General features: G+C 38.9%; 1 long non-coding RNA gene across 1 annotated transcript; it reads right to left on the bottom strand.

Moving 5' to 3' along the window:
- Positions 1-24,041: 24,041 nt before the first annotated feature.
- Positions 24,042-62,946, bottom strand: LOC122683732. The gene is made up of 4 exons (XR_006337802.1): positions 62,846-62,946; positions 58,027-58,116; positions 25,823-25,959; positions 24,042-24,710 (listed from the first exon to the last, which is right to left on the bottom strand). It is a non-coding gene; the product is annotated as an uncharacterized LOC122683732 (long non-coding RNA).
- Between the last annotated feature and the right edge of the window lie 9,143 nt (positions 62,947-72,089).

Below are 72,089 nucleotides of genomic sequence, written 5' to 3'. Positions count from 1 at the left end.
CCATTCCCCCAGAAAAATTCATATGTTGACATCCTAATCCCTTTGGGAGGTAACTAGGTGGGTGCGGTCATGACAGTGGTGCCTTCCTGATGGGACTGGGGCCCATATAAGGAGAGACCCTAGAGCTCTCTCATTCTCAGCGCTATGACAAACAGGCCATGCAGGCACACAGACAGACAGTGGCCATCTGCAAGCCAGGAAGAGGATTCACACCAAGAACTGACCTTCTAGCACCTTGATCCTCAACTTCCCAGCACCCAGATTTGTGAGAAATCGACATTCACGGTTTCAGCCACCCAGTCTACGGTATTTTGTTACTGCAGCCCAAGCTGACTAAGACATGCAGGTAAGACAATTACGGTTAAACTAGTTACAAAACTGACACAAATAGCATTCTAAACCTCTACCTGAAAATCTACTTGAGAAAGTTTCCTTCTGAGAGCACATTCCAGTCGTATGCATCCTTCTCGCCCCACCCTCAACTCTAAGAGCATAAGTTTCATTGCTAAAGAGAATGCTGTCTCTTTTCAAGTCAAATGACAAGGTCTGCCCCTATTAATTTAACCCTAAAGTGTGTTAGCCAGTTTCTATATATCTGCCACTCCTCCACCCCTTTATCCTCACAGCTGAATAAGCAAGAGACAGGAAACTCTTCGTAAATGAAAAAGTGTGTGTACAAACAGTATTAGTAACAATTTTTTAATTCATTAATTTTAATTAGAGGCTAATTACTTTACAATATTGTGGTGGTTTTTGCCATACATCGACATGAATCAGCCATAGGTATACATGTGTCCCCCCATCCTGAATCCTCTTGCCTCCCTCCCCACCCCATCCCTCTGGGTTGTCCCAGAGCACTGGCTTTGAGTGCCCTGCTTCATGCATCGAACTTGCACTGGTCATCTATTTTGAATACGGTAATGCACACGTTTCGGTGCTATTCTCTCAAATCATCCCACCCTCATTTTCTCCCAGAGTCCAAAAGACTGTTTTTACATCCATGTCTCTTTTACTTCCTTGCATATAGGGTCGTCGTTACCACCTTTTTAAATTCCATATATATTCATTAATACACTGCATTGGTGTTTCTCTTTCTGACTTGCTTCACTCTGTATAATAGGCTCCAGTTTCATCCATCTCATTAGAACTGATTTTTATAGCTGAGGAATATTCCATTGTGTATATGTACCACAACTTCCTTATCCATTTGTTGGCCGATGGACATCTGGGTTGCTTCGATGTCCTAGCTACTGTAAATAGTGCGGCAGTGAACATTGGGATACACGTGTCTCTTTCTCACATTAGCAATTTTTAATAGCAGAATTGTGGATAACTTAGTTTTTAATTCATTGGACTTTTTTCTTTATTTTTTACCTAACAACATTTCTATATAATGTTGTCAGCATCAGGAGAAATCCCATGCTTTTAAATGAGTGGCCTTCAACCTCAAACAGACCTAAGAAAAATGTAAGAACTTCTACTTATAGGTGGTGAACACACGCTATGTCTCATCTCCCTCAGCTTTGATCATCTCGGGTTTATGAAAATTATAGAAAATCATCTTTTCCTCTTCAATTCATAACTACATTTAAAATTAAGAAAAGGAACCTCAGTGGACCAGAAACCATTGGGAATCTCTGGGAGATGGGTAAGCAAAAAGAAACCATCAAGTCTAAGAAGTAAAGTGAAGCTAGTAGGAAAAATAATAAATATCACAGGAAAATGGTGTTGAAATTAAAATCCAAACCTTTAAATAAAATTAATAGTAGAAAAGACACAAGTTGAACCCATAAGACAGAAGACTGAATTGATAAATTTTCTGTAACATATCACAAAGGAACAAAAATTGGAAAGTATGAAAGAAGAGTCAAGAAATGTTAAAAATAAACTCAGAACGTTTAACATCCACCTTCTAGGAACACCAAGAAGGAGAAACTAAAGAGATCTGTGGAGAGGGAACATTCAAAGGAAAAAAAAAAAAAAATACGTGGCTCTGTATTCTTAAACTTTTTTTTTTTTTAACTAATGAGGGAACCATTTTTAGAATTCTTATTTCATTTGCAATTCATTCACATAAAATTTATTCAGATTCATCAGTATGCCTGGTGTAGTGCAAGGTAATAGAAACCTAAGTATGGTAATAAATCCTCTCTCCAGAAAATGCATATATGCACAGATCACAATTTTCCACATTATTTTAGAGGTTAAGAGTTCACTGACCCATAATCTTAGTTATTTTTATTACAGTTCACCTGTTTTGACTGGAATGACTTGGCAAAAGCCACACTATTTTTCCCCTATTGAACTGCTGAATTGTTTGACAAAGAGTATCTTAGCAACTGACTGTTTGAAGGCATGAAATCATACAGAGACTCAATCTATAATAAAACTGGGATTGGTAAACTCAGTCTGAGGCTTATTTCACAACAGTTATGGAATGGTCAGCTTTCATGAGGTAAACTGTAGCTAGTTTTCAAATTTCAAATGAGGTACACTGAAGTCATTGAAAAATTGTGAACTGTGCTGAGTAATAAAAATCACTAGCTTCCTACTCAGGGTTAGTAGATTGTCTCACAGATCATCTTAGCCACAAAGAAAATCAGCAACCAAAAAAAAAAAAAGGACAATCTCCTTACAGGCTATTTAGGGAAGAGGAATTTGTTGTAAAGTATCCACCTGCAAAGCAGGAGATCCGGGTTCAATCCCCGAGTTGGAAGGTCCTCTGGAGAAGGAAACGGCAACCCACTCCAGTATTCTTGCCTGGAGAATTCCATGGACAGAGGAGCCTAGCGGGGCTACAGTCCATGGGGTCACAAAGTGTCAGATAGGACTGAGCGACTAACACTTTCTTTTACTTTTTCAGGGAACTTTTTTTAAAATGAGTTTGTCTGAGAGAACCAAATGTAAATAAAGTATCTGTTGAATTAATTTCTAGAAAATTAGGAGTATTTAGAATACCACACACTCATTTAGGGATATTTGTTGAATTTTAAGTCAGATACTGATTGACAGAGAGAAGGACTAAAGAAAATAGAAAAAAAATATTGGAAAACAGAAGATAATAGAAATGATTTTGATAAGAACTGAAGATGGAAGTCAAGTTTTATCAATAAGTAGAAAACAAACTTGAGAACAAAAAGACAATCAGTCAAAAGACTGGGTCTGCAACTGACAGAAGGAAGTCACATGTTACACAATGGAATAAAAGTGTATGATATAAAAAGAAAAGGTGACTCTCTTTATGTAAGATATGAATGCATATGTGAAGAATTTAAATAGCTGGGATGAAGTTGACATCTGGCTATGTTTCTCTCTTACCCTGCCTTCTATACCCAGTGGTCAGGAACATTTTACTGAAGGTGTATTTTCACAGTGTACTTTCATTGAATATGATACAGTGATACACCAGTGAAAGGCATGGTGTTCTATCATCAGTCCCAAAGTACACCATGGAAACAAAGGTTATAAACTCTTAATTTTAGTTATTAGAACAGGTGCTCTGAAGCAACACAAAGAGAGAAGTGCCAATGGAACACCATCAGATGTGCATTTTTAGTTAACAACTCACATCTCTGCAAACTCTAGCAATTATTTTTATTCATTTTTTTAGATTTCTATTTTCTCAGGCCTCCCTGAGTGTCCATGGTTCTTTCTGAGCTACTGAAAAATTTTCACAACTTGTCATACATGGTCTGACCAAAATACTGCAGACAGGTGCTAAACTGGACTAAACCTGTGTGAAGAGTTTACTCACAAAGTTGGCCACCAAAGGTCATGGTTTTTTATGTACTTAAGATCTCATTATCAGGTCTTCAGAGTCTACTGGAGTTTTGATTGGCTTTTTTCTGTGTGTGGACAATGACTAACCATACCTTTGTGCTCATTCTTTGCATGGTTTCTTGGGTATATGCAATATTTGACGGCCATCTACCCTCTCTTACATTTTTCACTCAGCATAAGTTGTTGAGTGATTTTCCTGTAACATAAGAAACTTCAGCAGCTGTAAGTTAACTATCATGTTGTAGAACTTGTCAGTTTTTTAAACCTGATAATGTTCAACTTTGTTATATTTTGCTCTGAAATAAATGTTAATTGTTAAAAATTGGATCTCTAAGGAAGTGAAAAAAAAGTGAATCTGATTTATTAGGACTAAACTTATGATGAAGAAAGTCCTTATCAGGAAAATAATGGATCATAAAACCCAGTAACAACCTGGCAAGCTCTGAATGCTATTATAGACTTCTTGTTCCTGGGATCAACAGGAACAAGCTTTGCAACAAAAGATTGGGGGCCTTTTCTAAGTAACAATAATACTAATTATAACTAATCAATCAAGTTTCTTACAAACCATGGGAAGGCCAGAACAAGTCCAGAATAAGCAGGAAGGGGATAGGGTGGCCAAGATGGCAAGGAGGAATAGTAGGAGGCGAAACAACATGACCCCTTGCAGCTGTCCAGACACATCTCTTGCATGGTGTTGCAATGAATTCTGAGTTAATGGTTTTGGGGAGGACTGCCATGGGTAAAAGCAGGTCTTCAGGAAGAAAACCTGAAAGCCACACTATAGGCAGGAGACACAGTGTGGTCAGTGAGTCCTGTATATGCTGTCAGAAGACCTGGGTTCATCTTATCTTTATAGGTTCTTGTTTGCAAAACCTTGAATACAGCACAACCTGGGTCATGGTTTCTCACCTGAGTAGAATGGATCCTCATATGATTTTCATGAGGATCAGGTGATCTATGCATTTAAGTTACCAAGTTTCTTTCATATGGAAATTTCTTATTTTGAATTACAAAACAGAAATTATTACTAATACATGTAGTGACTACTAGAACACAGTTATAATAAGGGCAAAAGTTAAGAGCAAGAACCAAAGAGGCTGACAAAATGTAGAAGCCATATAGTACACAAGAGGCATTTGGTGAAACCATTAAAGAGTTTAGACTTTGAACCCAGCCTGCCTAGATTCAATGCCTGACTCTGGGACTCAGCAGCTGTGTGACTGTGGCAAAGTCACTTACCCTCTCTGGCTTCAGTTTCCACAACTATAAAATGTAGATGATGGTACCGTCATAGGTTTGTTGTGAGGCTTCAGTGATATCTATGTATTACTGTTTAGCACAGTGTCAGGCACGTAGGAGATATTAAACAAGTGTTTGCTGTTAATATAATGCTGAGCTGAGGCACTATGATGCTTAAATCTTCTTCACTGGGAACTGAGCTGATCAAAAACTCTAGGATTAGGCTATGTGACCCCAGACATGTAGAATTACAGGAACCTTGAGCAAGCTCTTAAGAAGGTCACTACATAAACTACCAAAGAGCTACCTTCATTGACCAGGGTTGAAACTGCAATTCACAAGTGAGAACAGGACAGAAAAAACGTTCACTTTCCCATCATATCACTACTTTCTAGCTGGTTAATGGTTGCATGTTAAGAAAGGACTCATTCAGGACACTAGTTGTGCCCTGGTAATTATCTGTATTGTATGGATCTTCATTTAATCACCTCCGCTAATCTTATTTTACTTAACATCATGTTTGTAAAGGGGCCAGGTATGTATTTTCCCTTATATAATGTATACCAGTTGCATGAGACACTTGGCTTTCGTTTTCATTTAGGATCTACTCTCTTAACAATTTTCAAATACGCAATGCAGTATTATTGACAATAGATCTTGGTTTTTTGTTTTGCTTTCACTGGTTTCCATTTAGATGATAGATTTCTATAGTCTATTTTATAGTCATCTGTTCTTTAGGATACCTAGGATCATGCAAAGCACCACAAAAGTAAACAAGAAAAAATGTGATCAATGGATAAATAAGACGAATAGATGAGTGGCTTGAAAGATAAAAACAGAGATTTTTCTTTCTTTTTTTTTTTTTGGTGCTTTATAGCAAGAAAAGACAGGCTTAGAAATTGCCTAGCTAGAATTATAATAATCTCCTCAGTTTTAAATATATATATATTAAAAGTAAAAAAAATCAGAAATAGGATATATTACCAGTGGAAAAATCAGAAATAGTATGTAGGTAAATTCATTTCTTAAATATTTGCTTAGAAAAAGTTAGAATTTATCAAAATATATAATAAACTTATTATTATTTTGTCCCTTTAGTAGAACATGTAAATAATAATGTAGAACAAGCAACAGTAGTGAAAAAATACAGATGGATTCAACAAAACATAAAATCTTTATCACATAAAACAATTAAAATTATATATGCAGCAGCAGCAGCTTTGTTATAATTAAATGTGAGTGTAACTCTAAAATGATAAAACGTTTCATGTGTGGCTTATAAAGTAGACTTATTGTTGAATGAAATATGTTGGTCAATGCATTTTGAGGAAAATAAAATGTAAGGTACCCTTATTGAAATCTTTCCAAGGAAGCTGTTCCACATTTAAAGATAAGAGTGCTGAAGAATTGATGCTTCTGAACTGTGGTATTGGAGAAGACTCTTAAGAGTCCCTTGGACTGCAAGGAGATCCAACCAGTCCATCCTAAAGGAAATCAGTCTTGAATATTCATTGGAAGGACTGATGCTGAAGCTGAAACTCCAACACTTTGGCCACCTGATGCGAAGAACTGACTCATTTGAAAAGATCCTGATGCTAGGAAAGACTGAAGGTGGGAGGAGAAGGGGACAACAGAGGATGAGATGGTTGGATGGCATCACTGACTCAATGGACATGAGTTTGAGTAAACTCTGGGAGTTGGTGATGGACAGGGAGGCCTGGCATGCTACAGTCCATGGGGTCGCAAAGAGTTGGACACGACTGAGCGACTGAACTGAACTGAACCGAACCACTAGTGACAGAATACAATATTTTTTCATATAATTCACAAGAAAGTAATAAGATCTTCAGTCAGAATTTTCTAATTTCTAACACAACCCAGAAATAATATATGTCAAAAATCACAAGTAAAGACAAAAAAGTGTTCAGTTTTGGATTATGAATGGTATTGGTCATATAAAATTAATTTCATAAAGTAAAAATATCCAATGGAACTACTCATTTTGGTTGGCATTCTTAACAATAAATCTCCAGGTCTCAGTTTATTTTTGAAAAATAAGCTGGTTATTCATACAAAATAAGACAGCATCCAGGAAAGCACATTATAAAACAGCTATAAAGCAAAGCACAAGTGAAAGTTCTAAATGTAAAATATGGCACAGTCATTGCATGTATTAAATGTTTGATAAATATCTTAAGTTAATGACTGAAGCACTGCAGGTTGTATTTTTCTCACCATGACAATGTTTTGGCTAAAGGTATACTTTATATAATTTTCTAAATATTTATTTGGCTGTGTCCAGTCTTAGTTGTGTCATGCAGGATCTTAGTTCCCTGACCAGGGATTGTACCCGTGTTCCCTGCATTGCCAGGCAGATCCTCAACCAGTGGATCACCACAGAAGTTCCTGAAAGTATATTTTTTTGTGTGTGAATGTCTTCAATCTAAATAATATTACCCAGTATGAATTTATCTTATTCATCATTACTTAGTATTATTTCCAGTATTCAAATTCATTTTCAATAGACTCATCATAATTTCAAAATAATTCATCATAATGGAAACTACTCAACGAAAAAACACAAGTTCTGGATACAAATCCAAGACAAGAGTCTACACCAGTATTGAGAAAGAGACATCATCAAAAACAGTACGTTATAAGTGAAAGCGGTTACACTGAAGGTATCAGTAGTCAGAGAAAGAATAATTCTGTGCATCTACACATTCATCTTTCCATCACTTAACATAGATGCTGTGAAGGGTAGGTATTATAGAGTAACTGACTCAAAAACCTGTCAACCATTTAAGGTGTACCTTTCAATAAGGCAAAAATAGGAAATTAAAATGACGTTTCTCAGACTCCCCTGCAGCTAAATTTCCAAATATGATTTACACCCTGATGTGACTTAGATGTGTATAGCAGAATGAGATAGAGACCACTCATCTGCTGCTTCAAGTATTTTTGCTGGTAAGCCTTGTGGCAGAGGTAGCTGGATTTCTACTACAGCAGTAACAGAAGTTGTTGATTAATTGGTCCCTCATTTCACGGCTGTTAAGAGAGCGAATCCACTTTGTTGGCATGGATGACGCGGCTGTGATGTTTAGAGCCAATAACTGTGGTGGTGACTTCCTGATCCCTGGACTGCTGCTGAGGTTCTGTGTGCTGGCGACAACAGTGGGGCTGATTCCCAAGCTGAAGGACAAGTCTCCCCCATGCAGGTCATGGTGAAGGATGCAACTCCTCGACAAGCCAGTTCTATGGTGTTTGTCAGAGACTCATTCCTGGAAGCTTGGCCCAGAGCCTGTATTCTAGCTCTTCTAATAAAATGGAAAGCACCCAGTTCCCTGTGTTAAATCTTTTTCTATTTAAGCAAACTCAGATAGTTTCTGGTTTCTGCAACTGAAACTTGACCAATACAACAGTCATGATCCATGCATACGCAGACAGAATTGCTCTGATTTTATGAAGAATTGCAGGCACATTCCCTGAACATACCAAACTTAGATCTGTTTGGCAGAAATGCATTCTCTACCACACCTGATTCAACTTCCTCAAGCCGACTCTGAACTTTTCTCTCTTTCTTCCCACAACACACGTACCTATCTTCACTACAATAATTATCATACTGAATTCCATTTCTCTGTCTGGTTGTCTGCTTCCCAAACAGACTTTTAAAAGGCATATTGTATTTAAATCTCTGTATGTCCTATGGCTGGCTTATTTAAAGTAGGTCCTCAATAGTATTGGGGAAAAAAAGAGGGGAAAAAAGGATCTGAAATCAAAATAACTGGGTTGTGTTTACTATTTTTAAAATCCTCTCAGGATGAAAGCAACCTAAGTAATCATCAGCAGATGAATGAATAAAGATGTGTATGTATATATATACACACATATATATATAAAATGTGTGTTATATATATATATATAAAACGGACTATTACTCAGCCACAAAAAAGAATGAAATTTTGCCATTTGTGACAACACAGATGGATCTAGAGGGTATAAAGCTAAGTGAAATAAGTCAGACCAAGAAAGACAAATGCCAAATGATTTTATTTATATGTGAAATCTAAAAAGCAAAACAAAACACAGACTCATAAATATAACAACAAACCAACAGTCATCAGTGGGGAGGGAGGTGGAGTATAAGTGAAATAGGTAAGGGACATTAAGAAGTATAAACTTTCAGCTATAAAATAAATAAGTCACAGGATGTAATGTATGTAAAAATGTATGTAAAGCATAAGGAATACAGTCAATAATACTGCAATAACTCTGTATGGTGACAGGTTGTAACTAGACTTACCATGGTGATCATTTCATAATGTATAAAAATATTGAATTACTATGCTTTACACCTGAAACTAATAGAATACTGTATGTCAATAATAGTTCAATAAAAAAGTAAAAATAAAAAACTATCTCATAACAAATCATAGCCATCACATTTTAGTCTATCCACTGTCCAAAAAATTATGGAAAATTTTTACCTTCTATTCTTTCTTCAATTTGTTTTCATAGACAAGCAACCCAAAGACACATCTCCCTGGGTTACTGGAAAATAGAACTCCAGTATTTCTTCTGATCATTTCTCAATGCTAATTTTTAGGAATCTTACTTATATTTCTATTACATCACATCACAAAATAAGTCTTCTATACTGGACATAAAATTAACTTCTACATCTGATAGTGGCTTATTAAAGCTTACATTTTATTGAAGTCCATAAATTTTATAGATACAAGCAGATCAGAATTTGAGTAAGTTTGGGTGTGTAACTTAAATGGAAATATTAGAACAACAAAAAAATACAACCAAAACAAAAACTCACTGAATAGGCTTAATAAAATATGTCAATAAAAGAGGAACAAAATTAATAAAGATGTATCAATAAAATTATCTGAATAACCAAGTATTAAACAGATTTTTCTTTTAGTGAACAGACTCTCAAGGATATAAACCAAAAAAAGCTAACATTGGTGTCATCAGAGTCCCAGAAGGAAAAGGAGAATTTGGGACAGAAAAATATTTGAAGAAATAATGAAAATTCCCCAAACTGGGTAAAAGACATAAACAAATACAAATACAAGGTAACATGTAAGCTAAATAAATGGAGAATAACTAATTAAATTATGGTACATTGATTTGAAGAAGTGGAATAGAACCATCATGAAATAGTGTGCAATTATGTATATAAATACGGAATATATTTTTTCATGTAAATATGAAGTTTGTTTTATTAGAATAGTGAGAGGCATAGGTATTATTTGGGAGGCAATCTGTCTTCAGTTTTGTGCCTTTTTTTACAATAAAAAAAGAGAAAGAATATGCCAGTACATTGGTATTTATTTATTGAGGTATCACATCAAAGTATTCTGTTTCTCACACTACAGAGAAAAATTAAAACATCAGTTAATTACTACACTCAATAGTACATCTATATGGATGGTATCATCTGCCTAATGACCCCAGACTGCAGTGAAGACAGAAACTTATAACAACCGGACATTATAGGGTTATGACAAAATACCCCGCAGAGTTCCCAAAATAGTTTCAAAAACTTTGACAGCTTTGCTGGAAAATATGTTTCCTTAAGATGGATAGTCATGAAGCTAACCAACTCCAGATTACTGCTGTTTATTACAAAAATTAAACATCTGCTTTCTCTTTTTCTATAGCTTTCTCTCTACTTTCTTGGAAAAGGGGAAAAAATATGCTTAGACTTTGCCTGAATAGTTTAGAAGATGGGTACGTGTTGATTATTATATTAATAACTAGAAACATTTCAATACATAAAATTGTTCAAGTTCCACACTGTATCCCTTTTCATTAACCATATTCCCAAGATGCTTATGTAATTAAAGGTAGTTTCAAGCCAAGTCCTCATGTCTACAAGCTCATGGATCAGTTGTCCAAATTTCTTCCTCTTAATGTTTTATTCTCTGATTTGGAAAATATGATTTATTGAGCCAACCTTTCATTAAATATTAAATTCTCTTCTGCCAACTCCCAGAGGGGAGGTACTTTTATTGCAGTATATCAATAGCAATACACAGATTTTTGAGACGTTTGTGGGCAAGACGCATATATCTCATAGTTCACTGCACCAGTTTTTTATCTCATGAGCCAAATTTACATATCCTTCCAAATCCAGGCTTGAGATCCCCTCTAGAGGCTGACAGGAATAAAAAGGAAGAAATGTTGTACAGCATAGCTAAACCTAAAAACTCAAAGCATGTTAAAACAGATCATATTTTTACAACATGAGGTAGATAGCAATTTACTTTTAGTAGATCAGAAACTAACATCCTACGTCCAATGCTCAAAATTCAACCACAAGAAAAATAACATTCCTATCAAAGCAAGTTGGTAACTCATCTATGTACCTCATATCCATATTTAATTATTTATGAATTCATCCATTCAACCACTGTTTAATGAGTGCCATGGTAAGTAATGCACCTTCCTAAGCAATGGAGATACATTGCTGAACCCAAAGAAGATGGTCCCTATCCTCATAGAGGTGGATATTATGCACTCAGTTACATGATTATGTATATCAATACATGTTTCGAGGAAGACTATGCAGAAGTCTGCTTGTGATTGAACTCAGCCGCTTAGTCATGCCTAACTTTTTGTGACCCTTGGACTGTAGCCCACCAGGCTCCTCTGTCCATGGGATTTCTCAGACAAAGATACTGGAGTGAGTAGCCATTTCCTCCTCTAAGGGATCTTCCTGACCCAGGGATTGAACTCACATCTCTTATGCATCCTGCAGATTGGTTATCACAGTGCCACTGGGAAATCCCCATGGAGAAGTCTACTTCTAAGAAAAAGACTAACACTATGGAGGGTTAGTAGCATACAACAGAGGGTGTTTTGAAGGGCAAATAAACATGAGCAAAGCCAAACTGATAATGAGAAGACAGAGAAAGGGGGACAAAGGACAAGGGAGCAGCCTGTGTAAAGGACTTGAGACAGAGTAAACAGAAAGATGGTCAGGGTTGGAGGACAGAACTTGGAACGGGCTTATGAAAGGGCAGAGGAAGACTGAGTCATGCCTTACAGGTCACATCCGGATTTGGCTTTTCTTCTAAGGACAGCGCAAAAACACTGAAGTTTGGGGAGCAAAGGAAGGACATAAACAGGTTTATGAGTTACTGGGATTTTTTCATCACTGCAGCAATAGATGAAAAATGACTCAAAGGAATCACATAGAATAGAAATAGGAAATCAGTCAGCCTCTAACAGACCAAGAAAGAAATGATGGTGACTTAGACAAAGCAGTGGTTTTCAAATGAGGGCAATTTTACACCATGAGGACATGCTGCATTTCTGGAGACATTTTTGGTTGTCGTAAGTAGTAATGGTGTTACCACTCACATATAGTTGGTACAGACCAGGGATAATGTTCAACACCCTACAGTGCACAGGACTGCCCCACACCACAGAGAATGACCCAGTTCCCTAACGTCAAGAGTGCCAAAGTTGAAAACCCTCGACTAGAGTGATGGCAACAGAAATGAAGAGAAATAGATACATATTTGGCTTCTCAGGTAGCACTAGTAATAAAGAACATGCCTGTTAATGCAGGAGGCGTAAGAGCCGTGGGTTCAATCCCTGGGTTGGGAAGATCCCCTGGAGGAAGAAATGGCCCCTGACTCCAGTATCCTTGCCTAGAGAATCCCATGGACAGAGGGGCCTGGAAGGCTACAGTCCGTAGGATCGCAGAGAGTCGGACATGACTGAAGCAACTTAACACCCACACAGGTACATATTTAGAAGTTAGAAATGACAAGACTACAATGACTGAACACAGGATGAGTGTGAGAAAAGGAATGGAAAATGACAAGAAGAAACCGCAGGTTCTGACTTGGGCAGCTAAGTGAACTGTGGACCCTTCAAGTTTGGAGGACCCTTGAAGTTTGGAGGAAGATGATCAAGAATTTGGGTTTAGATGAATTGAGTTTGAGATGCTTTAAAGGCATCAAGTTAAATAAGCAGTCATACATACTGATTTGAATTTCAAAGCAACAAGCACAGAGTAATGCTGACAAGTCAAATAAAAGAGGAGCCATGTCATTTGGCAAAGTAGTTTGTTGGAAGCAAAGTCAAAAGACTAGCAAGTGTTAGGTGTGACTAGGAGTTAAGAAAATGGAAACAATGAATACAACTCCCAGAAATTTGACTATGAATAAGGCAATGGCTAAAAGAAAGAAATATCATGTAAGAGTTCACTTTTATTTTTTTAGGGTTTTCTGAACACAGAAAACTGGGGAAGTCTTGGGAATGTTTAAAAGACTGATAAGTAAAGATTGAAAAGACAGTAGAGGACACAAGTAGAAGAAGGAATAGCAAAATGACAAGATTTTCTTCTAAAATTCAAATTCTTCTTGACACCTGAATTTGAATGTCCAAAAGCATTTCAAATGTAATATTATTAAAAACAAGAGTTTTTCTTTCTCCCTTGCAGTGATTTCCTTCTCAAAAGACATCACCATCCAGCCATTCAGACAACCCAGTAATAGAAGAGTCAGGCTTGACAGCGCTCTCTCATTCACCTCTATTCTCAATTCACCCTAAAAATCTCTTGAATTATTTCATTTCTCTCCACAACCCCATGATACCCCGGTCAAGGCAATCACTCATGCATCTAGACTACCCAGTAGCTTCCTGTTATTTTGCCCTTTATGAGCTGTTCTCCCACTCTGTAGCCACAAAATCCGATTTAGTCACCTCACAGCTTAAAACCCTTCAGTGATGTTTCATTTTTGAAGCTTTAGAGCCAAATCTTTAATATTGCCTGCTGCTGCTAAGTCACTTCAGTCATGTCCAACTCTGTGTGACCCCATAGACGGCAGCCCATCAGGCTCCCCAGTCCCTGGGATTCTCCAGGCAAGAACACTGGAGTGGGTTGCCATTTTCTTCTCCAATGCGTGGAAGTGAAAAGTGAAAGTGAAGTCACTCAGTTGTGTCCGACTCCCAGCGACCCCATGGACTGCAGCCTACCAGGCTCCTCCATCCATGGGATTTTCCAGGCAAGAGTACTGGAGTGGCAATATTGCCTACAAAGCCCTTTCCTGTTTCAAGTGTCAATTGACAGCAAGTTGCTCCTCACTCTTTCTGCTTCAGCTTCACTGGCCTCCTTTTAGTACTTGCTGATCTTTCTACCAGGACCTCTCTTGATTCCTCACCCTTTGCTCATCCTTTAAATTGAAGCTCAAAATCCATTTACTCAATGAATGTCATTCAACATGACAGGTCACTCTAGCTCCAGAATCATAGTACCCTTTGTGGAACCTCCCCGAGAAGTGATTCTACGTGTATTCCTGTTTGTAACTGAGTGGGCGCCTATCTGTCTCTCAAGCTCTAGGACAGCACAGATCCAGCCTGAGGAAAGATCAGGGGGCAATCCCTGCCATGTGGACAGTGTTCAGCATGGTGTCTGACACACAGAAGGCACTCGATGACCACCTGTTAAATAAATAAATACGTCTTTATAACTGCTCCATAAAATGAGTGGTTGGCTTTTTGCTGTTATTATTGTATCTCTGTTTCTCACTAATGATATATCTAAGACCTAAGGATTTAAGTTACTTGCACGAGGGTAACAGCCCTCACTGGTGGACCAGTATTTTGGATACCTCTCTCCTCAGTCCCTGAGCTAGTGCTTTTTTCACTCTGCTATAATGCTTCCATCCCTGGGTGCGAAGTGGTAAAGAATCCACTTCCCAATGCAGAAGATGCAGGAGACGCAGGTTCGATCCCTGGGTTGGGAAGATCCCCTGGAGGACGAAATGGCCACCCATTCCAGTATTCTTGCCTGGAGAATCCCATGGAGAGAGGAGTCTGGTGGGCTGCAGTCTAAAGAGTCACAGAAAGTCAGACATAACTGAGCATGCACGCACACACGATGCTTTCTAAATTCAGGAAATTTCCAATGGAATGTACAGACAAGTGACTCTTCGCTGCTGCTGCTGCTAAGTCGCTTCAGTCGTGTCCGACTCTGTGCAACCCCATGGACAGCAGCCCACCAGGCTCCCCTGTCCCTGGGATTCTTCAGGCAAGAACACTGGAGTGGGTTGCCATTTCCTTCTCCAATGTATGAAAGTGAAAAGTGAAAGTGAAGTCGCTCAGTCCTGTCTGACTCTTAGCGACCCCAGCCTACCAGGCTTCTCCGTCCATGGGATTTTCCAGGCAAGAGTACTGGAGTGGGTTGCCATTGCCTTCTCCGAGTGACTCTTTAGGCTAATTCAAAGTTTTAGTGGTGCATCTCATGATTCCACCAGGATTTTGTTTTATATCAGCAAGTTATAACAAATTTCAAATGCTGCCAGAAGAGCTGAAATAGGTAATTCACATTAAAAATTAAAAAATAAAAAACCTACCCCTGAGAACTGTGGTTTTGCTGTCAGAGCTTTCCAATAGCACTTACAGTGAAACATTTCACTATAACTTGATCATTTGTGCTGCCTTAAAATCCTAATTATCAAAAGTGCAGTATCAATTTGTAAAAGATTCAGAACTAACATATTTTGAGAATTAACGAGTACAAGTTAGAGATTTTCTTTAATAAAACTGCTAATTCACATTTACCATGTCATACTCAGTCCATTACTTTAGTCTATCCTAAAGGAAACCAGTCCTGAATATTCACTGGAAGGACTGATGCTGAAACTGAAACTCCAATACTTTGGCCACATGATAATGAAGAAGTGACTCATTGGAAAAGACCTTGATGCTGGGAAAGATTGAAGGCAGGAGGAGAAGGGGACAACAGAGGATGAGATGGTTGAATGGCATCACTGACTTGATGGCCATGAATTTGAGCAACCTCCAAGGGTTGATGATGGACAGAGAAGCCTGGCAGGCTGCAGTCCATGGGGTCGCAACGAGTCAGACATGACTGAGCGACTGAACTGACTCAGTCCACTAAATTCTACATGTACCAAAGACAAATCAATATTAGCCAGAAATTTCTAAGAAAGAAATGCAGAATGTGATTAAATTGAAATATATAAATAAACTATGTCAGTTTATTAAACTATGAAATTTTTTCATTTTCAACATCACAAAGCACTCAGAGTACACTGAAATGCCAAGTATTCCGAAACCATAAGATTTGGCATATTCATCATTACCATTTTTCAAAGAGGTAAAGTGCTATAAAATACACTGAATATTGAAGTTATAATAAATTCCCTTCCTTCTAACATCAGCCCCACCAAACTGCTAGGCCATGGCTCATTATAAACATATGACTTATGGCAGCCCAAGGGTCCCCTCTGTCTTTATTGTCTGCACCAGATATTAGGCACATTAGCAGTTTCTACCTTGTCTTATTCATGACTCTATGTCATTTTGTTGAAATTTCCAACACTGTTCTTAGAGTAAAGGGAACATGGGAACCTCATCACCAGGTACCTACTCGGTTGTGTAGGAACTCCAAATATATCATTTTATTTGATTTTCACAACAGTCCATGAGATAAGTATCTCTATATTATGGAATGATAGATTCAGGAATGATCCCTAATCAACAAGAGTTCAAATGTACTGATTTCTAGAAAATTGAGGATTTGGATACTTTTCCAGTGAGAGTGCAGAAATCTCAAACCCTGAAGATATGATTGGTTTGGCTTCTTTCAGGCCAAATAAGATCAGTTCTTAATCAGTGTCATCTGATAAGAGCAGTTTGACCTTGTTTATCATCAGTTTCATATTGTTTCTAACAAAGTCTCACTTGTTGGGGGTTTAAGAAAGCCAGAAATATTAATATTATAATTTCTTTAGGAAACAAATTTTTATTTGGCGCAGTCTCTGGTATCTATTTTTCATAGTAAAATTATCAACATGTCTATTTGCAAGGAAAAACATGTAGTAGCCACCTGACTTTCAAACGTTCTTTAGGAAGATGACTTTAAAACTTACCCTAAGCTGACAGACCAGCACAGGCCTGTCTATTGTTAACTTTTACATAATAAAATCCACCACGATTATTAACCCAGTCCTTGCAGGACATGTCTATGATTTGAGACATGAACATGTTTTTAGCCCAGTGTATCTCAGAAAATCATCAGTTCTATTTTGCAATGCAAATCCTCTGGTTATGTTTGTTTGTGTATCTGTTGGCTTGTTTGCCTTAATCTATGATTCATTTTATAATGATAACTTAAGTATGTGCCTTAGCTGAGGTTTATAGTGAATTAATAGATGAAATTCGAAGAGCGCCATGGTGTCTGGAATTAGGAAATGATTTGCTTTTGCTATTCTTGAAAGAGAGGAAGTAGTTTTGTTTTAACATGCAAGTACCATGTTTTCTCAAAAAGAACAAGCTGAAACTGATCTTTAATCTGGAGAGGCTTCTGTGAATTTTTATGAAGTTGCATTGGGATTTAAGAAATATTGTATTTTCTGATTTAATAATACATATGATTGAGATGAGAAGGGCAGTATTTTAATATTACTCTGAATCAGAATCTAACACATAATTTTGAAGAAGGAAGGAAGGCTATGTTACTCAAATTTGTCATTACTATACTGTGTGGATTTAAAATTATTTGATTTTAAAGTAGCTATCAGAAAGATGCACAATTACATAGGCCCTAATTTTTAGTCTGACATCAATGATGCAATAATCATAGTCACTATCATTTATTGAGCTCTAGTCAAGGGCTGGGCATGTGATAGGCACAATTCATCATTATGCCACCTGGTCTTCACCACACTCCAAGAAGTGGGTATGATTATCACACATACTTTATAGATGAGGCACCTGCAACTTAATGAGAGTTATGGAACTTGAGAAAGGTGGCAACTCTAGAACTACAAAGCAAGAAGCCCTGACAGGTCTGACTCCAGAGTTCATGTCCATTAACAAGCTTGTCCATTCGTTTTACTTTTTTCGTTTTGGTTTCCTGTTACAGAGAGGTACACATTTAAAAGTACTTCTCAGAAAATCACCCTTTCTTTTAAGCCCTAAGTGTCCAGAGATGAAATAGTCAGTGACTACAAGATCCATTCAAATCTGTTTAAAACACATACACACACACACACACACAAAGCATTTCTTCCTGCATATCCTCACAAATCAGATCAAATGCTGTATGAGACAAGTCATGCTACAGTAATAAGACTCTGGATTTAATTTCTACATTATCTGCCCATGTCTTTCAGAATGCCATGACATCTTAGGAAGTAAAGGAAAGTACAGTAAAGTAAAGATATTTATATCACAGATATAAATACAAATTGGCTATACATAAATATAAATTGGCTATCATCTGAGATACAGTCTTTTTATTAAGTTTTACTATACTCTTTAATTAAATAATATTTGGGAAAACATCTTTTTTATTGTCCTGAAAATGTTACTAATAAAATGAAATGTAAAGTTCAAGGAGATAATTTTTGCAAAAAAAAAAAAAAAAATCCCAGTTTGCAATTTTATGATTAGCACCTAATTTCAAATCAATCCACCTTGAACTATGCTAAACAACAGAGAATAAACACATTGCCTAAAAGCCAAATCACCATATTCCACAATTCTTCTTAGGATTTTCTAGCATGCAATTTCTAGAAGCATTTAAATGATTTCTTTTCTCCATCCATGTCATCACTTTTACACACAGTGAAACTGATCATTTTTTGCTTGTCTGTTTGGGTGATCCATACTAGACGTAGGTCTACACCATGATAGAATACACTGAAGGGGACACACCTTTCTGCTTCAGGAACATAAAACTGAGGAAACCACCACCCTATTCTATTTTATATATATAAAAGAAAGGAAATGTCCAGTACCAGTAAAGAGAGAAAGAAAGCTCCCTCCAAGCAGGGCAGCCTTGTGAAAGGAGGAGCAGAGGGTAACAAGCCGAGGCTGTGGTTTATGCCCAGGCAGGGACTGACAAAGAATGCAACAGGCACCGGCAGTGCTCCCTCGTCCACATTTCTTGGGATTCTTCACCACCTGTGCCCAGCTGCCCCATGCACTCTCACTCCAATAGTTAGTACCCGTGTTATGTTGGCACAAAGTCCGCCTCGGGCTGCTGGAATCTCTCTGAGAGCTCAAGTAAGGCAGAAACTCCCCAGGAATTTACATCCCTCTGGGGCAAGACTTAAATAATAACTGGCATAAATAATGAATACTCTAGCTCCACCCCATCTGATGAGGAGGACTCCCAAGATGTAAACTTCAAATCTGCCCTTCAAACCTGAGAGCACGTTGTCTGGCTGGGACTCTGCTTGATACCATGCCCTTGCCTGACAAAATTCCCTTTCCAGTCTATTTTTCCAAACCCTTATCTTTTCTGGGAACACCTGCTAGTAAATTACTTTACCATGGATCTTCACCTCAGCACCACTCTGGGAAAGTTAATCTGAGACACAAGATTGAGTCCTTACAAAGTTGCAACTGAAACTGGCTACCCTGCCTATAGCCTGGAGCCTGGAAGAACAGCCCTCTCGGTGCAAGAAATACCAGCAGCCTGGTCAACCCATAAGGAAGCTCTCTGAATGCAAGTAATTCTACCAGGAGAAAGTAAGATCCATGCCTCCAAAACACAAACATGCAGAATCAGAATTTACATGATTTATGAAATGCAAGAAGCCTCAAGCTAAGAAATTAACATAACTTCATGTGGAGCAGGTGAGATACAGATGGAAATGCTAGACTATTCTCCAACATTTCTGCCATGAACAAGACATACAATTCCTACAGGAATGCGGGTGGGGAAGAGGTGTGTTGAATGAAAAGAAAGACTCACAGTCTAAAAAAAAACACAAACCACACAGGAAAATAGTTTCACCCTGATAAAAAGTCTCACTTCAGCAATTGGAGGATTTGTAAATGTGAAAAAATTAGAAAATCAGCATGTATGAAATGATTGAAGAAAATAATATTATTATTATTTAATATAATGATAAACCATCATAAAATCATTACAAAAAATAGCCTTAAGAAGAACATAATAAAGCATCTATATAAAGGTTATGACGACAGACTGAATTTGTTATTGTTGTTCAGTCATGTCCAACTCTTTTCGACCCTACAGCAGCAGCATACCAGGCTTTCCTGTTCTTCACTGTGTCCCGGAGTTTGCTCAGATTCATGTCCATTGAGTCGGTGATGCCATCCAACCATCTCATCCTCCGCCACCCTCTTCTTTCACCTTCTATCTTTCCCAGCATCAGGGTCTTTTCCAACGAGTTGGGACTTTTCCAGTGAGTCAGCTTTTCAAATGAGGTGGCCAAAGTATTGGAGCTTCAGCTTCAGCAGATTGAATACATGCAAATAATTTTACTCCTACCAAATATAGGGAAAAAATATTTAATCCACAAAGATGACGTGAGCAACAGATGAGACAACAGTGACAAAATTTTAAAAGCTGGAAAGCAGGACCCGTGTAAATGACTTAGGAGATCCGAGAAAGATGAAAACAAAATTGGCAGTCAGAAAAACTAAGAATCAAGTCCATCCCACCACAGAATCCCAAAAGATTCTGGAACTTGCATACTCAGTAACTCTCTAACTATGAGTGAAAGAGAAGTGACTCAATCAAGAGAGTGAAGAAGTGCTTCAATCGATAAACTGTAAGAAACTGTTTCAGAAGCAGTTTGAGTTCTATTAAGACCGGATCCCTCTCCTTTCCCTTTCTAGTTCCCTCTTTGGAATCTCTGCCCCAGAAGTTTGCAGGTTTCTTCTCTGATAGCGTAAACAAAGTCTGTGTTGACAAGCATATACCAGTCAGAGCTGAGGGTTTGTATCCGATGCATACCAAGAATACTTCATGCTGAATGGTTGGGCTCCCGGAACACAGTCAGACCTTTACCATCCTGTAGGATAACAAGACAGGCTTCTCCCAAGTGGCTAACTCATCCCTGAGGCAAAACCTAGAGATACTGATCTCCCTCTAGTGATATCCAAAGCCTCACTCACACACTCAGATCTTCTGATCAGCTTTTACATCCAAGGCTCTGAATCACGACCAGTCAATCAATAAAGAAAAAAGCCAGGGACAAAACAATCATTTTGGAAGAAACCAACACTACAAACGGAGAAGAAAACTTTAGAAATGAATGAAAACATAAAACCATCATTACATTAGTATATCCAGAGAGAGATTAATGTTTGGGAATCCAGGAAAAGAATAATTGCTACAAAAATAAAATAGATACTGAAATCACAAAAAAAGAAAACAGCTTTTGTGATTTTTACTATTTTTTTATTGAAGTAGAGTTGATTTACAATAGTGTATTAGTTTCAGGTATACAACACAGTGATTCAATATTTTTAAAGAATTTAAAGTCTTCATAAAATAATGGCAATATTTCTCTGTGCTCTACAATAGACCTTTGTAGTTTATTTTATACATAGTGGTGTGTACCTCTTAATCATCGACTCCATGGAAATGAATTTGAGTAAGCTCTGGGAGTTGGTGATGGACAGAAAAGCCTGGCGAGCTGCAGTCCATGCGGTCGCAAAGAGTCAGACACAACTGAGAGACTGAACTAACTGATATATATATATATATATATATATGCCACATCATTTTTACTGAAGTATAGCTGATTTACAATATCCTGTTAGCTTCAGGTATGTAGCACAGTGATTCAGTTATTTTATATTCTTCGGATTCTCTTCCTTTATTACATAATGTTGAACATAGTTCCCTGTGCTACACAGTAGGTCCTTTTTGGCTATTTGTTTTATATACAGTAGTGTGTGTATGTTAATCTCAAACTCCTAATTTATCCCTTCCCCTACCTCCCTCTTCACTTTGATAACCATTAACTGGTTTTCTAGGTCTGTGAATCTCTTTCTGTTTTAGAAATAAATTCATTTGTATCTTTTTTTTTTAGATCCCACATAAGCGACATCATATGTTATTTGACTTTCTTTTTCTGACTTACTTCACTTAATATGATAATCTCTAGTTACATCCATATAGCTGCAAATGGCATTATTTCATTCTTTATTATGGGTGAATTATAGTCCATTGTATATATACATACTACATCTTCTTTATCCCTTTGTATACTGATGGACACTTAGGTTAGGTTACTTCCATATTTTGGCTATTGTAAACAATGTTGCTATGAATATTAGTACACATGTATCTTTTCATTTTCTTCAGATATATACCCAGGAACAGGGTTGATGGATAATATGGTATTATAGTTCCATTTTTAGTTTTTTGAGGAACCCCCATACTGTTTTCCATAGTGGCTGTATTAATTTACATTTCCACCAGCATTGTACAAGGGTTCCTTTTTCTCCACATCCTTGCCAACATTTGCTATTTGTGGTCTTTTTGATGATAGCCATTCTGACAGGTGTGATGTAATTATCTCATTGTGGTTTTGATTTGCATTTTTCTTATGATCATAGATGCTGAGCATCTATTCATGTGCCAAGAAGAGAGTTTTTGGGAAGTTTTTTTAATTACAGTGAAGATGAAACACTCAATGATACAGTGGGAAGATAAAGTTAAGGAAATAGTTCAGAAAGTAGAACAGAAAGAAATGAAAAAAATGAAAAGGTAAGAAAATTAGAGAATCATCTAAAAGGTCTAAGAAAAAGGAATAGAAAATACAGAAAGAGAGAACACATGCAAATTGAAGAAATGAAAATTTTAATGAGCTATTACAAGAAATATCACTCCAAAATGAAGGATGCAAGTTCCAAGACTGAAAGGGGCCCAAGAGTCTCACCAACATATAGCACTATAACTGGGAACAAAGGAGAAAAAGAAAGAGATAAAGATTCTATAAACATCTGAATATGAAAAACAGGTCACATACAATGTAAGTAAAGTGACATTATAATCAACCTCTCATCTAAAAAGGATACTTTAGACAATTTTAATAAATTTATTTACTGACAAACTGGCTTACTTTTGAACTTACAGTTCAAAAACTAGCTTCAAAAATAAAAATTGCCTCTAAGAAAAGTAACATGTGTTTATAAATTTCAAACAAAATAGCTTCTTTTTGAAGATTTTTTTATATTTTATTTATGCGTTTATTGACTGTGCTCTTTATTGCTGCACGTGGGCTGTCTCTAGCGGCAGCAAGCGAGAGAGAGCTACTCTCTAGCTGCGGTGCACGGGCTTCTCACTGCAGTGGCTTCTCTTGTTGCAGAGGACAGGCTTCAGCAGCAGTGGTGCATTAGCTTCGTTGCCCCATGACATGTGGGATCTTCCCAGACCAGGGATAGAACCTGTGTCCCCTGCATTGGCAGGCAGATGCTTAACCACTGGACCACCAGGGAAGTCCCCCAAATAACTCCTTTATATTGATTTTTAAATATTAATAAAAAATTAAATAATAAGCAGAACAACTATTTTTGGTACATATTCATTTACAATAGCGATTTTCTAAGCTATCACTAATAATGTGTCATTTGTGCTTTTAAAGACTGTTTTCTTTTGTTATGGTCATGTAGTTTTGTTTTCATAAAATTGATCTCATTATTCTATATTTAAGGGTTACTAAACTTGAAAATGTTGACACCTTTTGTTGGCTTTTCTCTCTAGGCCGTATTTTTAACTGAAAAACTACTTTCCCTAGAGGTGCTGAAGTATCCAGTAACTTAACAGTAATGTTAGTTTTTCTCTTCTGCATTTTGTGATTATTTCCACCCAAATATTTTCAGAGTACATTACCTAGAAAATAGTTGTGCAAAATAAAATTTACCAACTAAATTTTCTCCATGACTAATTAAAATTTAAAGGCTAAAAAATTTAAATCCTTCTCAATATATCCCATTCTGGTAAAAAATAAAGAGATAAAGAATAAGAATAAATTTATCGAAGTCAAATTAGGAACTCCATCAAAAGTCTTCCTATAAATCAAAGTGATTGATATCAAAATTACAGATTTAAAAAAATTAAAACAGCATTTGAGCTCTCATCATTTACTTTGTTCAATACCTCACTTGTTTTTGTAGAATAAAGGCTATAGCCTTCCTATTTTCAAGCTTCACTTTAATTGCAATCAGCTAAACAATTTCAAACCAAGTTTTTGTGCTTCAGTCATTGAATAACTTGATTAAAAATTTCCAACAGACTTTAAATGAATGCAAGCACAAGTTAAAGGATTTGTTTCCCAAACAAGTCCATACTATTGCAAGAAACTTATGGTGATTTGTAAATTAATACCTCAAATGCTCAAACTCTCCTGAAATGAAATTTATGAAGAGCAAGAAGGAAAGAGACTGCTAGCATACTAAGGTATTTCCTGAGCTTTGTTTTCTATCCTAACCTTCTATATGAAAAGGCACAATTAAATATGATGATAGAATAAAAATTATAGGATCTCAAATCATTTTTCCCATGCATTCACTCTCTGAAGCTATTAGAGGATGTATCCAACAATTCTATATATTAATTTAGTATCCTACAACTTTACCAAATTCACTGATGAGCTCTAGCAGTTTTCCGATGTATCACAGAGGACTTTCTAAGTATGATGCCATCTGCAAACAGTAACAATTTTATTTCTTCCTTTCCAATTTGGATTCCTTTATTTCTTTTTCCTCTCTGATTGCTATGGCTAGGACTGGAATGGCCTTTTGAAAACTTAGTTACTATAACAGCTAAGCGGGAGTTCTTTTCAGAGAGGGGGGCAAGGTTCTCCAGGAAGTCACATATGGTCTGAATCAGCCTCCAGTATATGGTTCTGTTTCTCCTGTAACAAAAATTCACAGATCAGGAATCAAGGGGTGGAAATGGGAGGGTTATCATTCACTAATACCTCTAGTGACCCAACAACAAAATTTTTTCCTCCTCTTCCCCATAACTTTATGTTCTTCTGGCCCAGAGATCTTACTCCCAAAGGGAAGAAAATGCTCCCACCAGGAAACACAATAATTCCATTAATCTAGAAGTTAAGACTGCCAAGCAGCCACTTTGGACTCCTCATTCCTAATCAACAGGCAAAGAAAAGAATTACTCTACTGGCTAGAATGATTACTCTTGCTTACCAAGGAAAACTTGGATTGATACTGTATGGTGGAGATAAGGAAGAGTTTGTCCAGGATACAGGAGAACCCATGATTAAAGTCAGTGGGAAAATATGACAACCCAATCCAGAAAGATCCTTCAGGAATGAAGTTGAGATTATCCCACCAAGTTAAGATTTATGATCAGTTGAGGTGTTTACTGAGGGGAATGGGAATACGGAGAATACGGAATGGGTAGTGAAAGAAGATAGTACTAAATACCAGCTATGACCACATGACCAGTTATGAAATTAGGACTATATTGTAATAAGTATATCATCCTTATTTTGTTATGACTATGTTTGTGTGTTAGTTTTCCTCTGTCTTTTATTTCTTAGTCATGTAACAAAAATATATTGACTTTACATGATGTCATTTAATGTTATTAACTTTACATCATCATTTTTAACTTACAGAATGTAAAGAAAAAGGGTAAATATCACTTGGGAATCCTGTGTCCTCTTACGAGGAAAGTGTTAATGCATTTTCAGTTGTGTACAAGACAGCATTATCATGTTGGGTGTAACTGTTACCATCTTTATTTGGAGATTAAGTATAGTTTAAGGAGATGTGTATGGATGCCAAGTTGACAAGGGGTAGACCTGTGATGCTTAGTTTTATGTGTCAACTTGGCTGGACCACAGTGTCCAGATATTTAATCAAACATTATTCTGAATGTTTCCATGAGGATATTTTTGTTGACGAGATGAACATGTAAATCAGTAGACTCTGAATACCCTCTATAATGTGAATAGGCCTCATTTAACCCATTGAAAGCCTGAATAAACAAAATACTGACCTGAGATGAGCAAGAAGGAATTCTGCTAGCAGACTCACTTTGCACTTAAACAGCAACTCTTCCCTGGGTCTCCATCCTGAGAGCCAACAAACTTGAACTGCAACATAGGTTACTCCTTGGGTCTCTGGTCTGCTCACCTATTTTACAGATTTTGAACCTGTCACCCTCCATAATCACATAAGCATAAGCCAATTACTGCAACATAGGTTACTCCTTGGGTCTCTGGTCTGCTCACCTATTTTACAGATTTTGAACCTGTCACCCTCCATAATCACATAAGCATAAGCCAATTCTTCTACATATATGTATACATATACATTCTATTGGTTCTGCTTCTCCAGAACTAATATAAATCAGTTCAGTTCAGCAACTCAGTTGTGTCCGATTCTTTGTGACCCCATGAATCGCAGCACGCCAGGCCTCCCTGTCCATCACCAACTCCCAGAGTCTACCCAAACCCATGTCCATCGAGTCAGTGATGCCATCCAGCCATCTCATCCTCTGTCATCCCCTTCTCCTCCTGCCCCCAATCCCTCCAAGCATCAGGGTCTTTTCCAATGAGTCAACTCTTCGCATGAGGTGGCCAAAGTAGTGGAGTTTCAGCTTCAACATCAGTCCTTCCAATGAACACCCAGGACTGATCTCCTTTAGGATGGACTGGTTGGATCTCCTTGCAGTCCAAGGGACTCTCAAGAGTCTTCTCCAACACCACAGTTCAAAAGCATCAGTTTTTCGGTGCTCAGCTTTCTTCACCTAACACCCAAAAAAAGATATCCTTTTCATTATAGGAGACTGGAATGCAAAAGTAGGAAGTCAGGAAACACCTGGAGTAACAGGCAAATTTGGCCTTGGAGTACAGAATGAAGCAGGGCAAAGGCTAATAGAGTTTTGCCAAGAGAACACACTGGTCATAGCAAACACCCTCTTCCAACAACAAGAGGAGACTCTACACATGGACATCACCAGATGGTCAACACTGAAATCAGACTGATTACATTCTTTGCAGCCAAAGACTGAGAAGCTCTATACAGTGAGCAAAAACAAGACCAGGAGCTGACTGTGGCTCAGATCATGAACTCCTTATTGCCAAATTCAGACTTAAACTGAAGAAAGTAGGGAAAACCACTAGACCATTCAGGTATGACCTAAATCAAATCCCTTATGACTATACAGTGGAAGTGAGAAATAGATTTAAGGGACTAGATCTGATAGACAGAGTGCCTAATGAACTATGGCCGTAGGTTCGTGACATTGTACAGGAGACAGGGATTAAGACCATCCCCATGGAAAAGAAATGCAAAAAAGCAAAATGACTGTCTGAAGAGGCCTAACAAATAGGTGTGAAAAGAAGAGAAGCAAAAAGCAAAGGAGAAAAGGAAATATATCGCCATCTGAATGCAGAGTTCCAAAGAATAGCAAGGAGAGATAAGAAAGCCTTCCTCAGCGATCAATGCAAAGAAATAAAGGAAAACAACAGAATGGGAAAGACTAGAGATCTCTTCAAGAAAATTAGAGATACCAAGGGAACATTTCCTTCAAAGATGGGCTCAATAAAGGACAGAAATGGTATGGACCTAACAGAAGCAGAAGATATTAAGAAGAGGTGGCAAGAATACACAGAACTGTACAAAAAAGATCTTCATGACCCAGATAATCACGATAGTGTGATCACTCACCTAGAGCCAGACATCCTGGAATGTGAAGTCAAGTGGGCCTTAGAAAGCATAGTGGAGGTGATGGAATTCCAGTTGAGCTGTTTCAAATCCTAAAAGATGATGCTGTGAAAGTGCTGCACTCAATATGCCAGCAAATTTGGAAAACTCAGCAGTGGCCACAGGACTGGAAAAGGTCCGTTTTCATTACAATCCCAAAGAAAGGCAATGCCAACGAATGGTCAAACTACCACACAATTGCACTCAATTTACACGCTAGTAAAGTAATGCTCAAAATTCTCCAAGCCAGGCTTCAGCAATACGTGAACTGTGAACTTCCAGATGTTCAAGCTGGATTTAGAAAAGGCAGAGGAACCAGAGATCAAATTGCCAACATCTGCTGGATCATCGAAAAAGCAAGAGAGTTCCAGAAAAACATCTATTTCTGCTTTATTGACTATGCCGAAGCCTTTGACTATATGGATCACTAATATAAATAGCTAATAAAAATTCAGAACAATGGTATCTGGTGATTTGTAGATTATTGGAGAGAGACACACAGGAGTTTAAGGTATTAGTAATATTTGATTTTGTTACCTGGGTGAAGAGTACATGTATTTTATGTTATTGCTATACATGGTTGGCATACCTTTCTTTGTGAATAATGCATATCACATACACACATTTGTGCACACACAGAAAAGTTTAACTTAGGACAGATAAAATAGTAGACTTCCAGCTTAACACAGAAAGAGCAAACTAGAAAATACACATAAGAAAATTGTCAAATATGCATCAGAAGAAGATAACAAGATGTAAAACATGAAAGATTAAGAAGCAGAACAAGAGAAGAAAAACTCAAGTTTTTCAAGGAGAGCATATAATGGTGAAGTTAAAATATTCAAAGAGATCATGGCTAATACATTTTCTTATATAGAAACAGGACTAATAAAATAAGTATAAATAAATAGGTGCAAAATATCAAATACTAAAAGAAACTGCAGTAAAGGAAATCTCAAAGACAACAAAAAAGGACACAAAAATTAGATGTACAAGAGATTTCACACCAACAAGAAGCCAGAGACAACTAGTAAAGCGTGCCAAGAGAAAAATAACTGTCAGTCTCAAGCTGTACTTCCAACTAAACAATCATTCAAAAGTTGAAAAGTAAACTTTTGGTTCAAGGGAGAAAAGAAGCTCTCTTTTCAGACTCCTGCTAAAAGAACTAGGGAAGAACACTTCTGCAAAAAGGAAACTGAACCTCTAATAAAGAAATAATCTACAAGAAGCAACAGCGAGGAAATAAAATTATAATTTGAAAAATAAAATTAGTAAGTCTTAATAAAAACTGATGGTAAAAATTATTAATTTGAAATAAGAGGGTTTAAAAAATGAGTTGGAAATAAAATACTATATAAGTATAACATAGACTATAGGAGAGTAGATACTGTGTGCTCTGTTGCTCAGTAGTTTCCAACTCTTTGCGACCCCATGGACTATAACCTGCCAGGCTCCTCTGTCCATGTGATTACCCCAGAAAGAATACTGGATTGGGCTGCCATTTCCTCCTCCAAGGGATCCTCCTGACCCAGCGATCAAACCCAGGTCTCCTGCATTGCAGGTGGATTCTTTACCAACTGAGCCCCCTGGGAAGTCCAGAGAGAAGACAAGAGATTTATTTGTTGTTTAGCCACTCAGTCACGTCTGACTCTTTGTGACCCCATGGACTGTAACCTTCCAGGCTCCTCTGTTCATGGTATCTCCCAGGCAAGAATACTGGAGTAGGTTGCCATTCCCTTCTCCAGGGGATCTTCCTGACCCAGGGATCCAACCCTCATCTTCTGCATTGGATTGTGATCATTCTAAAATCTTTGTATTATTTTGGAGAAAGATAAAGACACTTATTTAACCTCAAACTTTGGTTAAGTATATATACTAAAAATTTAAGAGAATCACTGAAGTAGTAGACTGTGCAATTTCCCAAAATGTGAAGGATAAAATAGAAACAAGAAAGTGAAAAGGGATAAAGCAATAACAACAAAAAAAGGACGATCATAATGGGGAAAAAATGGTAGGAATACATCCAAGTATTTCAGTAAACACAGTACATAGTAAATGCAAATTTAACTGACAAACCACAAACCTATCGATATGTTTTAGCATTAAATGTTTTAACTCTTAGAAACTGACTAGATCAAGTACTCCAGAGTTGATACTGCATGAGATTGAACATCAAAATTTAGAAATTTGGTAGAATGGACATATATGATTCATTTTCTGAGTGCACAGAATATCTGCAACCAACAATTAGAGATTAAGCATCTTTTCAAGCACACAAAGAACACATAAAACTAGATTATCTACACAGATAATTTTTGAAAAGTATAGCAGACACTCTTCTGTCTGCCCAACACAATGTCTAGCCCATTTCCTCATTAACAGAACCTGCTTTTGTGTTCAGATAGTAATGAGCTCCTTTGATCTGTAGCAAGGACTGCTTTGCTACAGCTCCAGGGAGTGAATAATGATCAACTCCAGCCAGTTATTTCATAAGTGCACACGGTTAGTGTGTAGTCCTGGAAATGATTTTCTTGTACAAATCCAGCAATTATATTTTTAAAAATACTCTTGAATTTTTCATGCGGACAACTATATGTTATAAAAATTATTGTTGTATTTCTTTTCAGTCCTAACGAATGTTATTTCTTTTCCTTCCTTGGACACAGGCTAAGACCTATGATATATAGATGAAATCATACATTATTGGCAAACACTATTATATTACTCCTAATTTTCAGGGGAATGCTTCTGATGTGTCATCAGAAATAATATAGTTTATGTGTGCTTATATGCTCAGTCATGTCTAACTCTTTGTGACCCTTTGGACTGTAGCCTGCCAGGTTCCTCTGTTTATAGGATTTCCCAGGCAAGAATACTGGAGTGGGTTGCAATTTCCTTTTACAGGGGATCGTCCCAACCCAGGGATGGAAACTGCAGCTGTATCGCTTGCACTGCAGGAAGATTCTTTACCTGCTGAGCCATTGGGGAAGTCAATAATTTTTGTAGTAGATTTTTAAAAGGTTATCTTTAATGGATAAAGAAGTTTTCTTCTCTTCTTAGTCTGCTATGAGTTTTCTTTTCTCATAAATGGTTATTGAAAGGTAACACTTTTTTTCTCCTGCATCTATTGAAATGATCAGAAGCTTTTTTCCCTTTGATCTACTCTTGTGCTAACTACATTAACAAACTGTTTTAGAACTTGTGGATAAATCTAACTTGGTCAACATGCATTTAAGTATTTATGTATTATTTTATATTTATATATAATGTATATGTTTATGTGCTTAGTCACTTAATCATGTCCAACTTTTTGCGACCCCATGGACTATAGCCCACCAGGCTCCTCTGTCCATGGGGATTCTCCAGGCAAGAATAGTGGAGTGGGTTGCCATGCCCTCCTCCAGGTTCAATCCCTGGGTTGGGAAGATCCCCTGGAGGAGGGCAAGGCAACCCACTCCACTGTTCTTACCTGGATGGTTGACTATGTATATGTGTATATTAACATACATATATGTGAAAAATGTTAGTCACTCAGTCATGTCTGACTCTTGGGGCCCCCATAGATTGTAGACTGACAGGCTCCTCTGTCCATGGAATTCTCCAGGCATACACATACACATACACATGCACATAATGTATAACATACACATTTCTATTTTGATTTATGAATACTTTATTCAGGATTTTTAAATCTCTGTTCATGAATGAGACTGATCTATAAATTTTCCTCCCTCATATTTTCTTTATCTCTTTCTATATCTAAGTCTTATTATTTATAAAAATCAGATGTTCCAGTCTTCAAATGCTCTCTAAATTGCATTACAAAAGATCTCTGAGACATTTCTGAAGATCTTGTCAATTTTTCCTTGCAATTTTGTTGACTTTTGTTTTACTTATTTTAATTTTATGTCATTGGATGCCTACAGATTTAATATTGTTATATTTTTTGTTGAAATATATATTTCATCATTAGGAAGTAGTCACTTTAACCCTTAATAATGCTTTTGCCTTAAAGTTTATTTTCTCTAAAAATATTATAGATTTTAACTGATACTTTTTTAACACATATATATATATGTGTGCGTATATATATACATATACAGTACATATATACATATGTATAAACATATATATACATAATACATATGTATTTAATGTATTTTGTATTATTTTAATGTATTTATTATTACATGTATTATTTTAATGTATTTATTATTTAATGTATTTATTATTAATGTATTATTATTTTAATGTATTTTAATGATTAATGTATTTAATATGTATTTAATACATATATATATGTATATATATTGCATTCTTTGATTTTCAATGTTTCTTTGTGCTTATCATAAGTATGTTCCTTTTAATTACATATACTTCTTATAATCAAGCCTGACTATCAAATATTCCATCTCTTCCATCCCCTCTTATACTTTCCTGACATATGTATGTTAGATCTTTTCTTTCCTCCAGGAGGAAAGAAGTCTGTCCTTCAGGAGAGACTAGAGGAGGCACAGTACTATTTGTCTTATATGGATATTTTTCTAATAATTTCTTTAGAGTCTATCTTCTTATAAGTTCAACCATGCATTTCAAAGAATGATTGTTGTATTATACCCAGCATTTCTCAATGTTTGAATTGGAGATGATCTTATGACTTTGATTCCTTTTCAACTGATAAATGTTGAAATGTCCTTTTTTCTATTTAGGTTTTATTAAATGCTAAAAATATTTGCCCACCCTCTTTCAGGGTCCAAAGTTGAGGGCACATGTGGGGAGTCAGGAAACAGGCTGTTTCTAAAGCTATGCCAAATTATGCGTATTTGATCAAGTTGCTTAAAGCTTCCTTCCCATGGTTCCAGATGCTATGACTTTAAAAAACAGAGCATATAAATAGCACTGGACTAAAGCATAGGGGCTAGTCTGCTTGTGAACGGGAACTGAGGACCTTAAAAGAAAGAATAGGGAGAAAACAGGTGCCCCTGTCTTCCTATGGCTGCTGGTGACCCCTTCTTTCAATTCTTCTTACTAAATTTTAGACAAAAGCGAAAGGAAGGAGAAAAAACAGTATTTTAGTTTCATCACTAAACTTGAGTCATATGTGTACAGGAAAATCATCAAGAGTCTTATGGTGTAAAGAACAATTTCAGCAGTTCCGTGGACAGTATCCACTCTGACTGATGCAGTGGGCCTTGATAGGGTCAACTTGAGAACTGGTTCACTGCAAAAGAATTAGGAAGATTGGCGTTGAAGCAGACTGGGCAAGGAGCCTTCCTTTCCCTTGTTCTCGGTAGATCTTTGCCGTATTGGTTGCAGAACCATCCTACTCTAAGTGAGATCTCTAATATCTGCTCCCTTCTCCCCACCTTCTCCCTCTCGTAGTTCCTCTCCACGTTTAAACAGTGGTGAGGGCTCAGCTGGAGTCTAGCTTCAGCCTGATCCCACAGCAAGTGCTGGAGCCCGACTGGTTCAAAGTTATTTCACCTTCAGGTAAGGGGACTGGGTTTAAGAAACCCTGCGACATATGTACCCCAAAGTTCATTGCAGCACTATTTACAATAGCTAGGACATGGAAGCAACCAAGATGTCCATCGGCAGATGAATGGATAAGGAAGTTGTGATACACACACACAGTGGAATATTACTCAGCTATAAAAAGGGAGGCATTTGAGTCAGTTATAATGAGGTGGATGAACCTAGAGCCTATTATACAGAGTGAAGTAAGTCAGAAAGAGAAAGACAAATACTGTCTATTAATGCATATATGTGAAATCTAGAAGGATGGTACTGACAATCCTACATGCAGGGCAGAAAAGGAGACACAGACATAAGGAACAGACTTTTGGACTCAGTGGGAGAAAGCGAGGGTGGAATGATTTGAAAGAACAGCACAGAAACACATACATTACCATATGTAAGATAGATGACCAGTGCAAGTTTGAGGCATGAAGCAGGGCACCCAAAGCTGGTACTCTGTGACAACCTAGACAGATAGGGGAGGGAGGGAGGTAGGAAGGGGGTTCAGCATGGGGTCGGGGGACATATATAGGCTGCTGCTGCTGCTGCTAAGTCACTTCAGTCGTGTCCAACTCTGTGCGACCCCACAGATGGCAGCCCACCAGGCTCCTCTGTCCCTGGGATTCTCCAGGCAAAAACACTGGAGTGGGTTGCCATTTCCTTCTCCAATGCATGAAAGTGAAAAGTGAAAGTGAGGTTGCTCAGTCGTGTCCAACTCCTAGCGACCCCACAGACTGCAACATACCAGGCCGCTCCATCCATGGGATTTTCCAGGCAAGAGTACTGGAGTGGGGTGCCAATGCCTTCTCCAGGACATATATATACCTATGGTCAACTCATGTTGATGTATGGGAAAAAAACACCACAATACTGTAAAATAATTATCCTCCAATTACAATAATTAAAAAAAAAGAATCCCTCTGTCAGTTCCTCACTCACTGAGGACTGCTCCTTAGGGCTGGGGCTATAACCTCCCATGACATGGTTCCTATTTGACTCAGGGCACTTCAGAGAAGCAAGCATCAGCAAACCGCAGCCCTTAACGTACCCAGGGTGCTGGGGCAGGAAATGCACCAGCTGGCGATGGAATCTAGGTAGGGCACCTATCCAGTTTCACATTTCTATAGCAAAGCCTGCCAGCAGGGTGACTGTGGCCCTGTGAGGGGTGTATGACTCAAAGGAACAACTAGGCTTTCCCACTCTCCTAAGGCTTTTTTGGAAGCTGTCCTGGTTAGAGTTTGCCATTAACTTAGTAGCCGATAACTCTTTGTAGTTTGGAAAAATTACACATAGTCTAGAAAGAGTGAATAAAGAAGAAGGATGTTCCTAAAAAATATTCTTTCAGAACCCAATTCCACCATGGTATTTTGCTGCCTTGTTTCAGGGACCAGTTTTTGAAACTCATTAGAAAACCAGAGCTAATTTCAGACTTCCTATGTCTTGCAAAGGGCAGAATATTCTTTGTAAGGAAAATATATTTGCATCAGGGTGCACATGTACCAGTCAATTTAATTAAACACAGAAAGTTCTTTGTCATCTGGGCTTAACCATATTGAACTGCCATAGAAATTCAATATAAAACAAGGTAATGTTTGGCACAAATACTAGAGCCATAAAATATGTCTCACAGTGCTGCAGCCTAGATGTAAGATAAATTTTAGGTAAGATCTTAGAAAAACTACAATAAATATATATGTGTCAAAGGGGCAAGGATCTCAGGTCCTTATAAAAACAATAATAATTCTTGGCATCAGTACAGATGGAAAATCTAGATTTAAAAACACTTTCTAAAGCAATTAGGGGAGAAATGTCTTTTTGCTTTTGTTGGCAGATGCATCAATTTTCTCTAGTAAAATATTCAAGAAACTGGTGACATGGGTTACCTGTGGCAGGGAAATTTTCCAGCTAAAAGAGGTGAGTGATACAAAAGCTTTTAGCCATTTTGTTAAAAGAAAAAGAAAGAAAAAACTTTGAGCATCTGCAAATTTCAGCATTTGGTATTGGAAACCAATCCCCTGTGAATATAAAGGAATGACTGTATGTTTAAAAAATAATTTTATATCAATACAGGTGAGTGAAAGGTGAAAGGGTTAGTTACTCAGTCATGTCTGACTGTTTGCGATCCCATGGACTGGGCTCCTCTGTCCATGGGATTCTACAGGCAAGAATACTGGAATGAGTTGCCATTTCCTTCTCCAAGGGATCTTCCCAACCCAGGGATTGAACCCAGGTCTCCCACATTGCACACAGGTTCTTTACCATCTGAGCCATGCCCCAGGTACTCAAAAACTTACTCCTTTGTCCATGGAATTCTCCAGGCAAGAATACTGGAGTGGGTAACCATTCCTGTCTCCGGTGTAACTTCCAGAGCCAGGACCTGAACCCAGATCTACTGCACTGCAGGCAGATCTCTACCGTCTGAGCCCAGAGAGGTAGAGATAAACTTTCATTGAGGAATGAGTATAATGAAGTATGCTAACTATTTTGCTAAGGTATTTATGTATGTCCTTATTAATTTTTACCACAAGATTTGGGGTAGGTGATGTTACTTTCCCATTGTACAGATAAGGGGATTAAGGGCTATGATGAATAAGTAGCTTCTCTGAGATCTCATAGATAGTAAGCTAGCAGTCTAACTATAGTGCCTTCTGGCTAAAGACAAGTTAGAGGACAGTTCCCAACTGAGTCCTTTTTTTTTCAATCTTTGATAGATTCCAGTTAATATTTTTGTAATCATTCATATCCCTTCAAATTAGCATTAGGAAAATTAGTGTCTGTGACTGTGGTCCTGCTGGGATGACTCTAAATCAGAGCTGGAAGATGTAGACTTCCAGGAGGTACTTTCCAGGTTAACTTTCCAAGCCAGAGGAGGCCTAATCTTGAGAAGATCACTTTCTCTCCAGCCTCATGTTTTACCTAAAATCAGTTATTTGATCTACGGATCTGAAAGCCACCTAACAAAAGGACATTTAACTTTCTAATAGCCTACTGGGGCTGGTGCAAAACAATCATCACCTGATCCATTTCATCACATTATTGTACAATTTTTCTAAACTTGACTAGTTTGTGACCTTACTTTCCTAATTATATGGATATACTGTCAATGCTAACCTATGGAAATTAGAAGAGACTTCCCAGCCAGCTCTGATGTGTGTCCTTCTTTGTTTTAATTATGGTATTGGGAATTACTCCAGCAGATCCACCCACTGCCTGAAACATTCTAGTCTCTTGCCTCATCCATCCCAGGTGAAAAGGGTTAGGGTTAGCCCTATCTGTGTATTCAGACACAGGCCCTAGCCACCAGCCTAATCCTGGAAGAAAACCTATATAGTCTGTTTGTGTTGTTTCCTCATGAAATCAGTTAGAAAGATCCAAAGGGAAAACTTTGAAATAATCCAGACAAAATATAATAGGACCTAAAGGAGGAGAAGAGGATGACAGAGGATGAGATGGTTGGATGGCATCACCAACTCGATGGACATGAGTATGAGCAAGTTCCAGGAGTTGATGATGGACAGGAAAGGCTGGTGTGCTGCGGTCCATGGGGTCGCAAAGAGTTGGACGCTACTGAGTGACTGAACTTAACGTGGCCACAGAGATGGAGAAAGAAGGATATGAACTGTAGGTGCTTAATGGGTAAATTTCTATTGGCCCTGAACAGTCATAAACTGTAAAGTCTGAGGGAGAAAAAAAGTCAAAAAAGACTACCAGATTTCCTAGCTGACTAACTTAGTAGGCAATCAATGCCATCTATAGAGATGATATCTTCTTCATCTTTCATTTGGTTTCACTTATGCTTGTTTGCTTTTGATTTTGGTGAGTTAGAAGGTGGTGAGAGTACACTGACTGATTTCATGTCAACTATGACAAGGTCTAAACAGCTTATTGTTTCCAGTGCTTTTGTTTCTATCCAAGTATCTGTGGTTTTAAAGGACAGAAAGGGACCCAAAGCAGGGGACAGATGTCCCTCAGGGGACAGATGTCCAGATTCCCACATAACACTACCAATAGAGGCCGACCCTTCAAACAAGGCATTTGCTCTTCATGACACCAGATGCTCTACCCCAGTTTCAATTTCACCTGCTGGCTTCCCTAGGCAATCTATTGTCAATCTCCTGCCTTAGGCCAAAGGCCTTGACTAGCTTTAAAACTCCTTCCCTACTCGAAATATTATCCCCCACTGCCAAACCAGAGTTGTAATAACTGCTCTTAAGGACCAACCAAAGTACATAGAGAAAACTATTTTCTTCAGAATCATAGGTCAGACATTATTCTACCTCATTCTTTACCAGTTGAGATTCTTTACCAGTTGAGCTATCAGGGAAGCCCGGAGAGGACATTATTTAATGACAATTAGGTATCCAGCTTTATGTTTGTTAAGTTTACGTAACATGTCCATGACTAAAACAGCATCTATGTACCTATTTATAACTACCACATAAAGTCCTACAGGTGCAGAGCACAAGTACACACACACACACCACTGCATTCCTTCAGAAATTCTTTTACCTGGAGTCACAACTAGCTGGGTGGGTCTGCTTATGCCTCCCTCACAGAACCAGACTCATAAGCTCTGTAACCAGATTAGACCGAATTGCTTAGAGAACCCAATCAAATAAAACTGTCAGTTCAATTGTAAAATACTGCTTTAGTTAAAAGGTGGTAAAAGCCCAGATTTTATTACCCCTAGAGGTGCTGAAAACATCGGGCCAAAAACATCAGTTGATTTAAGATGAATCTATTGATAGATTGTGAATGGAGAAACTAAGGACCCTTGGGATCCATCCTTTACCTTGAAATCTGACTGAAGGATGATGCTAGATGCCTGCAGGGTGACCTGGGGTAAATGTTATAAGCAGACTGGGTGGACTGTACATCTGAGTCATTCAGCATATGCTAAAGGTCTGCTGCCATTTGTTCTTATTCTCATTATCCAATATGATCAAAACTTTACAGGTTTAGCCCTTTATAGGGCATTTCCCCAATTACTGATAACCAGAAAAAAAAAAAAATTCCTGTGTAACAAAATACACAATCTAAAGAACAAACCATTTTATAGAAGCTTCAAACACATTAATCTCTTTTACCAAAGACACATCCTTCAAACACATATATGTAATATTGTCCACTTTGCTCTCAGCCTGATTATAGACTAATTTCACCACTAACAGATTTGGTCTTTTTCCCAAATCACTGCTTACAGAGTATTTTGAAAACCAAAGAAAAAGTAATAGCAACTGTCTTATTAATAAAAGAAATATATTTTAAGTCTCTATGTTTGCCAGACACCAGATAGTTAAAAAGATATCAACAGATGTTTGACAGAAAACAATAAAATTCTGTAAAGCAATTATCCTTCCATTAAAATTTAAAAAAAAAAAAGATGCCAACAGATACAGAAGACAAATTCACAAAGCAGTTAAATTGCAAAGTACTTGCATGAAGCAATCAGGCTTATTTCCCTTCACAATGAAAACTGCGTATTGATGATTTCAAATAACAGGCAACTAAGGGATTTCCCTGGTGGTCCAGTTAAGAATTTGCCCTGCAATGCAGGGAACACTGGTGCAATCCCTGCTCTGGGAAGACCCCACATGCCCGGGGCAGCTGAGACTGTGCCATATTCTACTACTGAAGCCCATATTCCTAGAGTCCGTGCTCTGCAACAAGAGAAACCACTGCTATGAGAAGCCCCAGCACTGCAATTCGAGAGTAGCCCCAACTTGTGGCAACTAGAGAAAGCCCACACAGCAACGAAGACCCAGCACAGTCAAAAATAAAATAAAAACATTTTTTTAAGGCAGCTGAGACCTAAACCAGGAAGTCAGCTTATACTGTCCTGTGCTGAAAGGGCAGCAAGAGATGGACAAATGTTGCACATCACAACTCTCTTGTTAAGAGTGTTTTCTTGGGAATGTTTGTGAGTGAAAAGTGAAAGTCACTCAGTCGTGTCCAACTCTTTTTGACCCTATGGACCGTAGCCCACCAGGCTCCTCTGTCCACGGAATTCTCCAGGCCAGAATACTGGAGTGGGTTGACGTTCCCTTCTCCTGGGGATCTTCCCAACCCAGGGATAGAACCCAAGTCTCCTGCATTGCAGGTGGATTCTTTACCATCTGAGGCACCAGGGAAGCCCAATGTTTGTGAACTGCTCCTAAATGCTGACAGTTACTCATGACCATTACACACTAGATGAGATTCCTGAGATCCCTGAGCTGCCAAAGAAAATTCAGAATCAAAATTCTGGTTCTCACCTCATCCCCAGCCCTAAGTGAACCAGTAATGTCACTATATATCTCCTGCCTCAGCTTCCTCATTTGCTTAATGGGCAGAGTACCTGTGTTGGGTCTTGGAGGATTACCATGGGGATGAATGAGGTCATGTATAAAGACGGCACAATCTCAAATAACGTTGCCTTTACCGTCCTTTTTTGCTAAACACTATCAGCATCTGAGTTTTTAGCCCTTGTTTCAATTTAGTCTTTATTCTCCTTTGTAACACCCTTTGTTACTAGTGTGCTGACTTCCTGCTTTGTAATTCCACAAGATTCTTTTATCTTCATCCTCTATTTCTCTGCATAACCACCAGCCCTCGCTCCAGTATAGTACTTCACTCTTGAAGCTACACCACCACCGGCCAACAGGACATATGCTCACTGATTAGCCTACAGCTTAGACTGGTAAGGAAGTTGGCATACTGACCCAAGGAACCAGAGCAAAGGTGTTTCCCCAGATGAGTGGCTAAACGGCTAAACAACGACTGTCAGAGCAAACGCACTAGAGCAGAATTACTGATCTGATTGTTGGCACTGTATCAGGCAACTTGTAACAGGCAACTTGCAACAGAAGCTTCAGAAGCAAAGGTATTTCCATTAAACTATGAAGAAGTCTGGAGTCACAGCCTATTTCCAAACTGAGTCAGTTTGAACATGATGCCTTTGGAATGCAAACTGGCAGCACAGTGTGAGGAAGCCCACGTGATCAAGGATACCTCAGAGGCACTTGCAGTCCTGAAGGACGTCCCAGGAACGCCTCCTACATGCTGTGTGACATCACAAACAGGTAGAGCATTTCCACTCCTCTAAAAGGAAAAGAATGTGGCCCCACCTTTCCAGGAAGAAGAATCTGACAAGCTTCCCAATAAGGCAATTCTCGTAACGTGAGCTGCCCACACTACTTGGACACAGGCAGCAAGGACCATTTTACCTTCTAGGCAGCAGGAGTCATGCAGTCAGCTTCTGAATCCCAGTATTCAACTCATCTCCAAACACATTCTTCTTTAAATTTCTAAAGCCAAAGTATATACCTAATCACTGTTCCCAGACTTCTCTCCTTTTATAGGATTGTTAATCCCATAGATATTTAAATGCCTATGATGTGCAGGACATTGTATTTGGTCTTGGGTGGAGAATGATTAGTAGGAAAAAAATGCCCTGTATTGAGTCAAGTGGGAAAATAAAGAAAAGAACTGAGAAAAGTTCTAAGAAGGAAACAAACAGGCCACTGTAATAGCGACTCACCATTAGACTTCTCTGGTGGCTCATACAGTAAAGAATCCATCTGCATTGTGGGAGGCCTGGGTTCAATCCCTGGGCTAGGAAGATCCCCTGGAGAAGGGCATGGCACAAGGAAGGGAGGCTTTACTGTGGACAGCCTCCTCTTCTAACTTTAATGTACATTCCTGTTAAAATGCAGGCTCCAGTTTAATTGGTCAAGGATGGGACCAAGTATTATGCACGTTTTACAAACTCTAAGGTCTGCTGCTGGTCCACAAACCACATTCTTGAATAATAAAGGCATTAGGGTTTCTCTTTATGGGTTATTCTCTAAGTGTGGTCACCAGACTAGCAGCTTCAGCATCACCTAGAAACTTGTTAGAAACACAAATTCTCAGGCCCCACCCTAAATTTACTGAGACAGAATTTCTGCGGCTGGGGCTAGCAGTTGATATTTGAACCAACCCTCAAAGTAATACTGCTGCTGCTTCTCCCAAAGTAATACTGATGCACACTAACCCCCAACACAGTAGCCACTGGCCACATTTTGAGGCTACTGAACACTCAGTGCGGCTAGTCCGAATTGAAATATGCTGTAAGTGTACATCACACACCAGATCTCAAGGACTTAAAAAATAATGTAAAACATCTTATTAATAATTCTTACAATGAATGCATGTTGAAATACTATTTTGAATATACTGGATTAAATTAACTATATAGAGTGTGGCCTGAGAATTTGTATTTCTAACAAGTTTCTAGGTGATGCTGAAGCTTGTAGTCTGGTGACCACACTTAGAGAATTACCCAGAAAGAGAAACCCTAATGCCTTTATTCGGAGAAGGCAATGGCACCCCACTCCAGTACTCTTGCCTGGAAAATCCCATGGATGGAGGAGCCTGGTAGGCTGCGGTCCACGGGACCACTAACTAAGAGTCGGACACGACTGAGCGAGTTCACTTTCACTTTTCACTTTCATGCATCGGAGAAGGAAATGGCAACCCACTCCAGTGTTCTTGCCTGGAGAATCCCAGGGACGGGGGAGCCTGGTGGGCTGACATCTATGGGGTCGCACAGAGTTGGACACAACTGAAGTGACTTAGCAGAAGCAGCAATGCCTTTATTATTCAAGAACATGGTTAGTGGACCAGCAGCAGACCTTGGAGCTTGTAAGATATGCATAATCCCTGGTCCTGCCCTTGACCAATTAAACTGGAACCTGAATTTTAACAAGAATGTTATTAATATTATTAATAATATGGTATTAATATTATTGTATTAACAATATATTATTAAGGATGTTATTAATATTAACATTTAACAGGAATTTTATTAATATTAATTTCACTTTGTATTTATTTATTTTCATGTGACTACTAAATTTTTTAATTTAGCTATAGCTGATTTACAGTGTTATATTAGTTTCAGATGTACAACTTGGTGATTCAAAATTTTTATAGATTATACTCCACTTAGGGCTTCCCAGGTGGCTCAGACAGTAAAGAATCTGCCTGCAATATAGGACAGGTTTGATCCCTGGGTCGGGAAGATCCCCTGGAGAAGGGAATGGCAACTCACTCCAGTATTCTTGCATGGAGAATTCCATGGACATAGGAGCCTGGCAGGCTGCACTTCATGGGTCACAAAAATTCAGACATGACTGACCGACTATTTAAAATTATCATAAAATACTGGCTATGTTCCCTGAGCTGTACACTATGTCCTTGTAGCTTATTTATTTCATACACAGTAGTTTGTACCTCTTAAGCCCCTACCCCTATCTTGACCCTTCCTTCATCTCTCTCCCCAATAGTAACCATTAGCTTGTTCTCTATATCTGTGAGTCTGTTTCTGTTTATTATATTCATTCATTTTATTTTTTAGATTCCACATGTAAGTGATAATATATAGTATTTGTCTTTTTCTGTCTGACTTATTTCACTAAGCATAATCTCCTCCAGATCAATGTTGTCATTAATGGCAAATTTTCGTTATTTTTCATGACCGAGTAATATTCCACGGTGTGTGTGTGTGAGTGTGTGTGTGAGTGTGTGTGTGTGTGTGTGTAAAACATCTTTATCCATTTATCTGCTGATGGACACTTAGGTTGCTTTCATATCTTGGCTATTGCAAATAATGCTGCTATGAGCACTAGGGTGCATGTATCTCTTCGAATTAGTATTTTTGTTTTCTTTGGGTATGTACTCACAGTGGAATTGCTGGTCATGTGGTAGTTCTATTTTTAGTTTTTTGAGGAACCTTCATACCATTCTCCATAGTGACTATACCAATTTACATTCCCACCAACAGTGTACAGGGTTTCCTTTCTCCATATCCGTACCAACATTTGTTATTTGCAGTCTCTTTAATGACAGCCATACTGATGGGTGTGAGGTTTTATTTTGCTATTTTCATGTGACTACTAAAAACTTTTAAATGACACATGAGACGAGCATTATAATTTTACTGGCAGTTCTTCACTAAACGTTGAGAACTGTTCCTGTGGAGCAACAGTTCATAACTAGGACAGTGTTGCCTACCTGGGGACATCTGGCAATGTCTGGAGACATTTTTGTTTTCATAAATCAGACAGAGCAGGGGTTTGATGGACATCTCCTAGATAAAGGCCAGGGACCCTGCTAAACATCCTGTAATTCATAGAACAGTTCCCTACAACAAAGAATTATCCAGTTGAAAATGTCAGTAGTGTTGAGGTTGAGAAAAATATGGTCTACCATAGTGATCCTGCATGTTAGAATCACTCAGGTGAGTTAAAAATATAACTGCCTTTTCCCTTGGACTATCCTTAGACTAACTAAATTGGAATCTCTGGTACAGAGGCCAGGGCATGGTTGTTCATTTTGTTTTACTTTTTAAAATTCCTCAGGGATTCCAATGCATAGCCAGAGTTGAGAACCTCTGTTCTAGAGGGAAGGATAGAAACCTCATTCATTTTTAAATGCTGTAGGCTGCTAGCATCCACTGCCCCTTAGCCCCAGACCTGAGAATCTGCCCTTCTATCAAGTTTCCAGGAAATGCTTAAGCTGCTGGTTCAGTGTCCTATGGATCATTTGTATACCATTCAATATAGCACTAGGCATTTCTACTCTCCAGATGGCCTACCACACAGAGACAGCAGAGATCCCCAGCAGACTAGGGCAGTCGCTTCCTGCATCAGAGAGGGCAACTCCCCCTTGACGGGAACCTAAGGCTCTATCAAAGTGACTTCTCCATTCTGCCAAGACAGAAGTAGCTCTTTGAGGGAGGGGAAGTGGGTAAAGATGTTAAATATTCACTTAGATCCTTTCTGCCCTGCTTTGCAAGCAAGAAACAAAACTATCGGTGACTGGGTCAGCTTAGCAAAACCTCTTTCATTTCACTCTTCAATTTCTGCCAATATACAGTTTAAATCACTTTAAATTTTTACAGATTATAAAATTTTAAAGATTGAAACACCTTTCTTCCTAACATTTCTAAGAAAGCATAAGCCAGGGAAAACAAGCTTGAAACATTTAATGGTTCCCTACTCAATAATTAACTTTTGAAATGTGTGAAAGTCACCCAGTCATGTCCAACTCTGCAACCCCATGGACTGTAGCCTGCCAGGCTCCTCTTTTCATGGGATTCTCCAAGCAAGAATACTGGAGTGTGTTGCCATTTCCTTCTCCAGGGGATCTTCCCCACCCAAAATTTATATATATATATAAATCTAAAATAGATTGCCCTACACACATACACATCTACCTGCTGGACACTTTGCCCACTTTCTATGCTCCAGTCACCTTGGCCTTGACCTTGATTTTGATCATCTCTCCTCATTCACCGTTGCACAGTCACAGTGACAGCATTTCAGCTCCAGAAGGTCCTTGAATTCCTATTTTCATCAGTGATGGCCTGTCTAGTAGACCTCCTGCCTGTGCATCCACATTCCAGGCATGAAGACCCTTGTACCAGTATCATCTGAGTGAGATAACATCTCACATCCTCTGGTCTTTGCTCAAATGTCATCTTCTGTCTCCCATCTGGACCCCTCTTTCTCAACCCCTTTTCTCCGCTCTACTGCTTCTCCATAGCATACATTGCATACAACCAGGACTACCTGATTTACTTAGTCTTTTTATTGTCTATTGTTTGCCTCTCATTCAGGAGTCTATGCTCCATGAAGGTAGAAATCCCTGTTGTGTTCATTGACAGGACTCAAATGCCTAAAATAATTGCCTGGTACATCATAGGTACACAAGAAACATTTGCTGACCAAACAGGTGTTTGTTTGTTTGTTTTTCAGGTGGTTCATTGGTAAAGAATCTGCCTGCCAATGCAGGAGATTCAGGTTTGATCCCTGGGTCAGGAAGATACCCTGAATAAGGGAATGGCAACCCACTTCTGTATTCTTGCTTGGAAAATTCATGGACAGAGGAGCCTGATGGGCTATAATCCACGGGGTCACAAAGAGTCGGACACAACTAAGCAACAGAGAACACACACAAATATTTCATGTTTCCTATAACTTTATTGTTTTCATTAAATTATTTACAAAATTCTGTTTGGAGCCTATATCTTTACTGCATCCCAAGCAAACAATGAGAAAAACCTACTAGACAGGCCATCACCAAATAAAATAAGAATTCAAGGACCTTCTGGAGCTGAAACGCTGTCACTGTAACTGCCACAGTGAATGAGGAGAAATGATCAAAGTCAAGATCAAAGACGTCCACAGAGGCCTGGACATAAAGGGTCTCATGAAGCAGAGTAAAAGTATGAATTGTGTTTTTGGGTCATTAGGAAGCCACCAAAGGTTTTAGGCAAGGGGTTGGGTAAAGACTGAGCATCATAACAGATGGTTGATAAGGGCCCCTGGATTGCTCTGAGAGCCCGGCACTGCCCGTTTTTATTCAAGGCTCTATCTGTCCCTAATCATCTGATGATGCATAGTTTAGCAGGAGTGCTTGTGCTGGGTAGGGCTGTATTAGCTCTAAGTGCAGAGTCAACTCATCATTAGGAAGCCCGATTTAACACCTAGATCCTCGCAACTCAATGTGTGGTCTGTAGATTAACAGCAGCAGCATCACCTGGGAGTTGGGAAGAAATACAGATTCCCAGGTCCCTCTCTGGACCGAAGAAACTGAAATCTGCATTTTAACACAATCCCCAGGTGACTTAGATCCATGTTAAAGTTGAAGTACTTCTGTCCTAAAGAAATCAGTACTGAATACTCATTGGAAGGACTGATGCTGAAGATGAAGCTCCAATACTTTGGCCACCTGATGAGAAGAACTGACTCACTGGAAAAGACCCTGATAATAGAAAAGGTTGAAGGCAGGAGGAGAAGGAGACAATAGAGGATGAGATGTTTGGATGGTATCACCAACTTTACGAACATGAGTTGGAGCAAGTTCCGGGAGTTGGGGATGGACAGGGAAACCAGGTATGCTGCAGTCCATGAGGTGGCAAAGAGTCAGACACGACTGAGCAACTGAACTGAACTGAACTGTACTAAGTGACTGAGCACACATGTTATTTATACTAACATGCAACAGGTTTATTATTTTAAACAAATCAATATTTTTCATTTCTGTTTTAATTTCTAATATAGTATATGTCAATATATATAGTCCATGTAAGCAATAGCTCTGAGTCCTCAACAACTTTTAAGAGTATAAAATGTCTGGAGATCAGAAAGTTTTGAGAACTGCTACATTAAAGCAAAGTAAAATGAAGGCTGAAAAGCCTCTTGTGGGAAACAGACTTTTCAAGTAGACTGCTGGGTAAGCAGGATGGAACATACTGATAAGAAAGAAAAAAATCAACCTGCTTATAATATAAATAAACCTAACCATGAGCAGGAATGGAAGTGTCTAAATTAGGTTCTCAATGTTCTCTTTATTGTGGTTATTTCCTCTGTCATAAATAACCCAACTGCTAAACCCAGACATGTTCTCCACTGAGCACCCTGCTGTTCTCTCCTCCCAGAATGCTTTTCTAACAGTTATTCATATGACCAATTTCCTCACCCACTTCAGGTCCTGGATCAAAATTTATCATTCCAAAGATGCCTACCCTTATCACCTAAACCAAAAGCGCAACCCACCCCATGCCATTCACACACATTTCCGCCTCCCTTCAGCCAGCTTGATTTCTTTTTCACAGACTTAACCAACTACTAAAGTACCATGTAACACATTTGTTTAGTACATCTGCTGATACTATCTTCTCTTCCTAGAATGTAAGCTGCAAAAAGGAAACTTTTTGTTTTGTAATCTATCCCCATCAACTCTTCTAGAACAGTGCCTGGTACCTGGTGCCTTAAGGTAACTATTTGTTAAGTATCAGGAGAGTGAGTTTTGCATACAGAGGTGGTAGAACTTAGAGATCAAGATTGGCTGTTACAATGAAGCAAAATTTGGACTTGAATGTTGGTTCAAACAATTACCAGGTTCAAGCTCTTCAGCAAATTATTACTAATAAGTGCTCTAGCCCTCAATTTTCTCACAAGTAAAATTCTACCTCCCAGGATTATGGTGAGAATAAATAAGAAGATACCTGAAAACAGCATACTGCCTGGAACTTAGTAACTGAGCATTAATCACACTGCTGTGGTTATTGCACCATTATTCACTACTTTATCTTTTATGCTCCCAGGAACCAGTGTCCAGGGTGTACTGATTGGATTAAAGGCAATACAGAGCCTCAGGTTCACCTTTGCTACATAAAGAGTAGCTCAATTTTCCACTGCTCAAGAAGATAATACTTTTCCAGACTCAGGGATATAAGTAAAATGGATTTGACTCATTGCATGTCCATGCTAGAAGCATCATGAGAGGTTATTTAGTTCAACCTTTATTTTAATTTAACAGGTAAGTAAATGGAGGCCTGAGGTGAAAAAGTGTTCTAAAGATCACATAGCTTGTTAGTACATAATAGAACCTAAAATCCAGATTTCACATTCCCAGGCAAGATTCTTTATACTCCAACTGGCATGGAAACTATTTATTTGAGTACTTAATCCCAAAGTTTTTATCCTGTGCAAGATTAGCACAGAGACATAGAAGAAAATATTATGTCTGCATGGACCCAGGATGCCTCTTGAGTGCTCAGTAGCCACTGACAAAACATGTTTGTTATCATTATAATTCATTATTAATGGTTTGCACAGGAATAAACACTGAACAAATAAATCCTACGTATACACCGATACTTTATCATGGGGGCTTCCCTGATAAAGGGAGGCTTCCTTGATAGTTGAGTTGGTAAAGAATCTGCCTGCAATTTAGGAGACCGAGTTCAACTCCTGGGCTGGGAAGATCCCCTGGAGAAGGGATAGGCTACCCACTCCAGTATTCTTGGGCTTCCCTTGTGGCTCAGTTGGCAAAGAATCCGCCTGCAGTGCGGGAGACCCAGGTTGGATCCCTAGGTTGGAAAGATCTCCTGGAGAAGGGAAAGGCTACCCACTCCAGTATTTTGGCCTGGAGAATTCCATGGACTGTATAATCCATGGGTTCACAAAGAGTCAGACACAACTGAGCGACTTTCTTTTTTTTTTTTTTTTAATTTTTTTTTTCATTTATTTTTATTAGTTGGAGGCTAATTACTTTACAATATTGTAGTGGGTTTTGTCATATACACTGAAAGAACACTAACTTCCTTCGTAGAACCATGTAGAAGATCCTAATCAAGGAAAGATAAGTCACTGAAATTATTGCTGCAGAGATTTCTTCAACCTTAGTATATTAATTTTAGATCTGTTAAGCTGTATCTATAAGCTGCACATTTATATTAAAATTCATTAATCAATTTAGTCAACTCTTTTGGTTAGCTTTTTCCCTGAATATTGCTCAAAAGTCTCAGAAACAGTAAAATCCATGAGATTTAGTTCTATTCTTAAGAGTAGCATTTCCTAAATATATATTCAAAATTGTCCCACACACTTATATACAAGTAACTATAAAGCTGGCTCTCCCACTTGCACAGACAAATGGCCAAATGATATGCATGAAAAGAGAAGTTGTATAAAAATTCAAATACGTGAGACATGACAGTCAAGTCTCTGATCAGGTCTCAAAAAAAAAAAAAAAAAGGAAGTTAACAAGAGTTGTCATGGAAATATGTTTGAACCACTGAAAGTGCTTTAAAGATCCCTCCTATTTGCCAGACATAACCACTCAACTCTAGTGCACAATACAGACCCATGCAAATCAACATCATAAAACAATATATGGAATGCAGGGCCACAGTAGACCTCCAAGACAGAACAAAACACTGAAGAATAGGAAAGTTCCCTCTGGTAGTTGTCTATGAAGTGCTTTACCTGAAGAATCTAATCTTTAATCCATCTTGCGCTCATTCATTTAACAAACATTTATTAAGCAACTGCCAAGTAGGGTTTTGTGCCTCTGGAGTTCAAAGATGAACGACATTTTGATATATTATCCAGCTTAGAATTTAGGAAAGAAAGTCCAGACCAAATCTGTTTTTGAAAGCAATGGGTAGATAAGGAAATGAAAATAAAAACTTCCAAGTTTAGCTGGGATAGATGTCACACAACCCTCTCCATTGGGCAAAGGCTAAATATATAATTATCTAGGGTTAACTGAAGGAAAAAAACAACCAGGAAATGTAAACACTATTCTCACAGATTAAATCTAAGTTTCAAGGGTTGAATAGGAAATACAGGCAGTAATTTCATCATGGCTAAACAGGAAATACACGATCAAGGAAAGGCAAATCAATGGTAAGTATGTAGAATGAGAAGGGATGAATAAATGGAGTTAGGAGTCTAAAGAATATTTATTCATCCACTGAGGAAAGCAGTCATGATATAGTCATAGATGACATTCTCCTATGTGGGCAGTAGGACATCTCAGTAATAAAGTACATTTATTCCCACATTTCTTACCCAAAAAGATAATACTCAGGGCCAACACAAAATACAGAACAGATTAGGTGGTAGTTAGCAAAATACCAAATAATATGGGATAACAAAACATCTTGGATCATTCTAGTCTTCAGGAAATCAAGTGAATAAACATTGCCTATTCATTTAGTTCTGGAAAGTTAAGCAATGGCAGTATTTGGCAAAGCAACTTACTTTCGCCAGCTGCAAATAAAGAATTCTGTAAGGGTTCTTTATCTTTTAGGGTCCTAAATTTCTATCTACCAACTCTGAAATCATGGCAGTCAACCAGTTTCTCACCATGAAAACAATTCAGGCCTACTCATTCACATTTATTTGCTTGCATGTTTCCCCAGCTTTCCTGCCTAAGGAGATACAGGGCAGTCTGGAGCATAAACTCTAAAGTGGGATAGCCTGGGTCAGAATCAGCCCCATCCCTGCTGCTTGTGTGATCTTACAAGAGTTAATATTCTCAGCTTCAATTTCCTCATCTGTACAAGGGACACTATAGAAGGAAGCTACCACTAGAGATTGGTGTGAGGCTTAAGAAGACTGCCACATGGTGAGAGCTCAGTAACCTCGGCCATGATTAGCAGATGACATTCTGAGCAAATAAGAATGTGGCGTGGACCTCGCTGGTGGGACAGTAGATAGGAATCCCCCTGTCAATGCAAGGGAACATGGGATGGATCCCTAGTCTGGGAGGATTCCTTACAGTGCAGAGCAACTGAGACCCAGCACCACAATCGCTGAGCTGTAGTGCTGCAACTGCTGAAGCCTCTGCTTACAGAGCCTGTGCCCTGAAACAAGAGAGCCCCTGAAGTGAGAAGCCTGTGCAAGGAAACTAGAGAGCTGCCCCCAGCTCGTGGCGACTAGGGAAAGACCACATGCAGCAATGAAGACCCAATGCAATAAAAAAAAGAGAGAAAAACCTGGTGCCAATGGCTATCACTGGCCTGAAGAGACAGTGCAGTCAGTATGGCTTTTTAATGTTTTATTGTCCTTCTTACCAGGCTCCTGTTTAAATGAATTCAAGTATAATTATATGTCACTATTTAGTTCACCTATGCTATACAACAGCTTCGCAGGTGGCACTCGTGGTAAATAACTCACCTGCCAACGCAGGAGATGTAAGAGACACAGTTTTGACTCCTGGATTGGGAAGATCCCCTGGAGGAGGAAATGGCAACCCACTCCAGTATTCTTGCTGGGAGAATCCCATGGACAGATGGACAGAGGAGGCTGGTGGGCTACATTCCATAGGGTCGCAGAGTCAGACACGAGTGAAGCAATTTAGCACGCATGCTACATGGCCCTCTAGAGGTTTTGTGAAGTCTTTCTGAACTTCCTCTTTTACCTATGCTGATGCTCACATCTAAAAGGATTATGCCTCCATTCCCCTCATGAGTTAAGTTCTGAGTAAGTTAGTTCTCATTCTAGCGATCCTTTTGGTGTTCAAAGAAGGAAGATCCCACAACTGAGCCCTCATCTCTAACTTCATGCAGCAGGGGCATGGACAGTGTATGTCCTTAGGACAATGCCATGTGCAGCGTGGCTCAGGGGGCAAAGAGAAGCAAGAAGTGGGGAAAATGATTCTGAGAATCGTTTCAAGAACAGTGAAAGCCTCTAGACCTAAAAGCCTTGCTGGCCACGGCTACCTTGGTTTCCTTCTCTCCTTACCAGTTCCTAGACAACAAACTATATCTGAATCCACAGTGGAGAACTCTTATAAGGCACCTTAATGAGTCCTTCATGCCTGCTCAGAATGCACAAGCTATGTGCAATGTAGAACAATTGATTAGATCCTCAAATTATCAAGCCAAAGATAACTATCAAAGTAGAAACAAGCTGAGAAAAAAAAAAGGTCTTTTTAAGTGAAGGAAAAAACAGTGACAGGAAGTAGAGTCATCTTTCCTGACCTCTTGGGTACCTTTTACCCTGATCTTTAACCTATGCAGGCTGGCACCTCAATACACCATGATCTTGCAACCTTGGACCAGCAGGTTTGGATAAACATCCCCAGGACCAGTGCTGCAGTTTGAATTATTATTGATGCCTGGAATACAGAAATTAAAGCCATCAAGTTCTGGGTCCCTTTAAACCAAGACTACATAGCATCATCAAAATATGAAGTTTTCATAGAATTGGTCCTACTGACCCTCTACCCTGTGATGTTTTGAGGGGGCCTTCCTATACAGAGAGCTGAAGGACCACTTGATGTATGAATCCAGCTTGTTTTTCCCAACTTCCCGGGTTTATTCCCAGTGATGTTGGAAATTTATGGAAAGAATACCATGTCCAAAAGAGAACTGGCTTGAAGCAAAAACTTTACAAATGTGAATCTTTAAAAAAAAAATTGACTCTATTCTAAGAACTGTCAGAAGAAGAATTAAAACAAAGATCAGGTGTGGTTATCTGAATATCATATAACATACTCCAATATTAACAGTATATTGGCTATTATAAAAAGGTAAATGCCCAGTGATGAGGCAAAGAGTAGTTGACATGAATGAGCTCCAAATGGAGAGAGACTAATTGATCTTCAGCTCTTTCTCCCTGAAAAGAGAGGAACGTATTCCAAATATGTAGTTGTTCTTTCAATAACAGCACTATGCATATAATATCTGAAGGCTCGTGTTATGTGTTGGTAAAATTACTATCTATATTTTGTCTGTGGATAACCAAAGACCAAGGGAAACATATTACTCCTTAGGTAAGATGACCAACTAATATCTAAAGCAAAACTACTCTCTGGAGCAGCTGGAAATGCTTGTTAAAATAATCTGTGAAAGAAGGTCAATTTCACTGTTCTCAGGACTCTCAAAATCTTCAGTGCAAAAAAAAAAAAATTTAAAAACCCACAGGGGAAAAAAAAAAAACCCTTCAGTGCATATCACCTGGGAACCCTATAAAAACTACATATTCCCAGGGTCCTACCCCCTTGAGCATGCCTGAGAAGACCCAGGCATTTCCATATAACAAGCATTCTAGGAATAAGATAGATATATAATTAAAGGGTTGGAAATAGGGCCTGCAGATAAGGGCCAAAAATGTGAGTTATTTAGAAAAACAGAGATAGGATTTCATCTGTTTCAAGTACTGTATATATAGATATTATCTATAGATAATATAGGAGCAATTTTCTATTTCCACTACATTGAACAACTTAGAATTGCGACAGGAGACATTTAGCACAGTATAGACTGAAATATACCTGTCTCTAAAATGCCCTGATTAGCACCATTTCAGAGTCTCTTCCTCTGTCCTGTTGTTTAGACATGGCAATCCACTGCTAAGGATGGGCAAGCTTTCAGAACAGTCAAAGCAGGGAACAGAAGACCAGGAAAAGCATTGCAGATCATAACACACCCCAGGAACTCCAAAGGGAGAGAAAACCGGGACAGAGCCAGGGTGTTCCCAGATATCCATAAACTCATCCACAACCAACAGCCACAGAAAGAGCCCAGAGTGGCTCTCGCACCACTTGCCCTTTGCTCAGGCTGATCCTCTTCTGTACCCAGGCCTGAACGTACATAAAGGTGTGATGTCGGCAATGTTTGTTTTGGTTGCCACCCTGGTAACCTGGCGTCCTCAAGTCATGGGTTTGGATTCATATTAACAGAAGCTCAGAGTCTAGTTTACTAGATTTGTGATCTTCCAACAAATTGCTTAACCTCTGCAAGTCTCAGTTCCCTCAGCTGTAAGGTGAGAATAATAAAACCAACCCCACAGGGTGTTGTGAGGATCAAATAAATTAAGAATGAGTTAAGATGTAAGGCCACATATACATTCAACAAATTATAATTTTTTGTCATTTCTTTTATTGCTTTAGCACTACTGAAGTCATTGATACTATGATCATTCACATCATTATTCCAATGGATCCTAAAGTTCTTAGACTCCAATGAAAGTTCAGAATTACAGGCCAGGGAACACTGCTTCAGCCCATTCCCACTTTTCTCTTTAATATCTAAGAAACCTCTACAATCTTCCAACTTAACTGCAGTAAGTGAACTCATAGTTAAGGGTTATCCTCTTTGTCACTGACTCAATCATATTCACCAATTTTATTAGTATCATTTTTATTTTCATTTTAGGTTAGAGTATAGTTGATTAACAATGTTATGTTAGTTACAGGTATACAGTAAAATGATTCAGTTACACATATTCATGTATCTGTTCTTTTTCAAATTCTTTTCCCATTTAGTTATTACAGAATGTTGAGCAGAGTTTCCTTTGCTACACAGTAGGTCCTTGTTGGTTGTCTATTTTAAATAAAGTGTTACCCTCTTTGTCACTGACCTAATCATCTTCACCAATTTTATGAACATCTTTAAAACAGTGTTCTCTATGTCTTAAACTGAAGCCATAATCCTAATGATGGAAATTTCAGGTATTGCAACAGATTCAAAGTCAGAATTCAGGGGTTAGAAAGATCTATCAGTCATTCTTCATTCATACCAGTTTGTAAGAGATCAACTAAGAATAAGCAGAATCAGATCTTCCCATATATCCAACTTTATTTAATGCTGGGATAATGTTGAGACTGGGCATAAAGTTTGGCTAGTGATAACGTGTGATTATGAACTTCCAATTTCAACACCCCTTTTAACCTTCCACCCGTGACTACTTTCCAGAGAAACTGCATACTTCTCACTGCCTGAAAAAGCCATGTCCCCATTCTCTCCTAGAGAAATCTCAAACATTCTTCAAAGACTAAGTCAGAAGTCCTCCTCTATGAAACCTTCCCTAGAACCTGAAGTTGAAGGTAATAACACATATAACTAAAGAGCTGAAAGAAAGCTTCTCTGATTTTATGGCTTGAATATATTACGTGTTTTAAAAATGCAATTGAAGGGCTTTTAGTAGGAAAACGCTGACTGATTTCAACTCTCAGCATTCTACAGGAATTATGATTTTTTTCAAAGCTTTGGTTGTTTTTTTCATCTGCACCTATTTGTCTCAGGACCTGTTTTCACAGGAAACCAAGAAAAGCCATTTCATAATATTCATGCTTGTGAGGGTGTAAGGAAATGACCACACTCATACACTGTGTGGTAAGAACACACATTTTACAGATCTTTCTAGGGTAATTAATAGGCTATCAACACTTTTAAAAGGCATATTCTGTGAACAAGACATTCTTCTAGACCTCTACAGTAATCCACATATGAGCACAAAGAGAGAAATATGAGGATGTTCTCTGCAGAATACTATATAATAGGCAAATGTTGAAAATATCTGTAAAAATATATGTAAAAAAGAGAACGACTAAATTGCAGCATAAGCATTTTATGAAGCACTGTGAAGCTGTTTAAAAGGTCATTTTAAAAGCATGAGTTTGATCTGTATTTACTGGTAGGAAAGATGTTGATGATATACAAGTGAGCAAAAAAATTAAATTAAAAAGGCATGAGTATTGTGTTCTGTATCTGTTATTTTCCCCTCTCTTTCCGGAAATACACACACACACACACACCCCTCAAACTATTAGCATGGTTACCACTGGGGAGGCAGACGGCTTAGGGGTGGAAGTGGTAGCAATGGTACAGAAGGGGCTACAAAGGAGAATGCCTTTCTTTTTTTAAAAAAAGTGCATATTACCTTTAAAATTGAAAAAGAAAATAAATGCATTAAGATATTAACATCTGAAACATTCTTTACCATTTTAATTTTTCTGAAACTTCATAATCAGCACTGGCAGCAAAAAAAAAAAAAAACAGGGGATGTTACCTGTACATTCTCCTTCTATCTCATATATATCAGTGTAAATATGTCTTGGGACCAAATTTAAGGGTAGAAGTAACCTAAAATGCTATTAACAAGGAAATTATCTGCTGACACTATTGTCTTATATACAATTGCTAGCTCTTTTAAGATGAAAAAATCCACATGAACAAAATGTATTGCAAACACTCATTATAGTTTTCATAAGCAAAATAAGGAAAACCACAATTACAAAGGCAAACAGGAAATTAAACCCAACTATAAATGTATACCTAAACCTCCTGTATATTCTTTCTTTCTTTATTCAGGAAATTAAACGATACCGAATGACAATGATCTGCAAGCTCTCAAGGGTTTAAGAGCAAGTACAGCATTGACTCATGAGAAAACTACAGCAAACAATGCTACTGTCGAGAGGATTTAATAGTCTTGAAAAAAAAAATGCTGCAAAAAACTATCCCCCAAAGGCAACCCATCGTGAACCAGGTGTTTTTGTCTCCAGAATTTGCTTTCCATAGAATTCTATGAGGGAGAGTGAGTTTCAGGGAGAATCTGCTGGCTAGTTACAGTAAAGCCCAAAATGCAATGAGAAAGACATGGGATGGTGTTGAGAAACATGGCCCCTGCTTGGCTGTGTGATTATAAGCAAAGAACACTAAGCCTTGACTATAAACTAGGAATAAATATATAAAATGACAAGGCTGCTCTGAGGATTAACAGGAAAAAATGTGCAGCAAAGCACTTTGTCTAGATAATACTACTCAGATATTGATTTTTGTCATTTCTGTTTTTAAAAACTCCAATGTTGGGGTAAGAACAGTAAGATGATCAAAAAATGTAAAAGATTTCAATAATACATCATTTTTGTAAAACCACTCCTAATGGCCTATGACTTGATCAATGTGACTGGCAGACATCTATGGAAACTTAAGAGGAACAAATAGGCCAACATCGACAAGCAGCAGCAAATAATGTCTATTAAAACTACTTGGTTAATGATACGGGGTCCATTCATTTGGCTAATGTTTACTGAATATGAACTCTGCTTCACACACTGTGTTAGATGCTATGGACAGATAGTATTGTGTAAAACTGGGCTCCTAACTAACAACTCAGAATCACTGCAAATGAAAGGTACTGAAAAAAACTACGTAATTCCAAGTATGCAGTAGTTTACTTAGGAGATGATCCCAGAAATCACTGTGAGGAAATGAGGAAGTCAGACAGAGAAGGGAGGAAAACCAATAAACAGTACACTGACTAGCCAGTTACTTCTACAGCAGAGTAGTCACTTATCCCTGAGGACTGGGGAGCTCCCAGGACACAGGACTTTCTATGCTAAAACTGGGAAACCTGAGATGAGCTGATCACCCACCTCTGTCAACAACTGGGTCTCAATCATTGTGAAGGCCTTCTGAGGGATTGCATAGAACACAACTTAGAATTATCTCAATGAAAGGCAAGAAAGTATTTATCCACCAGCCTTCAATGGTTGAGGATCACTCAAAGGCATTATTTTTCAGTTACTGCCCATCTGACACATGTGGCAAAAAGGCCTCTCCTGTGTCCAGAGAATGCCCTCTGAAATAAAGACACAGGAAGATGTTGGCATGTTTATGAAGTATCTGCAGGCAAACTCTAGGGTCAGCCAAGGGGACATGGGCAAGGCGTCAAGGCCATCTGATACGTGATTATTCTTTCCCAGTCTGATGGGCTAAAGAATGAGCTCAATGCTGTTTTCATCAAAATTCCCTAATTAGTGTCGAGTTTTGATCTAACTTCATATTTGCATCCCTTTTTGAGCATTTGAAGACAATTTGAGGGTATTTTATTTTCTCAGCCTCAGACAACTACTCCCATAGTAGAAAACAATAAAAAGTTTCACAGGATTTATCTAGAATATGTGTGTGCTGGGGTGGGGACAGAGGTGGGGAGCAGGGCAAACTCTTCCATGGAACTGAGGTTGAGAACTGACAACTTAGTCATAGCGTCCCTAGTGTCAGGATCCTTGTTACACTTCCCTTTACCTTTAAAGGAGAATTGAGATCCTTCAGTTTTATAAAGCACATTTTTTAGGTTCCCACTGAGTTGATTAATGGTCATGATTCATACTTGTGTCTCTTCCAAGGTTCTTGTCACATACCCATTTCCTCCTCCCAGGTGAATTTGCAGATCACCCCTAATTCCCTGAAGGCCTGAAACCTGTAAGCCTGGGTGAGCACCGCCTCCTTTCATTTCTGCTGTGACCATCGTGGTCCATTTCTATTTTCTCCAAGACTCAAAATTTTGCATTAGATTCTAGGTGACTACTAGGGAAATCAGGGATGTTTAATGGAACTCGGAGAACAGTCATTACTGACACCCAACACACTCAAATCTCTGGTGTAATTTAAAAGCCATGATGCTGTTTAACCTAAAAGCTATAGGTTAGAGGAACTTGCTGTATCATAATAAGAACATGAGCTCTGCACATTCAGAAGATAAATAAATCATAAGTTCAAACTGTAGATTCTGTCACTTGGCTAAACTCTCAAACATTTCCCCAACTACCCAAGGCCTGACCTTATTAATCTGATGTGGTTGTATGCATTCTATCTCACCACATTTCTTAGCACCTATGTTATGGCCTTTTACCAAGCTTACCTTCCCACCATGATTACAGACAGTATCTTAGAATGATGATCTTTTCATGGTTTCATTACCAAGCAAGAAGCAATCTGTATAATTCCTTTCCCATAAACTAACTGCTTAGACTTTTCCTATTAACTTTTCATTTCAAAACTTGTCCTTTGGTTTCAAGGAATAAACCAGCCCTCATTTTACAGAGAGAGCAGCTGAGATCCCAAGATGTTAAATGACTTACCTGAGGTCACTCAACTTGCAGCCACAAGCCCTCTTCCTAGGTGACTTGCCTTTCATCCACATCACACATCATGCATGTCTCCTTGCTTATCTGGAAAGAAGAGAACATCTCAGGCAGTTTCTCCCCATCCATGTGCCTGGCTCAGACCTGAGTGCTTTAGGATCTTCCTCTGTCACCACCTCCGTAGACATGAATGAATGTCAATAGCACCTACAGTCTCTTCCAGACATTTGGTGCTCACAGTGTCCTATGCAGACAGCAGCTATTCAGTTTCATAAATAATGTATCTGTCTGCACAACTCAGGTTCAAGGCCACTGAGGATACACATCATAATTATATATTTCTTTTCATTTTCCCATCATGCTTAGATACCTGCCACTATGCATATGGAGATGTTTCACAAATATTTAATGAGGATGATAATGAAAACTCCATTGATAGAACCATTTTTTTAAATGATGTTGTAGGGACTAAAATTATATTTATATATGATAATATGTACATGATTTCTACATATATATCATAAATAATATACACTTAGAGCTTTAATTTTTATTCTTGAGGTTAAAATTAATTTTTGAAATTAAAATTAATTATGTTTAGTATTGAAACACTAATAAGAGATATTGGCTTCCAAATACAGTGCTGCCTATACAGAAACCAGGATGGAATCCTCACTAGTGCTCCATTACAATAAGGCAATGGAATTGTTCCTTGTTCTTGTTGTGTTTTTGTGTTTGTTAGAGCAATTGCATTACAGAACTAAAGGATGAATTTGCATTTACACAGCTGACAAATTTAGTAGACTCCTGATGTGAAATGCTTTATTCAATTTACTTCCCCAGAGGTGGGGAACTCCCTAAAGCTGAAGTCCTGTTCTCCAGCCCTTTAGGAAACTGACTGAAAGCCAAAGGCAACTTTGTTCCAGAGTTAAAGATCAAAGGACTCTTCCATGGGTTAGGGAACAACAGGGCCAGAGAAACGCAACTCATATTAAATATATCTTGCCACTGCTCCGGCAAGGTGGTAGGAATTTGTGATCCTGCCTGCATTTCTTCTGTAAGGTATATATGGAGACCTTTAAAGTTAAAGTTAGGAAATAAGACTTACAGGAGAAAATGTAAAGAAAAGGCAAAAAGAACAGGAGGTTTTCACTAAACAAAGATCAGAAGTGCTTTTAACCTTCAGGTATTTAAAGGTAAGCCATGGTTTTACATTTTTACCAAAGTAAGATAAGTATGAATTGCCACAGGGAAACTAAGAATTTTAGGCTCAGAAGAAAGCATGTAAGGAGAAGAGAATGCATTGCTAAATTCACAAGGTACCTTAGATGCTCCAAGTTGGGAATTTTGCAAAGCAAGGAGTCTGAGAGGCCACATGGTGGACTGGTGCAATGAGAATAGGTGGTATGTCTGGCTCAAAGGCCAGAGACTTCTTTGCTTCTTCCACTAGCTCAGTTTTTTGTTTTTCCAAACTATGCATTACAATTCATTAACAGGTTATGAAATCAAGTTGTCACAACCAAGGCTTTTAAAAAACGGTACAGGACAGATTCTACCAGCGTGTACTGCAAGTTTTGTTTTTTTTTTTTTTAAAAAAGGTAATTATTGTTCTATGAAACTTTGATTTTTTATTTGGTTATGTGTATATGTACTGAGTCAAAATGTAAAATTTTAATATTTCTTACATGAATCCTAAAAAATGTCCGAAACCACACACACACAAAAAGAAATTGGCATGTCTGGGTAGGCACAAAATTCTCAAAGTGACAATCTTAGCTTGGATCTGTGACCCAAATCTTCTACTGCCCTAAAGAAAGGTGAATAACAAGAGCCCAATGTTTCAGACTGGACATGGAACAACAGACTGGTTCCAAATAGGAAAAGGAGTACGTCAAGGCTGTATATTGTCACCCTGCTTATTTAATTTATATGCAGAGTACATCATGAGAAATGCTGGGCTGGAGGAAGCAGAGGCTGGAATCAAGACTGCCGGGAGAAATATCAATAACCTCAGATATGCAGATGATACCACCCTTATGGCAGAAAGTGAAGAACTAAAGAGCCTCTTGATGAAAGTGAAAGAGGAGAGTGGAAAAGTTGGCTTAAAGCTCAACATTCAGAAAACTAAGATCATGGCATCCAGTCCCAACACTTCATGGCAAATAGATGGGGAAACAGTGGAAACAGTGAGAGACTTAATTTTGGGGAGCTCCAAAATCACTTCAGATGGTGATTGCAGCCATGAAATTAAAAGACCCTTACTCCTTGGAAGGAAAGTTATGACCAACCTAGATAGCATATTAAAAAGCAGACATTACTTTGCCAACAAAGGTCCATCTAGTCAAGGCTATGGTTTTTCCAGTGGTCATGTATGGATGTGAGAGTTGGACTATAAAGAAAGCTGAGCGCTGAAGAATTGGTGCTTTTGAACTGTGGTGTTGGAAAAGACTCTTGAGAGTCCCTTGGACTGCAAGGAGATCCAACCAGTCCATCCTAAAGGAGATCAGTCCTGGGTGTTTATTGGAAGGACTGATGCTGAAACTGAAACTCCAGTACTTTGGTCACCTGCTGCAGAGAGCTGACTTATTTGAAAAGACTCTGATGCTGGGAAAGATTGAGGGCAGGAGGAGAAGGGGACAACAGAGGATGAGATGGTTGGATGGCATCACCGACACAATGAACATGGGTTTGGGTGGACTCCGGGAGTTGGTGATGGACAGGTTGGTGATGGCGTGCTGCAGTTCATGGGGTCACAACGAGTCAGACATGACTGAGCGACTGAATTGAACTGAATGTTCAGCCATGGAGTGGGTGGTATCCAGGGAGATACCTGGCAGGACACTGTGGGTAATGTACTTGGTATTCCTGAAGCCATCAAAGTGTCTGTCAATCAAAGTCTAAACATTTGGGGCTTCCCAGGCTTAAAACTGTCACTCTGAACATAGTCAATAAAAATTAATGAATTTAGTGAACTTTGCCCAACTACAAAGCCCATGACACCACAGGATACAGATACTAACACTGATGCCCATTCCATCAAATAACCATTCTGACAGTTCAGAAGCACAGCTAGAAAGAATAAGGACTAGGAACTATCACAGAAACCACTGATCTACATGGTTCTGTGGTGTTGGAGAAAATAAAGTGAGGAAATAAGGCTTTCCTACCTGAATAGAGTTGGTACGGTTTGGCACAATTCCATGTAAGAAAAAAGTATCCAGCTTTTCTGTATTCCTTATGTAAGATGAAAGAAGAGAAGAAAGAAAGTAAAATGGGTCAGTTGTGTCCACATGGATTGTAGCCTGGCAGGCTCCTCTGCCCATAGGATTTTCCAGGCAAGAATACTGGAGTGAGTTGCCATTTCCTTCTCCAGGAGATCTTCCCAACCTAGGGATCAAACCTTGGTCTCCCACGCTGCAGGAAGACTCTTTACCATCTGAGCCATCAGGGAAGCCCTCATGTAAGGTGGTATTAGAAAGAGACATGGTCTGGGGTATACTCTGCCTTTATCTACAAGGAAGGACAGCAAGGTCAATATGAGGCTGTGCATGGATAATACTTAGGTGTTCTGCTTCAAATTCTTTTTGGAACTGGGTAGAATATAAGACATAATTTATTTTTTTAATAATATGGACTTTAAAGGTCAAACATGGCACACTGACAAGGAAATACATTTAATTCTGTCTTCATATCTGAAGCTGAAAAAGAGAAGTAACCATTCTGACTGTGTGTCCTTCCCCAGAACTAGACATCAAGTTCTAAAGGCCAAAAAACCTTCACTGATATTAGATCCCAAAGAGAATCTGATAGGCTGGACTTAGATGAGCTAAACTGTGTTTACATGCTTAGATCAAGTTTATTCTGAGTCAATGCCTATATTTTATAATAAGTTATCTCATGCTTGTATCATGAATGTTCCCATGTGGCTACTGGTCAGATCAGAAACAGCATTTCCATAAGCAAAAAAAACCTTTTTTTCACCTTTCTGTGACTCAAAGAAATGCAATCCTAGAATATGACAGTACACTGACAAAGGGTCAACTTTTGAACCTTGTACTTTTGATGTCCAGAAGTCACTGATTAGAATGCAAACATCCTTGTCATACCTATTATCTTAGGCCTTATCAGCAGACAAGAAAACTGCCTTTTATCTGTACACAATCTTCTAATCAAGTCTTCCCTATAACTCACATACATTTTTATAATTTCCTTGCTGGAAAAAGTTATCCAAAAAAATCTAATTGAAAATAATTGGGGTCTATGTATAGAAGATCTGTTTAACCTCATACAACTGAATCAGTATAATCATTGAATTTAAGAAGAATTAATGATCAAGCACATATAAAATATTAAATTTAACTAAACTTCATAATGGGTAACATCAGGATATATTCTCTGAATGTAATGTTTAATGTTCCCAAATGTTTTAAGTGTTTGATATAATTTGTAAAAAAAGAAGAAAAGTTTATTTTTAATGTTTTCTGAAGTTTATATTCTTGGCCACTGCAGTACTTTTGCCTGGACAATCCCATGGACAAAGGAGCCTGGTAGGAAATAGTCCATGGGGTCGCAAAGAGCTGGACATGACTGAAGCGACTGAGCATACACATTCTTAGGCCACCAGTGGACAGCAAAGCTCTTGTGGGACTTGAGGCCTAAGTTGAGTACAGAGGTGATAGTTTGGGGTGATGGAAAGCAGAGACCACAAGAAACCAATCAAGAGCAATATTTGCCTCATAGCACTCCACCTAACTCAAAGACATTTCAAGTTTAAATTTCCAAATAAAATGAACAATCAGAAATACAATCAGATTACCTGAGAAAGGCAGGTACGAAAGTCAGGATCCTAGAAAAAGCAGGAAGGAGATATTCATGAACAAAGGAAATCTGTCTCAGAAATGCTGAGGAGACACCAAGAGACAAATGACCAACAAAAATAAGAGGAAGTCACGGATTTGGATGGTGAGGCGGGGATGTTAGTGAGCAGGCTGCAACTGGCCACGTCTCTTCCTTCCCTTGACCCATGCTTGTCATTCATTGCTCAGCCAGTCTCCTCCTCCACTAGGCTTCAACAGTCTCAGTGACAACCTGGGTTTTTCTCTCCTTGGCACCTGCATGGCCAGAATAAAGTACTGGTTTGGCCAAAAAGTTTGTTAGAGTAGTTTTCCATCTTACAGAGGGCCCAAATGAACTGTTTGGCCAACCAATACTTAGCTCTTGTCTGTCATCTAGCATATGCTCAAAAAATATTAATTGGTTTCCTTCATCCTCCTAACCACAAAATAAGAAGCCAGGATCAGAGGTATGTCCCAATTAAGAATTAGAATGAATTTATACATACTAAAATTTCAAAAATATTTTTGAACAGTGGAGAGAGTAGAGTTATACCTGAAAAGTTTCACAGATACCGTTGAGGGCTGGGCTCTTTAAACTACCTTGTCAATGAGTCCAGAAAAACCATAAGTTTGGATAAAACTCCCCTGTGGTGCTAACATGCTTCAAATTAGTCACCAAGCCACTGACGCCCCACAGAAGGAATTCACGCTCCCCAGAGACTTCTTCCCACATCCAAAGAACTTTAATTGTTCATCATCGAGGCAACTTGTGGCCACCGTTCCACTGGAAGGCTTCTTTTTAAATCTGTGCAGCGTGCTACTGTGTCAAACTGAAACACTGCATGTGCTAAAATAAGTCAGAGATGGCTGGCCAGATTAGGAAAAAAATATTGTGGGCCGGCAACCAGAGAAGAATTTGGCAAGAAAGGAAGTCAGAGGGGATTTCCAAAGTCTCCACACTGAAGGTTAGTGATACAGATTTCAAATAATTCAACAGCAAGTTAGTGAGGAAAACCCACTGGTGGCAGAAACCAAATTATTTTTGAAAGAAAAGGAACTTAAAGACTATAAAAACAAATATCAAGACATTTCCCTATAATTATCAATTCTGCTGTGAAGAAACAAAGGGGGAAAAAAGATGCTTCATAGAAAATCCTTCATGACAAACACCAAAACCCCTCTCCACTCCAGGTGTTTTTCAGGTCTCTGAAGAGTTTCCAGTAGTTTCAATCTCCACTATACTATACAGCATTTTTCCAAGGTTTGTATTATCTCTATTTATGTGTGCGTGTGCTCAGTCATTTAGTCGTGTCTGACACTTTGTGACCCCGTGGACTGTAGCCTTCCAGGGTCCTCTGGCCATGAGATTCTCCAGGTAAGAATACTGGGGTGGGTTGCCATTTCCTTCTCCAGGGGATCTTCCCAATCCAGGGATTGAATCAGAGTCTCCTGCATTGCAGGCAGAATTTTTATCACTGAACTATCAGGGAGGCCATCTCTATTTATAGCACGCCAAGCTCCTCTGTCCATGGGGATTCGCCAGGCAAGAATACTGGAGTGGGTCACCATGCCCTCCTCCAGGGGATCTTCCCAATCCAGGGATTGAACCAGGGTCTCGTGTAGCCAACATGCGGACTCTTCACAAAGATATGAATCTGTGTGATCCCAGACAAGACACAAAAAGTACAAACTCAAATGAATGTTCAAAGTTCTCCAAACACACTTGCACACACACAACAATATAGATAGAAACTAAAGATTAGTTTTTTTGGTTTTGAGTCACTGCTTCAACATAAAGGGTACCCACCCCCCCCCCCTGTATAGCTGCACCATAAAGGAAAGGAAAAGATGTATATAAGATCCTGGTTTTATCACAAGATAGATCCTTTCTGTGTGTGAAAACGCTGAGAGTTTCTCATTGCCCGCAGAAAATGTACTGCCAAGCCCACAACCCTGTGTGGCTTTTTAAAGAACAAGGAAGTACCGTCGCCTGTCCCGCTCCTCCACCCCCCACTCAGCAGGCCACATGCTCAGGCTGCCCCACGTGGGCCACAGCACCTTCTGAGGACAAACAGTCCTGACCACCAGAGGAAATGTGCAGAGAGGCTTCCAGCCCCTAGCCATCGAGGGAGAAAACAAATACCCGTTCAGTGCACACAGAGAAAGCAATTGCTCTGACAAGGGTGTGGCCTAGGGCTGCAAGAAAAGGAAATACAGTTGCCAAACCAGACCCAGGTCAGCAGAAGGGCATGAAATTGTCCTCCAGCTGGTGAACCAAGTAGGGCTAGCACCTTGCTGACTTCATAACTCACCAAAACACAGCAGATAAATTGTCCTAATAGATGGAGAAATACAACTCTTTGAAAGGCCTTCCACCTCCATAACGTTTTGGTGTATTTAAATAATATTTATATCCTGTATGTTTATCACACCTGTTTTGTGTATTGTGAATACATGGATTTTTCTCTCAAAATCTCTGAGATACAAGCCAAGAAAATCATTCAAAAGTTATTTCCATTGGAAAAAATTCTAAGATTGTTCTCTCTCCTGTACAGTCATATGTAAAAGGCATCCTTTTAGATGGTTACATCTCTTTGATTTTTCATCTTCAGTTTGGAAAATTAGCATAAATGAAGGCATCTTCAGAAAACTTGGCCTATTTCTTTAGAGCAAATAAGAACAGCATGCAAGCAACATGCCCAAGAACAGAAGATGGCAGAGAGGAGGAAAACCAGGTCCTGAGGTGACATTATCTTGGCTTGTGTATTCTTTAGCTACCTATCCCCATCAAGGGAGAGGCAGCGCTGAGTTTTCTTTCCAGTGAATGAAGAAAAGAAACTGGCATATCTTCCAAACTGTATGACGTAAGATGTCATTAAGTATACGGGAACGTACTTTAGGGTTTCCTTCCCTGACAGCTGGGGTTCACAGTGACCCTGCAGACCTCCTAGCTCCTATCTGAGGTTTGTAGGAGGCAGACAGGCTGTTTTGGGGTTGAATCACTTTCTGAAGAAGGTCAGGCCCTCAAAGCTCTGCCTGGTCTGGGTAGGTCTCCTCCTTATCTAGACACCTCCAGAGTTCAGAAACCAGGAAAAACATCTGGAAAAAGATCATATGTGAGGATGACTGGAAGAGAGCTATTGTAGTTAGTCGGAATTAATAAAAAGTTAAATATCAAACTAGAAGCAGTCCGTGGCAGATAGAAGATGGCCACAAATCCTTTGATATTCTTCTCTTTGAGAGATAGGGTCTCTTTTCTTTCCCCCTGAATCTGGGTTGGCTGGTAATTACTACCAGCTGAAGAGGCAGGAGTGGCAGGAGTGAAACTCTGGAACTCAACTCAAAGAGGATGGAAGTTTCTACCTTAGTCTCTATGAGTGCCGAGCAGTCTGACTACCCTGCTGGAGAGACCCTGAGACCACACACAGAGGGACAGGGCCCAGTTGAACCCCACTTTCCAGCCATCCCCACCAAGGCAATAGGCATATGACCCCATAGAGCAGACTGGACTTAAGTTGAATATCACTAACTCCGATGGCTGCCATGTGAAGCAGACGAATCACCCAGCTAAGGCTCACCTGATCCCTAGCCACCAAAATGAAGCAATATAACAAAATGTTCTTATTTTAAATCAATAGGTTTTAAGGTCAGTTTGCATTCAGCAGAAGATAACACATACACAGCCTCTGGGAAGAGTAATAATTCTGAAAACAAAACCTCCCATTACAGAAAATTTGATATATCCTAAATTTTAGCCACCAAGTAAACAGCAGATTACAATCTGACTATGCTCCAAAACATGCAAGGAAGAGAAAAGATAGGTATCTCTTGCCCACTGGGGGCTTCCCTGGTGGCTCAAATAGTAAAGAATCTGCCTGCAATGTGGGAGACCTGGGTTTGACTTCTGGGTTGGGAAGATCCCCTGGAGAAGGGAATGGCTACCCACTCCAGATTCTGGCCTGGAGCATTCCATGGACAGAAGAACATGACAGGCTACAGTCCATGGAGTCGCCGAGTCGGACACAATTGAGCAACTTTCACTTTCTTTTCCTTTCCTTGTCCATTGGCAAGGCTTGTCAAAACAGATGTCAGGTAATAGGTATCTTTCTCAAAGTTGTAACTAAGCTGCTGCTGAGGCTGCTAAGTCACTTCAGTTGTGTCCAACTCTGTGCAACCCCAGAGACGGCAGCCCACCAGGCTTCCCCGTCCCTGGGATTCTCCAGGCAAGAACACTGGAGTGGGTTGCCATTTCCTTCTCCAATGCAGGAAGGTGAAAAGTGAAAGTGAAGTCGCTGATTATTGTAAATCTTTGCAACAAATATCCATAAAATAACTACATGTCAGTCATTGTGGTAACCACCAAGGTCATAAAAATGATTAAACTATCTCTGCCCTAGAAAATCTTGCTCTCTGGTAGGCCATCTAATATGCAAATTTTTAAATTGGTTTAAATAAGGAGTTGGCAAACTTTTTCTGTAAAGACCCAGATAGTAAATGCCTCAGGCTTTGCTGGCCAACTTCGTCAAAATAACACAAAAAGAAGCTTTAGATAATATATAAGCAAAAGAGAGCAACTGAGTTCCAATACAACTTTTATTGAGGGGGGGACACTAAAATCTTAACGTCATATAATATTCATGTGCCTGAAATTATTTTTCTTTTGATTTTTTTCAGCCGCTTGAAAATGTAAAAATAATTCTTAGCTCCCAAGCTGTATAAAATAGGCAGTGGGCTAGATCTGATGTTCAAGCCATAGATGGCCGACCTTTGCTTTTTAAGTTTGATCAGATGGGCCTAAAGCAGGTAGAATTTGCAAAATAAATACATGAAAGGTTAGCACTATCAGAAGCATTTACTGTTTTGGATTGCCATGGATACAAAGATCTCCTTTCTATTTCTGATTTCTCCCCTGCATAAGGGCATAAACCATCTGGAAGAGCTAGCTCAGATGGTTTACCAGGGAGGAGCTCTGGGAAGCATCAAATCCCCAGAGGAGAAGAGATGTTAGCCAACGAGGGCAGGAACCATAGAGACCGACGGGGGAGGGCACATCAGCACAGGCACCTGAGGCTGTGTTAGCTTCAAGCAAGAAGCACTCAAAGAGCCAAGTGGGATTTGGATAAAGTGCCACACGTATTTAAAAAATCTCCCCACTTTGCAAAATGTCCAGTGCCCTTACACAAAGTTCATCTTGGAATAGACTTAAGACACCTAGAGCCAGACAAATTGGAATCACAAAGGTAAATAAAGAAAGAGAATTTAAGACATTCTTCTTACTGAATGACTATTTCTTGAGTTTTCTTCATCAGATTGCCACCCACCTTTTCTTTATTTATTTTTATTTATTTAATTTTTAATTGGAGGCTAATTACCTTATAATATTGTGGTGGTTTTTTCCCTACATTCACATGAATCAGCCTTGGGTGTATATGTGTTCCCCATCCTGACCCTCCCTAACCCCATCCCATGCCTTAGGGTCATCTCAGTACACCAGCCCTGAGCACCCTGCTTCATGCATCGAGCCTGGACTGGTGATCTATTTCACATATGATAATATACATGTTTCAATGCTATTCTCTCAAATCATCCCACCGTCGCTTTCTCCCACAGAGTCCCACCTTTCCTTTAAATGTTGCCATTCCACTTTATGCTGAAATAAGCTTGTTTTGGCCAGAGACTTGCTGAAGGTTTGAGGCTTTGCCTATTTACAGTTTTGTTTTTGCTTTGTGTTTATGCAAAGAGCCTTAAAAGTCATTGGGAAAATTTAAAATCTACAGAATAGCTCTTCACAGGAAGCCTGTTGCCCATGCCACCCCACCTCCAGCTAGCCCACCCACTCTGTCCTCCAAGTATGATCATGTAAAAGAGCTATCTCTATTGAGAGACAGAAAGAAAGTCAAAGATACACACACTTCTACCCTTTGTAGTTGAGAATGATGTATATCCTGGTGCATATCCTTCCTGCCTCCTTCCCATGCTTTCAGCGGCATCAAAGTATGTTCTCCCCCCAAGGGTAGCAGCTGTGACCTACATTTTCACATTCTGATGCTCTTTGTGGCTTCCTCTTCCCCTCTTGGGGCCTAGGATGCCTTCATTCAAAGCACGCTTTCCAATAGCTGGTGGCTTCGTGTCAAGCAAGTCCCCGACTGTTTCCATCATTCTGTGTATGTAGACACCCAAACAAGAATGAGGTAAGCACGTAAACCAAAACCAACCTAAGATAGATCTGGTCTGCTTTGGAGAGGAAAAAATAAATGAAGTCTCAGAATGATATTCAGGCAGCATTTTGCATGATTTATATAATAGCAACTAGATGTCTAATGTAGGTTTCTTTTCAATCAGAAAGTCACATGATTCTTCTCCTGAGTCCAAATTAACCACTTCCATTTTGCTTAACTTATAAAAACAAAGGCCTCCAATAGTCAACAGAATCATTTTTTTAAGTAGACTCCAGAATACCTTCCTGATCCTGCAAATCATGCTTTATTTTTCATTTAATGACAGCATGTAATAAAATTTTTAAAGTGAGAATGTGGATAAAGTTTTGCTTTTATATTAGTGTTTTATGTTAGAATAAGCCTAACTATAACCTTATGGATAGATAACTTGCTTAGATGAAAACAGCTTATGTTATCATTGTTTCCCCAAACACACAGACAGCACAGATTTGAGATCTAGAAGGAAGAAAATAAGGGAGGGAGGGAGGCAGGGAGGGAGGCTCAGTTTCAATCAAAAACATCTATGGCTCATACTTGGCTCCATCTCTTTTAGTTGGGATACCAACTTTATAAATGTTCCTCCCCACACATCCCTCTCTGTCTGACCTGGTGAGAAGCTTGGCTTTTTCCCTTACTAAGAGAAAAACTCTTCATATCTTTCTTCCTTACAAACATCAGAAACAACTAAATGACATTAATGCCTAGAAGGTGAGTCCTCAGCCACTAAGGATCCTTCAGCCCTTCCAGGTATGATACCACCACTTCCCTCTTCACTTTGCCAACCAGCTCACCATCCTTCCACCATCACTATTCTTCCAGTATCTACAGCTGCCGAGAGCAAGAGGAGGAGGCTTTCCTTTCAGGTCAGACAGTAGCCTTGGATGATCAAGCACCATGTCTTGGAATATGCCTCTTTTCCCCATTCATCTCTCCCCAAAATATCTATGTCCATCTCCTACTCCCTGGAACCAAAGTTATCATCTGTACAGTAGTCATGTACAGATGTGAGAGTTGGACCATAAAGAAAGCTGAGTGCTGAAGAATTGATGCTTTCGACCTGCGGTGCTAGAGAAGACTCTTGAGAGTCCCTGAGACAGCCAATTCAAAAGGAAATTCAATTCAAAAGGAAATTAACTCTGAATACTCATTAGAAGGACTAATGGTGAAGCTGAAGCTCTAATACTTTGGCCACCTGATGCAAAGAGCCGACTCACTGGAAAAGACCCTGATGCTGGAAAAGATCAAAAGCAGAAGGAGAAGAAGGTGACAGAGGATGAGATGGTTGGGTGGCATCATCGATTCAACAGACATGAACTTGAGCAAACTCTGGGAGATGGTGAGGGGCAGGGAGGCCTGGCATGCTGCAGTCCATGGGGTTGCAAAGAGTTGGACATGACTTGGTGACTGAACAACAACCACATAGCAAAGAGGAATTTAAAGTTGCATACAATTAAAGTTGCTAATAAACTGACCTTAGAAAGATCATCTTCCATTATCTGAGTGGATCCAGCATAAGCATGAAGCATTCTTAACAGTGGAAGGTGAAAACAGAAGAAGAAATCAGAATGATACAATGTGAAAACAACTCATCATTCCTGGCAAAGATGGAGAAAGAGGGACATAAACCAAGGAATACAGGCAGCTGCTAAAAACAGGAAACTGCAAGGAAGCAGTTTCTCTCCAAGAGCTTCCAAAAATGAAGATGGCTCTGCTGACACTTTAACTTTAGTCCAGAGAGATCTGCATCTGACCTACAGAGCTGACATTATAAATTTGTTTTAGTTTTAAGCCACTGAGTTTGCAGTAATTTGTTACAACAGCAATAGCATACTAATACAGAACCCACTGATGCAATGCAGATCCATGCTGCTTGGGAAACCATCCTCCACTCCTAGATCCTCCCTCAGGCTGAGGCCTAGGGACATAGCTCATCCTGCCTAGGCCTGTGGACCCCAGGCTTCCCATTGCCCCTTCCCTCGAGGCTGAAACTGGACCACAACTATGTGATCTAAACTCTCTAGATTTTACTTCTAAAGTCCTCTTCACAATTCTAAGGGTGTTTATGCAAATTATTGTCTTGATTGGCCTATAGAACATCCCTTTGCATATGCAGAATCCACTCAGTTCTTCATTCATTCACTGAAGAAACATTTATTGTTGAGCCGAATGATCCTTAAAGACTTTAAAGGAAGTTAAACACTCAAAACAGGCTACCCTGTTGGCTTAGACTGTAAAGCATCTGCCTGCAATGCTTGAGACCTGGGTTTGATCCCTGGGTCAGGAAGATCCCTGAAGAAGGAAATGGCAACCCACTCCAGTACTCTTGCTGGAAAATACCAAGGATGAAAGAGCCTGGTAGGATACAGTCCATGAGATCACAAAGAGTCAGACACGACTGAGCAACTTCACATCAGTGAAAACATTAGAGCTATTACTTCTGACAGGGAATGTTCCAGAAAATGACTACTTACGTAAATGCCTTTGCCAGTACTTTCATTTTTCTCTCATGTTGATCTGCTCTAGAAATCTTAACAACCATAGATCAAAAAGCTCTAACTCACATGCAGTTCATGACTTTACCTGAGTAAGAATTCATCTTTCTATAAAAAGCTCTTTATATAAAATAGACAAACCATTAGCCAGACTCATCAAGAAAAAAAGGGAGAAGAATCAAATCAACAAAATTAGAAATGAAAATGGAGAAATCACAACAGACAACACAGAAATACAAAGGATCATAAGAGACTACTATCAGCAACTATATGCTGATAAAATGAACAACTTGGAAGAAATGGACAAATTCTTAAAAAAGTATAACTGAACTAGGAAGAAATAGAAAATCTTAACAGACCCATCACAAGCATGGAAATCGAAACTGTAATCAGAAATCTTCCAGCAAACAAAAGCCCAGGACCAGATGGCTTCACAGATGAATTCTACCAAAAATTTAAAAAAGAGCTAACACCTATCCTACTCAAACTCTTCCAGAAAATTGCAGAGGAAGGTA

This window comes from Cervus elaphus, chromosome 25 (genome assembly GCF_910594005.1).
Source record: "Cervus elaphus chromosome 25, mCerEla1.1, whole genome shotgun sequence".
NCBI lineage: Eukaryota > Metazoa > Chordata > Mammalia > Artiodactyla > Cervidae > Cervus > Cervus elaphus.
The sequence above is the reverse complement of the archived record's forward strand: the minus strand, read 5'-3'. Positions and strand labels throughout refer to the sequence as shown.